At 53.6% G+C, this 70,651-nt stretch overlaps 1 protein-coding gene across 1 annotated transcript; it reads left to right on the top strand.

Annotated features, from left to right (window-relative positions):
* The first annotated feature begins 15,506 nt into the window (after window positions 1-15,506).
* On the top strand, window positions 15,507-61,389 carry RLF (RLF zinc finger). The gene is made up of 10 exons (XM_038758658.1): window positions 15,507-15,667; window positions 35,544-35,701; window positions 36,623-36,704; window positions 41,349-41,481; window positions 45,491-45,693; window positions 52,679-52,815; window positions 55,782-55,923; window positions 56,125-56,955; window positions 57,065-57,837; window positions 57,869-61,389. Exons 1-10 carry the CDS (start codon window positions 15,587-15,589, stop codon window positions 60,885-60,887), a joined length of 5,559 nt encoding a protein of 1,852 aa, XP_038614586.1. The 5' UTR covers window positions 15,507-15,586; the 3' UTR covers window positions 60,888-61,389.
* Window positions 61,390-70,651: the final 9,262 nt, after the last annotated feature.

Raw genomic sequence — 70,651 nt, 5'->3', positions numbered from 1 at the left:
ACACCGTAAGCGCTCAATAAATACGATTGAATGAATGAATGAGTACCTCAGAAGGCAGCTGTGTAGGGAGACAGCTTAAATGGATCCCAGACTCTTCTGCCCTTCTTCCCAGGACCCGCTCGAGGGTCCAGGCATCCAATGCCCAACTATTCCCTCAATTGATCAATCAATCTGACAATCAATCGGTGGCATGCATTGAGTGCCCACTGTGTGCAGAGCACTGGACCTAGAGCTTGGAAGGGTACGGGCTTGGGAGCCAGAGGTCATGGGTTCTAATCCCGGCTCTGCCACTTGTCAGCTATGTGGCTTTGGGCAAATCACTTAATTTTCTCTGTGCCTCAGTTACCTCATCTGTAAAATGGGGATTAAGACTACGAGCCCCACGTGGGACAACCTCAATCACCTTGTATCCCCCCCATCGCTTAGAACAGTGCTTCACACATAGTAAATGCTTAGCAAATGCCATTATTATTATTATTACCACAGAGCTGGTAAATGAGATCCCTGCCTTCAACAAGTGTGCAATCTAACAAGGGAGACAGGCACAAATTAATAATAAAAATTGTATTTGCGTGCTTATTATGTGCCAGTCACTGGAGTTAGATATGACACAATGCATCCAGATACAGTCCCTGTCCCATACGAGACTCATAGTGTCTGAGGGGAGGGAGATCCGGTATTGAATCTGGATTAAGGCCCTACTGAGAGCTCACCTCCTCCAGGAGGCCTTCCCAGACTGAGCCCCTTCCTTCCTCTCCCCCTCATCCCCCTCTCCATCCCCCTCATCTTACCTCCTTCCCTTCCCCATAGCACCTGTATATATGTATATGTGTTTGTACATATTTATTACTCTATTTATTTTACTTGTACATATCTATTCTATTTATTTTATTTTGTTAGTATGTTTGGTTTTGTTCTCTGTCTCCCCCTTTTAGACAGTGAGCCCACTGTTGGGTAGGGACTGTCTCTATATGTTGCCAACTTGTACTTCCCAAGCCCTTAGTACAGTGCTCTGCACACAGTAAGTGCTCAATAAATACGATTGATTGATTGATTGATTGAATCCCCATTTTACAGCTGAGGAAACTGAGGCACAGAGACAGTCACACAACATGAAAGTCATAGAAATTGGGTCTTCTGACTGCCAGTCCCGTGCTCTTTCCATTAGGCCACGCTTCTCTGACATAAAGTGAAATAAACTCCACTGAAGGGAGGCAGGAGGAAGGAGGAAAAGGGGCTAGGTATATGAGATGGGATTTCAGAAGGGCTTTGATGAGGGGAAGAGCGGTGGTCTGCCAGATGTGAATGAGGAGGGATTTTCAGACAGCGGAGAAGGTGGTGGTGGGAGAGACGAGAAAGAGAAAGGCTCCTCGGGATCGGATGAGTCCAGCAGACATCTTGGCACTGCCTCGTGCCCACGAGGCAGTCCAACATTTCTGGAGGGAGTGGAGAACCAGCTTGGCCAAGAGCTTAGTACAGTGCTCTGCACACAGTAAGCGCTCAATAAATACGATTGATGAAGATGGCCAGCTCCGGGCTCCAATCCCTCCATCCCCACCAGCTCCAGGCTTCAATCCCGCCAGCTCTGGGCTCTATCCCCACCATCTCCAGGCTCCACCCCAGACACTCCGGCTGCCTTGGCTGGGGGAATCTTGTGTGTATGGGCCAGGGGTAGGAGGAGATTATCAAGCACTTGTGGCTTAGAGGAAAAGAGCCTGGGCTTGGGAGTCAGAGGTCGTGGGTTCTAATCCCGGCTCTGCCACTTATCAACGTGTGACTTCGGGTAAATCACTTAACTTCTCTGTGCCTCAGTTACCTCATCTGTAAAATGGGGATTAAGACTATGAGCCCCACGTGGAACAACCTGATTACCATATATCTACCCTAGCGATTACAACAGTACTTGGCACGTAATAAATACCATTGTTATTGTCATTATCATCTCACCTTGACTCCTGCATCAACCTCCTTGCTGACCTTCCTTCCTCCTGTCTGTCCCCACTCCAGTCCTTACTTCACTCTCCCACCCAAATCATTTTTCCTCTAGTGTGGAACTCCCTCCCCGCCATATAAGAAAGACCGCTACTCTCCCCATCTTCAAAACCTTTTTAAGATCACATCTCCAAGAGCTTTCCCCGGCTGAGCCATCATTTCCTCTACTCCCTGTCCGTTCTGCATCACCTATGCACTTGGATCTGTATCCCTGAAGCACTTTCATTCATTCATTCGTTCAATCGTATTTATTGAGCACTTACTGGGTGCAGAGCACTGTACTAAACGCTTGGGAGGTACAAGCTGGCAACTTGATGTTCCTCTCACCTTCAGCCCCACGGCCCTTTTTTTATGGTATTTGTTAAGCGCTTACTATGTGCCAGGCACTGAACTAAACACCAGGGTAGATAGGTACAAGGCAGATTGGACACAGTTCCAAATAGGGTTCACAGTCTCCACCCCCATTTTACGGATGAGGTAATTGAGACAGTGAGAAGCAGCGTGGCTCAGTGGAAAGAGCCCGGGCTTTGGAGTCAAAGGTCATGGGTTCAAATCCCGGCTCTGCCAACTGTCAGCTGTGTGACTTTGGGCAAGCCGCTGCACTTCTCTGTGCCTCGGTTAACTCATCTGCAAAACGGGGATTAAAGACTGTGAGCCCTCCGTGGGACAACCTGATCACCTTGTAACCTCCCCAGCGCTTAGAACAGTGCTTTGCACATAGTAAGCGCTTAATAAATGCCATTATTATTATTATTAAGTGACGCGCTTAGAACAGTGCTTTGCACATAGTAAGCGCTTAATAAATGCCATTATTATTATTATTAAGTGGCTTGCCCAGGGCCACGCAGCAAAGTGGCAGCACGGCGATTAGAACCAGTGTCTGCTCCAGCTGTCAATTTTGTAAGTCCGTTGTGGGCAATCAATCAATCGTATTTATTGAGCGCTTACTGTGTGCAGAGCACTGTACTAAGCGCTTGGGAAGTGCAAGTTGGCAACATATAGAGACTGTCCCTACCCAACAGTGGGCTCACAGTCTAAAAGGGGGAGACAGAGAACAAAACCAAACATACTAACAAAATAAAATAAATCATCATCATCATCATCATCAATCGTATTTATTGAGCACTTACTATGTGCAGAGCACTGTACTAAGCGCTTGGGAAGCACAAGTTGGCAACATATACAGTCCCTACCCAACAGTGGGCTCACAGTCTAAAAGGGGGAGACAGAGAACAAAACCAAACATACTAGCAAAATAAAATAAATCATCATCATCATCATCATCAATCGTATTTATTGAGCGCTTACTATGTGCAGAGCACTGTACTAAGCACTTGGGAAGTACAAATTGGCAACCTATAGAGACAGTCCCTACCCAACAGTGGTCTCACAGTCTAAAAGGGGGAGACAGAGAACAAAACCAAACCTACTAACAAAATAAAATAAATAGAATAGATATGTACAAGTAAAATTAATAAATAGAGTAATAAATCTGTACACACATATATCCGTATATACAGGTGCTGTGGGGAAGGGAAGGAGGTAAGATGGGGGGGGAGGGAGAGGGGGACGAGGGCAAGGAATGTGTCTGTTCTACTGCTGTTATTGTACTCCCCCAAGCGCTTAGTACAGTGCTGTGCACATAGTAAGCGCTCAATAAATACGATTGATGATGATGCTGTGCACACAGTAAGCGCCCCCAGGTCTGACTCCCGGGGGTTGACGGGCTCCTGGACGGGAGGAGCCGGCCTCCAGGGGGCGCCCTGCGCCTCCTTCTCCCGATCCCGAGGAAATTCCCGGGCCATTCCCGGGGCGCGCCTGCCCCCTAGCGGCTGCCCGCCGCCCGAATCCCAGCGGGAAACAGCGCCTAGTCTCAGACCGCCATGCTCATAAGAAATAATAATAATAATAATAATAATAATAATAATAATAATAATAATAATAATAATAATAACAACAATAACAGTAATAATGGTACTTGTTAAATACAAGGACTGTTCTAAGCGCTGGGGAAGACCCACGCTAATCAGGTTGGGAGCAGCCCCTGTCCCACATGGGACTCACACCCTTGTCAGAGGTCATGGGTTCGAATCCCACTGTGTGACTTTGGGCAAGTCACTTAACTTCTCTGGGCCTCAGTTACATATATATGTTTGTACATATTTATTACTCTATTTATTTATTTATTTTGCTTGTACATATCTAGTCTATTTATTTTATTTAGTTAGTATGTTTGGTTTTGTTCTCTGTCTCCCCCTTTTAGACTGTGAGCCCAATGTTGGGTAGGGACTGTCTCTATATGTTGCCAATTTGTACTTCCCAAGCGCTTAGTACAGTGCTCTGCACATAGTAAGCGCTCAATAAATACGATTGATGATGATGATGATGATACCTCATCTGGAAAATGGGGACTAAGACTGTGAGCCCCCCCGTGGGACAACCTCGCCCCCCTCCTTCCTCTCCCCCTCCTTAATCAATCAATCAATCAATCAATCGTATTTATTGAGCGCTTATTGTGTGCAGAGCACTGTGCCAAGCGCTTGGTAAGTACAAGTTGGCAACATACAGAGACAGTCCCTACCCAACAGTGGGCTCACTGTCTAGAGCTCTAAGCCATCATTTCCTCTACTCCTCCCCCTCCCCATCCCCCCTGCCTTACCTCCTTCCCCTCCCCACAACACCTGTATATATGTTTGTACGTATGTATTACTCTATTTATTTATTTATTCTATTTGGACACATTTATTCAATTTATTTTATTTTGTTAATAGGTTTTGTTTTGTTGTCTGTCTCCCCCTTCTAGACTGTGAGCCCACTGTTGGGTAGGGACCGTCTCTATACGTTGCCAACTTGGACTTCCCAAGCGCTTAGTACTGTGCTCTGCACACAGTAAGTGCTCAATAAATACGATTGAATGAATGAATGAATCTGATAAACTTGTATCTACCCCAGAGCTTAGAACAGTGCTTTGCACGTAGTAAGCGCTTAACAAATACCATCGTTATTATCCCCATTTTACAGATGAGGTAACCGAGGCATAGAGAAGTGAAGTGATTTGCCCAAGGTCACAGCAGACATGTGGCAGAGATGGAATTAGAACTCAGGTCCTTCTGGCTCCCAAACCCGGGCTCTATCCACTAAACTCTATCCACTATCGAGAAGCAGCACGGCTTAGTGGAAAGAGCACAGGCTTGGAAGTCAGGGAACATGGGTTCTAATCCTGCCTCCACCACTTGTCTGCTGTGTGACCTTGGGCAAACCACTTAATTTCTCTGTGCCTCAGTTACCTAATCTGTAATGTGGGGATTAAGACCGTGAGCCCCACGTGGGACAACCTGATTACCTCGTATCTATCCCTACACTTAGAACAGTGCTTGGCACATAGTAAGTGCTTAACAAATACCATTATCACTATTATTACCATTATTATAGAGAAGCAGCATGGCTCAGTGGAAAGGGCACGGGCACTGGAGTCAGAGGTCATGGGTTCAAATCCCGGCTCCGCCAAGTGTCAGCGGTGTGACTTTGGGCAAGTCACTTAACTTCTCTGAGTTACCTCATCTGTAAAATGGGAATTAAGACTGTGAGCCCCCCGTGGAACAACCTGATCACCTTGTAACCTCTCCAGCGCTTAGAACAGTGCTTTGCACATAGTAAGCGCTTAATAAATGCCATTATTATTATTATTATTATTAAGCCATGCTTTTCTAAGATGGGTCTCTGGTCTTCCTGTATTCCTCCGCCTCCACCAAATGGTCCTCTGCCCGCTCCATAATCTCCGCCCAGCTTTCTACACCCTGGGAAAGAACCCACACTTCTACAACAAGAAGTTAAAAACGTCGGGATGGCCCTAGGGAAGGAGGAGGAGAGCTGGCTCCTTCCGGGTGGGAAATGGTGAGGGACCATATTCTGTGCTGCATAACTCTACTAACAATAACCACGTCCTCCCCCACACACCCCCAAAAGGAAAGAAAAACCACAACAATTGACACTATTACGAAGGAGACACGGCCAAGATCCTGCTAAAAACTCATGAAGTTTTTCAAAACAGGGGAGACTCCTTCGGAAAGACGGCGGATCGACCGGTTGCAGGGTCGCTTGGAGTTACTGGTCCCCTTCCACCGCCGTCCATCCCCCGGCAACCCAGACTAATAATAATAATGTAGCCAATTTGTACTTCCCAAGCGCTTAGTACAGTGCTCTGCACATAGTAAGCACTCAATAAATACGATTGATGATGATGATGATGGCATACTGGATACAGCACAAGCCTGGGAGTCCGAAGGTCATGGGTTCTAATCCTGGCTCCACCACTTGTCTGCTATGTGACCTTGGGCAAGTCACTTCGCTTATTTGTGCTTCAGTGACCTCACCTGTAAAATGGGGGTCTGTAAGCCGGAGAGGGACTGTGCCCAAACCGATTTGCTCGTATCCACCCCAGCGCTTAGTACAGTGCCTGGCGCATAGTAAGCACTTAACAAATACCATAATAATAATAATTATTATTATTAATAAGATAGGTCTCTTAAAAGGTCCACGGGCGGGGAAACACAGGGTGGGGAGCCCCTGGGGGCGTGGTTTATGAAGGAGGGCCTTCACAAGATCAATCAATCGTATTTATTGAGCGCTTACTGTGTGCAGAGCACTGTACTAAGCGCTTGATGGGACTAAGATGGGACCAATGGCCCACTGGCGGCTGTGCCAGGGGCAGGGAGAGGTTGGCATCAGTCGCTGGAGTCTCCCCAAGCCTGGAACGGGGGTGCGGCCATGTGGAGCACAGTACTAAGCGCTTGGGAGACTTAGCAGACATGTTCCCTGACTACAACAAGCTTACAGCCTAGAGGAGGAGACAGACATAAATACAAATAAGTAACTTATAAGGTACAATTTAAAGAGATGTACAGAAGTTGTGGGGTTGAGGGTGGGGCGAATAACAAATGGCCAAAGGTCACAGATCCAAGTACATAGAAGACGTAGGAGAGGGAGCCGAGGAAAAGGGCTTAATCGGAGGGAGCCTCTTGGAGATGTGACCTTTATAATGTTTTGAGGGTGGGGAGAGTGGTGGTCCGGCATATATGGAAGGGGAGGGAGTTCCAGATTAGGATAGTGCGTGGTTCTTGGGAATACTTCTCTCCCCATTAGAGTGTAAGCTCTTTGTAGGCCCAGAACCTGTACACGGCTGCCCCATCAACACCAAACTCCTCATCTTCCTGCTCAAATCCTCTCCGCTTTCTACTTTTCCCATTTCTGATGATATCGCCGTCGTATTCCTGGCCTCTCGAGCTTACAAGCTTGATGTTTCCTTGGACTCCCCTCTCTTTCAATTCCCTCTATTCAGCCTATCACCAATTCCTCTAGGTTTTTTCCTACATGACATCTCCAGAATCCCTCCCGCTTTCCACCTTAACCTCCAAGTAGCTGGTCCAAGCACTTGTCACGTCCCAACGCAACTACCGCATCAGCCTCCTCTTAGTCTTCCCTTGTCTCCAGTCTCTCCCCTCTCTGGTCCACATTTCACTCTGTCGCCACGTCATTTTTCTAGAATGTCATTCTGTTCACTTCTCCCCTCTCCTCAAAATCCTCCACTGGTGCCCCATTCCTCTCCACATCAAGCAGAAGCTCCTGACCATAAGCAGTACAGCTCTCCATCAGCCTTCTCCCCGCTACCTAGCCTCCCTCCCCTCCCACTCCACCCCAGTTTACAGTCTTTGTTTTTCTCAAGTCAAATTACACACTGTGCCTTTTTTTGCCAAGCCTGCCTTCTCTCTGGGACTCCCTCCACCTTCACGTCTGGCAGACCACCGCTCTCCCCATCTTCAGAGCCTTCACGTTCATTCAGTCGTATTTATTGAGCACTTACCGTGTGCAGAGCACTTTACTAAGCACTTGGGAGAGTACAAGTACTATTTATTTATTTATTTTACTTGTACATATCTATTCTATTTATTTTATTTTGTTAGTATGTTTGGTTTTGTTCTCTGTCTCCCCCTTTTAGACTGTGAGCCCACTGTTGGGTAGGGACTGTCTCTATATGTTGCCAATTTGTACTTCCCAAGTGCTTAGTACAGTGCTCTGCACATAGTAAGCGCTCAATAAATACGATTGATGATGATGATGATGATACAACAATAAACAGACGCAGTCCCTGCCCACCACGAGCTTACAGTCTACAGAGGGGAGACAGGCATTAATATAAATAAATAAATGACAGATATGTACATAAGTGCTGTGGGACTGAGAGGGGGGAAGAACAAAGGGAGCAAGTCAGGGTGACGCAGAAGGGAGTGGGAGAAAAGGGAGGGCTTAGTCAGGGAAGACCTCTTGGAGGAGATGTGCCTTCAGTAAGGCTTTGAAGGCGGGGAGAGTAATTGTCGGGCGGATTTGAGGAGGGAGGGTATTTGGTGGTGAAATGGGGAGATCGAGACACAGTGAGGAGGTTAGCACTAGAGGAGTGAAGTGTGAGGCTGAGTTTTAGGAGAGTAGAGAGGTGAGTTAGAAGGGGGCAAGATGATGGAGTGCTTTAAAGCCAATGGTGAGGAGCTTTTGTTTGATGCAGAGGTGGATGGACAACCACTGGAGTTTTTTGAGGAGTGGGGTGTCACGTTCCGAACGTTTTTTGTAGAAAAATGATCCGGACAGCAGAGCGAAGTATGGACTGGATCATTCAATCAATCAGTCGTATTTATTGAACACTTACTGTGTGCAGAGCACTGTACTAAGCGCTTGGGAAGTACAAGTCGGCAGCACATAGAGACAGTCCCTACCCAACAGCGGGCTCACAGTCTAGAAGAGTGGGGAGAGACAGGATGCTGGGACGTCAGCAAGGAGGCTGACGCAGTAATCCAGGGGGGTGGATAGGATGAGTGATTGTTTTAACGTGGTAGCCGTTTGGATGGAGAAGAAAGCAGATTTTAGTGATGTGGTGAAGGTAGGACCGACAGGATTTACTGATGGATTGAATATGTCAGCTGAGGACCCGGGTCCTAATACCTGCCCCACCGCTTTCCTGCCGTGTAACCTCAGGCAAGGAACTTATCTTCTCTGTGTCTCAGTTCCCTCATCTGCAAAATGGGGATTCAATATCTGCGCTCCCTCCTCCCTAAAATGTGAGCCCCCTGTGGGACCTGATTATCTCAAATCTCCCCCAGCTCTTAGTCCAGTGCTCTGCACACAGTAAGCGCTCAATCAATGCGATTGAATGAATGAACGAATGAATGAATGTTGGGTAGGGACCATCTGTATGTTGCCAAGTTGTGCCTCCCAAGCGCTTAGTCCAGTGCTCTGCACACAATAAGCGCTCAATTTCTAGACTGTGAGCCCACTGTTGGGTAGGGACCGTCTCTATATGTTGCCAACTTGGACTTCCCAAGCGCTTAGTATAGTGCTCTGCACACAGTAAGTGCTCAATAAATGTGGTTGAATGGATGAATGAATGAATGAATGAATGAATGAGTCCAGTGCTCTGCACACAGTAAGCGCTCAATTTCTAGACTGTGAGCCCACTGTTCGGTAGGGACCATCTCTAGATGTTGCCAACTTGGACTTCCCAAGCGCTTAGTATAGTGCTCTGCACACAGTAAGCGCTCAATAAATGTGGTTGAATGAATGAATGAATGAATGAGTCCAGTGCACTGCACACAGTAAGCGCTCAATTTCTAGACTGTGAGCCCACTGTTGGGTAGGGGCCGTCTCTCTATGTTGCCAACTTGGACTTCCCAAGCGCTTAGTCCAGTGCTCTGCACACAATAAGCGCTCAATAAATACGATTGAATGAATGAAAGAATACGATTGAATGATTGAAATATATGTATATATGTTTGTACGTATTTATTACTCTATTTATTTTATTTGGTTTATATGTTTTGTTTTGTTGTCTGTCTCCCCCTTCTAGACTGTGAGCCCGCTGTTGGGTAGGGACCATCTCTTTATGTTGCCGACTTGGACTTCCCAAGCGCTTAGTCCAGTGCTCTGCACACAGTAAGCGCTCAATAAATACGATTGATTGAATCGAGCAGCGTGGCTCAGTGGAAAGAGCCCGGGCTTTGGAGTCAGAGGTCAGGGGTTCAAATCCCGGCCCCGCCAACTGTCAGCTGTGTGACTTTGGGCAAGTCACTTCACTTCTCCGGGCCTCAGTTCCCTCAACAGTAAAATGGGGATGAAGACTGTGAGCCCCCCGTGGGACAACCTGATCACCTTGTATCCTCCACAGCGTTTAGAACAGTGCTTTGCACATAGCAAGCGCTTAATAAATGCCATTATTATTATTATTCTCTGTGCCTCAGTGACCTCATCTGTCAAATGGGGATGAAGACTGTGAGCCCCCCGTGGGACAACCTGATAATAATAATAATAATAATGATGGCATTTACTAAGCGCTTACTATGTGCAAAGCACTCTTCTTGTATCCTCCCCAACGCTTAGAATAGCGCCGTGCACATAGTAGGCGCTTAATAAATGCCATTATTATTATTATTATTCTCTGTGCCTCAGTGACCTCATCTGTCAAATGGGGATGAAGACTGTGAGTCCCCCGTGGGACAACCTGATAATAATAATAATAATAATGATGGCATTTATTAAGCGCTTACTCTGTGCACAGCACTGTTCTTGTATCCTCCCCAACGCTTAGAACAGCGCTGTGCACAGAGTAAGCGCTTAATAAATGCCATTATTATTATTATTATTATTATTATTATTATTATTATTATCTCTGTGCCTCAGTGACCTCACCTGTCAAATGGGGATGAAGACTGTGACCTCCCCCGTGGGACAACCTGATCACCTTGTATCCTCCCCCAGCGCTTAGAACAGTGCTTTGCACAGAGTAAGCGCTTCATAAATGCCATTATTATTATTGTTATTATTATTATTATTATTATTCTCTGTGACTCAGTGACCTCATCTGTCAAATGGGGATGAAAACTGTGAGCCCCCCGTGGGACAACCTGATAACCTTGTATCCTCCCCAGCGCTTAGAACAGTGCCTTGCACATAGTAAGCGCTTCATAAATGCCATTATTATTATTATTATTATTATTATTATTATTATTATTATTATTCTCTATGACTCAGTGACCTCATCTGTAAAATGGGGATGAAGACTGTGACCTCCCCCGTGGGACAACCTGATCACCTTGTATCCTCCCCCAGCGCTTAGAACAGTGCTTTGCACAGAGTAAGCGCTTCATAAATGCCATTATTATTATTATTCTCTGTGCCTCAGTTCCCTCATCTGGAAAATAGGGATGAAAATTGTGAGCCCCCCGTGGGACAACCTGATAATAATAATAATAATAATGATGGCATTTATTAAGCGCTTACTATGTGCAAAGCACTGTTCTTGTATCCTCCCCAACTCTTAGAACAGTGCTGTGCACATAGTAAGCGCTTAATAAATGCCATTATTATTATTATTATTATTATTCTTATCTCTGTGCCTCAGTGACCTCATCTGTCAAATGGGGATGAAGACTGTGAGCCCCCCGTGGGCCAACCTGATCACCTTGTATCCTCCCCCAGCGCTTAGAACAGTGCTTTGCACAGAGGAAGTGCTTAATAAATGCCATTATTATTATTATTACTATTATTATTATTATTCTCTGTGACTCAGTGACCTCATCTGTAAAATGGGGATGAAGACTGTGAGCCCCCCATGGGACAACCTGATCACCTTGTATCCTCCCCCAGCGCTTAGAACAGTGCCTTGCACAGAGTAAGCGCTTCATAAATGCCATTATTATTATTATTATTATTATTATTATTCTCTGTGCCTCAGTGACCTCATCTGTCAAATGGGGATGAAGACTGTGAGCCCCCCATGGGACAACCAGATCACCTTGTAACCTCCCCCAGCGCTTAGAACAGTACTTTGCACAGCGTAAGTGCTTCATAAATGCCATTATTATTATTATTATTATTATTATTATTATTATTATTATTATTATTATTCTCTGTGACTCAGTGACCTCATCTGTCAAATGGGGATGAAGACTGTGAGCCCCCCGTGGGACAACCTGATCACCTTGTATCCTCCCCCAGCGCTTAGAACAGTGCTTTGCACAGAGTAAGCGCTTAATAAATGCCATTATTATTATTATTATTATTATCATTATTATTATTCTCTGTGACTCAGTGACCTCATCTGTAAAATGGGGATGAAGACTGTGAGCCCCCCGTGGGACAACCTGATCACCTTGTATCCTCCCCCAGCGCTTAGAGCAGTGCTTTGCACAGATGAAGCGCTTAATAAATGCCATTCTTCTTCTTCTTCTTATTCTCTGTGACTCAGTGACCTCATCTGTAAAATGGGGATGAAGACTGTGAGCCCCCCGTGGGACAACCTGATCACCTTGTATCCTCCCCCAGCGCTTAGAACAGTTCTTTGCACATAGTAAACGCTTAATAAATGCCATTATTATTATTATTATTATTATCTGTGACTCAGTGACCTCATCTGTAAAATGGGGATGCAGACTGTGAGCCCCCCGTGGGACAACCTGATCACCTTGTAACCTCCCCCAGCGCTTAGAACAGTGCTTTGCCCAGAGTAAGCGCTTAATAAATGCCATTATTATTATTATTATTATTGTTATTCTCTGTGCCTCAGTGACCTCATCTGTCAAATGGGGATGAAGACTGTGAGCCCCCCGTGGGCCAACCTGATCACCTTGTATCCTCCCCCAGCGCTTAGAACAGTGCTTTGCACAGAGGAAGCGCTTAATAAATGCCATCATTATTATTATTATTATCAGGTTGTCTCACGGGGGGCTCACAGTCTTCACCCCCATTTGACAGATGAGGTCACTGAGGCACAGAGAATAATAATAGTAATAATAATGGCATTTATTAAGTGCTTACTATGTGCACAGCACCGTTCTAAGTGCTGGGGAGGATACAAGAACAGTGCTGTGCACATAGTAAGCGCTTAATAAATGCCGTTATTATTATTATTATTATTATTATTATTATTATCATTCTCTGTGCCTCAGTGACCTCATCTGTCAAATGGGGATGAAGACTGTGAGTCCCCCGTGGGACAACCTGATTACCTTGTATCCTCCCCCAGCTCTTTGAACAGTGCTTTGCACATAGTAAGCGCTTAATAAATGCCATTATTATTATTATTCTCTGTGCCTCAGTTCCCTCATCTGTAAAATGGGGATGAAGACTGTTGTCCCCGTGGGACAACCTGATAATAATAATAATAATGATGGCATTTATTAAGCGCTTACTATGTGCAAAGCACTGTTCTTGTATCCTCCCCAACGCTTAGAACAGCGCTGTGCACATAGTAAGTGCTTAATAAATGCTATTATTATTATTATTATTATTATTATTATTATTATTCTCTGTGCCTCAGTGACCTCATCCGTCAAATGGGGACGAAGACTGTGAGCCCCCCGTGGGACAACCTGATCACCTTGTATCCTCCCCCAGCGCTTAGAGCAGTGCTTTGCACAGAGGAAGCGCTTAATAAATGCCATTCTTCTTCTTATTCTCTGTGCCTCAGTGACCTCATCCGTCGAATGGGGATGAAGACTGTGAGCCCCCCGTGGGACAACCTGATCACCTTGTATCCTCCCCCAGCGCTTAGAACAGTGCTTGGCACAGAGTAAGCGCTTCATAAATGCCATTATTATTATTATTATTATCATTATTATTATTATTATTCTCTGTGACTCAGTGACCTCATCTGTCAAATGGGGACGAAGACTGTGAGCCCCCTGTGGGCCAACCTGATCACCTTGTATCCTCCCCCAGCGCTTAGAACAGTGCTTGGCACAGAGGAAGCGCTTAATAAATGCCACTATTATTATTATTATGATTATTATCATTATTATTATTCTCTGTGACTCAGTGACCTCATCCGTCAAATGGGGATGAAGACTGTGAGCCCCCCGTGGGCCAACCAGATCACCTTGTATCCTCCCCCAGCTCTTAGAACAGTGCTTTGCACATAGTAAGCGCTTAATAAATGTTATTATTATTATTATTCTCTGTGACTCAGTGACCTCATCTGTCAAATGGGGATGAAGACTGTGAGCCCCCCGTGGGACAACCTGATCACCTTGTATCCTCCCCCAGGGCTTAGAACAGTGCTTTGCCACATTGTGAGCGCTTAATAAATGCTATTATTATTATTATTATTCTCTGTGACTCAGTGACCTCATCTGTCAAATGGGGATGAAGACTGTGAGCCCCCCCGTGGGACAACCTGATCACCTTGTATACCCCCCCAGCGCTTAGAACAGTGCCTTGCACATAGTAAGCGCTTCATAAATGCCATTATCATTATTATTATTATTATTTTCTATGACTCAGTGACCTCATCTGTCAAATGGGGATGAAGACTGTGAGCCCCCCGTGGGACAACCAGATCACCTTGTATCCTCCCCCAGCGCTTAGAACAGTGCTTTGCACAGAGTAAACGCTTAATAAATGCCACTATTATTATTATTACTACCATCATGATTATTCTCTGTGACTCAGTGACCTCATCTGTCAAATGGGGATGAAGACTGTGAGCCCCCCGTGGGACAACCAGATCACCTTGTATCCTCCCCCAGCGCTTAGAACAGTGCTTGGCACGGAGTAAGCGCTTAATAAATGCCACTATTATTATTATTACTACCATTATTATTATTCTCTGTGACTCAGTGACCCCATCTGTCAAATGGGGATGAAGACTGTGAGCCCCCCGTGGGGCAACCTGATCACCTTGTATCCTCCCCCAGCGCTTAGAACAGTGCCTTGCACAGAGGAAGTGCTTAATAAATGCCATTATTATCATTATTATTATTATTATTCTCTATGACTCAGTGACCTCATCTGTCAAATGGGGATGAAGACTGTGAGCCCCCCGTGGGACAACCTCATCACCTTGTATCCTCCCCCAGCGCTTAGAACAGTGCTTGGCACATAGTAAGCGCTTAATAAATGTTATTATTATTATTATTATTCTCTGTGACTCAGTGACCTCATCTGTCAAATGGGGATGAAGACTGTGAGCCCCCCGTAGGCCAACCTGATCACCTTGTCTCCTCCCCCAGCGCTTAGAACAGGGCTTGGCCCAGAGGAAGCGCTTAATAAATGCCACTATTACTATTATTACTACCATTATGATTATTCTCCGTGACTCAGTGACCTCATCTGTAAAACGGGGATGAAGTAAGCGCTTAATAAATGCCTTTATTATTATTATTCTTATTATTGAATGAATGAACGAATGACTAAAACGCCTCAGGCCCGGCCGGGCGGGCCCTGAGGCGGGAGAGTCCGCGCAGGCGCGCTGCCCTCGGGCGGGGGGAGGGGGGGGGGGCGGTGTGCGCGTGACGTCATCGCCCGCGCGCCGCCGGGTCGACGCGTGCGCGCGTGGGCGGGGCCGGAGGGGGGCGGGTCACGTGGCTCGGTTGCCTACGCGCCGCTGGGCCCGGGGAAGATGGCGGACGGGAAGGGAGATGCCGCCGCCTCAGACGCCTCAGCCGCCTCGTCGTCGTCGTCCGCCGGGGCCCGGGCCCGCAGCCCCGGCCCCCCGGGACCCCCGGGACCTCCGGGCCCTCCGGGCCCCCCGGGGCCCCCGGGGCTCTGGGCGCGGATGTGGCAGCTGGAGGCGGAGCTGCGGGAGCAGGAGGTGTCGGAGAGCTCCTCACGAGGCTACTGCCGGACCTTCTGTCAGGTACCTCCCCCGGGGCTCAGGCCACCCCCCACTCCCACAGCTCCTCAGTCAATCAATCAATCGATCGATCGTATTGATTGAGCGCCCACTGTGTGCGGAGCACTGGACTGAGCGCTTGGGATGTCCAAGTTGGCAACATCTAGAGACGGTCCCTACCCCACAGTGGGCTTACAGTCGTCGGCGGCCCTGCCGGCCTCCCTCAGCATCCCGTCCATCGTTCATATTGATTGAGCGCTTACTGGGTGCACAGCACTGCGCTAATCAATCAATCGTATTTAGTGAGCGCTTACTGTGTGCGGAGCACTGGACTAAGCGCTTGGGAAGTACAAGTTGGCAACATATAGAGACAACATTCATTCATTCATATTGAGCGCCTACTGTGTGCAGAGCACTGGACTAAGCGCTTGGGAAGTACAAGTGGGCAACATATAGAGACAAACAACAATCATTCATTCAATCGTATTTATTGAGCGCTTACTGTGTGCAGAGCACCGGATTAAGCGCTTGGGAAGTACAAGTTGGCAACGTATAGAGACAAACAACATTCATTCATATTTATTGAGCGCTCACTGTGTGCAGAGCACTGGACTAAGCGCTTGGGAAGTACAAGTGGGCAACATATAGAGACAAACAACATTCATTCATTCATATTTATTGAGCGCTTGCTGTGTGCAGAGCACTGCACTAAGCGCTTGGGAAGTCCAAGTTGGCAACATCTAGAGACGGTCCCTACCCCACAGTGGGCTTACAGTCGTCGTCGGCCCTGCCGGCCTCCCTCAGCATCCCATCCATCGTTCATATTGATTGAGCGCTTAGTGGGTGCACAGCACTGCGCTAATCAATCAATCAATTGTATTTATTGAGCGCTTACTGTGTGCGGAGCACCGTACTAAGCGCTTGGGATGTACAAGTTGGCAACATATAGAGGCAGTCCCTACCCCACAGTGGGCTCACAGTCGTCGTCGGCCCTGCCGGCCTCCCTTAGCATCCTATCCATCATTCATATTGATTGAGCGCTTACTGGGTGCACAGCACTGCGCTAATCAATCAATCAATCGTATTTAGTGAGCGCTTACTGTGTGCGGAGCACTGGACTAAGCGCTTGGGAAGTACAAGTGGGCAACATATAGAGACAAACAACAGTCATTCAATCGTATTTATCGAGCGCTTACTGTGTGCAGAGCACTGGACTAAGCGCTTGGGAAGTACAAGTGGGCAACATATAGACAAACAACAATCATTCATTCAATCGTATTTATTGAGCGCTTACTGTGTGCAGAGCACTGGACTAAGCGCTTGGGAAGTACAAGTGGGCAACATATAGAGACAAACAAGAGTCATTCATTCAATCGTATTTATTGAGCGCTTACTGTGTGCAGAGCACTGGACTAAGCGCTTGGGAAGTACAAGTGGGCAACATATAGAGACAAACAACATTCATTCATATTTATTGAGCGCTTACTGTGTGCAGAGCACTGGACTAAGCGCTTGGGAAGTACAAGTGGGCAACATATAGAGACAAACAACATTCATTCATTCAATCGTATTTATTGAGCACTTACTGTGTGCAGAGCACTGGACTAAGCGCTTGGGAAGTCCAAGTTGGCAACATGTAGAGACGGTCCCTACCCAACAGTGGGCTCGTAGTCTAGAAGGGGGAGACAGACAACAAAACAAAACATATTAACAAAATAAAATTCATTCATTCAATCGTATTTATTGAGCACTTACTGTGTGCGGAGCACTGGACTAAGTGCTTGGGACGTACAAGTTGGCAACATATAGAGGCAGTCCCTACCCCACAGTGGGCTTACAGTCATCGGCGGCCCTGCCGGCTTCCCTCAGCATCCCATCCATCATTCATATTGATTGAGCGCTTACTGGGTGCACAGCACTGCACTAATCAATCAATCAATCGTATTTAGTGAGCGCTTACTGTGTGCGGAGCACTGGACTAAGCGCTTGGGATGTACAAGTTGGCAACATCTAGAGGCGGTCCCTACCCCACAGTGGGCTTATAGTTGTCGGCGGCCCTGCCGGCCTCCCTCAGCATCCCATCCATCGTTCGTATTGATTGAGCGCTTACTGGGTGCACAGCACTGCACTAATCAGTCAATCAATCAATCAGTCGTATTTAGTGAGCGCTAACTGTGTGCAGAGCACTGCACTAAGCGCTTGGGAAGTACAAGTTGGCAACATATAGAGACTTCATTCATTCATATTGAGCGCCTACTGTGTGCAGAGCACTGGACTAAGCGCTTGGGAAGTACAAGTGGGCAACATAGAGACCAACATTCATTCATTCGATCGTATTTATCGAGCGCTTACTGTGTGCAGAGCACTGGACTAAGCGCTTGGGAAGTACAAGTTGGCAACATATAGAGACAAGCAACATTCATTCATTCAGTCGTATTTATTGAGCGCTTACTGTGTGCAGAGCACCGGACTAAGCGCTTGGGAAGTACAAGTTGGCAACGTATAGAGACAAACAACATTCATTCATTCATATTTATTGAGCGCTTGCTGTGTGCAGAGCACTGCACTAAGCGCTTGGGAAGTCCAAGTTGGCAACATCTAGAGACGGTCCCTACCCCACAGTGGGCTCACAGTCGTCGGCGGCCCTGCCGGCCTCCCTCAGCACCCCGTCCATCATTCATATTGATTGAGCGCTTACTGGGTACACAGCACTGCACTAATCAATCAATCAATCGTATTTAGTGAGCACTTACTGTGTGCAGAGCACTGGACTAAGCGCTTGGGATGTACAAGTTGGCAACATCTAGAGACAGTCCCTACCCCACAGTGGGCTTCTAGTCGTCGTCGGCCCTGCCGGCCTCCCTCAGCATCCCATCCATCGTTCATATTGATTGAGCGCTTACTGGGTGCACAGCACTGCGCTAATCAATCAATCGTATTTATTGAGCGCTTACTGTGTGTGGAGCACTGGACTAAGCGCTTGGGATGTACAAGCTGGCAACATCTAGAGACGGTCCCTACCCCACAGTGGGCTTACAGTCGTCGTCGGCCCTGCCGGCCTCCCTCAGCGTCCCATCCATCGTTCGTATTGATTGAGTGCTTACTGTGTGCACAGCACTGCACTAATCAATCAATCATATTGAGCGATTACTTTGTGCGGAGCACTGGACTAAGCGCTTGGGAAGTACAAGTGGGCAACATATAGAGACAAACAACAGTCATTCAATCGTATTTATCGAGCGCTTACTGTGTGCAGAGCACTGGACTAAGCGCTTGGGAAGTACAAGTCGGCAACATATAGAGACAAACAACAATCATTCAGTCGTATTTATCGAGCGCTTACTGTGTGCAGAGCACTGGACTAAGCGCTTGGGAAGTACAAGTGGGCAACATATAGAGACAAACAACAGTCATTCAATGGTATTTATTAAGCGCTTACTGTGTGCGGAGCACTGGACTAAGCACTTGGGAAGTCCAAGTTGGCAACATGTAGAGACGGTCCCTACCCAACAGTGGGCTCACAGTCTAGAAGGGGGAGACAGAGAACAAAACAAAACATATTAACAAAATAAAATTCATTCATTCAATCGTATTTATTGAGCACTGACTGTGTGCAGAGCACTGGACTAAGCGCTTGGGAAGTACAAGTTGGCAATATATAGAGACAGTCCCTACCCCACAGTGGGCTTCTAGTTGTCGGCGGCCCTGCCGGCCTCCCTCAACATCCCATCCATCGTTCATATTGATTGAGCGCTTACTGTGTGCACAGCACTGCACTAATCAATCAATCATATTGAGCGATTACTGTGTGCGGAGCACTGGACTAAGCGCTTGGGAAGTACAAGTGGGCAACATAGAGAGACAAACAACAGTCATTCAATCGTATTTATCGAGCGCTTACTGTGTGCAGAGCACTGGACTAAGCGCTTGGGAAGTACAAGTTGGCAACATATAGAGACATACAACATTCATTCATTCATTCAATCGTATTTATCAAGCGCTTACTGTGTGCAGAGCATTGGACTAAGCGCTTGGGAAGTGCAAGTTTGCAAAATATAGAGACAAGCAACATTCATCCATTCAGTCGTATTTATTGAGCGCTTACTGTGTGCAGAGCACTGGACTAAGCACTTGGGAATTACAAGTTGGCAAAATATGGAGACAAACAACATTCATTCATTCATATTTATTGAGCGCTTACTGTGTGCAGAGCACTGGACTAAGCACTTGGGAATTACAAGTTGGCAAAATATGGAGACAAACAACATTCATTCATTCATATTTATTGAGCGCTTACTGTGAGCAGAGCACTGGACTAATCGCTTGGGAAGTACAAGTGGGCAACATATAGAGACAAACAACATTCATTCATATTTATTGAGCGCTTGCTGTGTGCAGAGCACTGGACTAAGCGCTTGGGAAGTCCAAGTTGGCAACCTAGAGAGACGGTCCCTACCCCACAGTGGGCTCACAGTCGTCGGCGGCCCTGCTGGCCTCCCTCAGCACCCCATCCATCATTCATATTGATTGAGCGCTTACTGGGTGCACAGCACTGCACTAATCAATCAATTGTATTTATTGAGCGCTTACTGTGTGCAGAGCACTGGACTAAGCGCTTGGGAAGTACAAGTTGGCAACATATAGAGACAAACGACATTCATTCAGTCATATTTATTGAGCGCTTACTGTGTGCAGAGCACTGGACTAAGCGCTTGGGAAGTCCAAGTGGGCAACATGTAGAGACGGTCCCTACCCAACAGTGGGCTCATAGTCTAGAAGGGGGAGACAGACAACAAAACAAAACATATTAACAAAATAAAATTCATTCATTCAATCATATTTATTGAGCGCTTACTGTGTGCAGAGCACTGTACTAAGTGCTTGGGAAGTCCAAGTTGGCAACATATAGAGACAGTCCCTACCCAACAGTGGGCTCACAGTCTAGAAGGGGGAGACAGAGAACAAAACCAAACATATTAACATAATAAAATAAATAGAATAGATATGTACAAGTAGGATAAATAAATAAATAGAGTAATAAATATGTACAAACATATATACATATATACAGGTGCTGTGGGGAATCAATCAATCAATCGTATTTATTGAGCGCTTACTGTGTGCAGAGCACTGTACTAAGCGCTTGGGAAGTACAAGTTGGCAACATATAGAGACAGTCCCTACCCAACAGTGGGCTCACAGTCTAAAAGGGGGAGACAGAGAACAAAACCAAACATACTAACAAAATAAAATAAATAGAATAGATAGGTACAAGTAAAATACATAAATAAATAGAGTAATAAATATGTACATACATATATACAGGTGTTGTGGGGAAGGGAAGGAGGTAAGATGGGGGGATGGAGAGGGGGATGAGGGGGAGAGGAAGGAAGGGGCTCAGTCTGGGAAGGAGGTAAGATGGGGGGATGGAGAGGGGGATGAGGGGGAGAGGAAGGAAGGGGCTCAGTCTGGGAAGGCCTCCTGGAGGAGGTGAGCTCTCAGTAGGGCCTTGAAGGGAGGAAGAGAGCGAGCTTGGCAGATGGGCAGAGGGAGGGCATTCCAGGCCCGGGGGAGGACGTGGGCCGGGGGGTCGATGGTGGGACAGGCGAGGACGAGGTACGGTGAGGAGGTTAGCGGCGGCAGAGGAGCGGAGGGTGCGGGCTGGGCTGGAGAAGGAGAGAAGGGAGGTGAGGTAGGAGGGGGCGAGGGGATGGATGGACAGCCTGGAAGCCCAGGGCGAGGAGTTTCTGCCTGATGCGCAGATTGATTGGCAGCCACTGGAGATTTTTGAGGAGGGGAGTAACATGCCCAGAGCGTTTCTGGACAAAGACAATCCAGGCAGCAGCATGAAGTATGAATATATGTTTGTACATATTTATTACTCTATTTATTTTACTTGTACATATCCTATTTATTTTATTTTGTTAGTATGTTTGGTTTTGTTCTCTGTCTCCCCCTTCTAGACTGTGAGCCCGCTGTTGGGTAGGGACTGTCTCTATATATTGCCAACTTGTACTTCCCAAGCGCTTAGTACAGTGCTCTGCACACAGTAAGCGCTCAATAAATACAATTGATTGATTGATTGAAGTGCACGTTGGCAACATATAGAGACGGCCCCTACCCAACAATGGGCTCATAGCCTTTCCCTTCAAAGCCGTACAGCGCTTAGGACGGTGCTTTGCACATAGTGGAACAATCAATCAATCAATCGTATTTATTGAGCGCTTACTGTGTGCAGAGTACTGTACTAAGCGCTTGGGAAGTACAAGTTGGCAACATATAGAGATGGTCCCTACCCAACAGTGGGCTCACAGTCTAGAAGGGGGAGACAGAGAACAAAAACAAGCATATTAACAAAATAAAATAGAGTAGATATGTACAAGTAAAATAAATAAATAGAGTGTGCTTTGCACATAGTAGAACAGTGCTTTGCACATAGTAAGCGCTTAATAAATGGCATTATTATTATTACACGAGGGTGTGTGTCTGCCAGTCCGTGTGTGTCTGTTGTCTGTCTCCCCCCTTCTAGACTGTGAGCCCGTTGTTGGGTAGGGACCGTCTCTATATGTTGCCGACTTGTACTTCCCAAGCGCTTGGTACAGTGCCCTGCACACAGTAAGCGCTCAATAAATACGATTGAATTAACAGTAAGCGCTTAACAAATACCATTATATGTATATACCGAGAGCTCACCTCCTCCAGGAGGCCTTCCCAGACTGAGCCCCCTCCTCCCCCTTCCCATCTCCTTCCTCTCCTCCTCGTCCCCCTCTCCATCCCCCCATCTTACCTCCTTCCCTTCCCCACAGCACCTGTATATATGTATATATGGTTGTACATATTTATTACTCTATTTATTTATTTATTTATTTATTTATTTATTTTGCTTGTACATTTCTATCCTATTTATTTTATTTTGTTGGTATGTTTGGTTTTGTTCTCTGTCTCCCCCTTTTAGACTGTGAGCCCACTGTTGGGTAGGGACTGTCTCTATGTGTTGCCAATTTGTACTTCCCAAGCGCTTAGTACAGTGCTCTGCACATAGTAAGCGCTCAATAAATACGATTGATTGATTGATTGATTGATTGATCCCCCCGCCTTACCTCCTTCCCCTCCCCACAGCACCTGTGTATATGTACATACGTTTGTACGTATTTATTACTCTATTTATTTTACTTGTACATATCTATTCTATTTATTTTATTTTGTTAATATGTTTTGTTTTGTTCTCTGTCTCCCCCTTCTAGACTGTGAGCCCACTGTTGGGTAGGGACCGTCTCTAGATGTTGCCAACTTGGACTTCCCAAGCGCTTAGTACGGTGCCCTGCGCACAGTAAGCGCTTAATAAATACGATTGAATGAGTGAATGAATGAATGTTGTTTGTCTCCCTCTTCTAGACTGTGAGCCCACTGTTGGGTAGGGACCGTCTCTATATGTTACCAGCTTGTACTTCCCAAGTGCCTAGTACAGTGCTCTGCACACAGTAAGCGCTCAATAAATACGATCGAATGAATGAGGGTCCCCGCGGCCAGGACCACCCGTCCCCAGGCGCCCTCGGCCCTTTTGTCTGTCGCCCTCCCGCCCCTGTCCGCGGCGCGACCTGCTCTCCCCGTCCTCTCTCGCTACTGAGAAGCAGCATGGCTCAATGGAGTCAGAGGTCGTGGGTTCTAATCCCGGCGCCGCCACTTGTCAGCTGGGTGACTTTGGGCAAGTCAGCCTCAGTGAGCTCATCTGGGAAATGGGAATTAAGACTGTGAGCCCCCCCCGGGGGACAACCTGACCACCTTGTATCCTCTCCAGCGCCTAGAAGCAGCGTGGCTCAGTGGCACAAGCCCGGGCTTTAGAGTCAGAGGTCGTGGGTTCAAATCCCATCTCCGGCACTTGTCAGCTGTGTGACTTTGGGCAAGACACTTAAGTTCTCTGGGCCTCAGTTCCCTCATCTGTAAAATGGGTATTAAGACTGTGAGCCCCCCAGGGGACAACCTGATCACCTTGTAACCTCCCCAGTGCTTAGACCAGTGCCTTGTATATAGTAAGTGCTTAATAAATGTTATTATTGTTATTATTAGAACAGTGCTTGGCACATAGTAAGCACTTAATAAATGCCATCATCATCGTCATCCCTCCCAATGGCACCCGGGAGCCTTGACCGGACCGGCCCCACCCAGAGCGGGCCGGGGCAGCCCGCGACGGGTGAGGGCAGGGCCGGGCAGGGAAACACCAGCCCCATGGGACGGGGGCTGGAATTCTTCCGACCCTTGGTTCCCTTTGGACCCTCGGGAAGGTCGGACCCCTGGGGGCTTTGACCGTTGTTTCTGTTTCTCATAATTGAGAAGCAGATTAGAGCCCGGCCTTGGGTGTCAGAAGTTGTGGGTTCTCATCATCATCATCAATCGTATTTATTGAGCACTTACTATGTGCAGAGCACTGTACTAAGCACTTGGGAAGTACAAATTGGCAACATATAGAGACAGTCCCTATCCAGCAGTGGGCTCACAGTCTAAAAGTCTCATCCCAGGTCCGCCACTTGTCAGCGGAGTGACTTTGGGCAAGTCAACTTCTCTGGGCCTCAGTTACCTCATCTGGAAAATGGGTTTTAGGGCCCCGAGCCCCACGTGGGACAACCTGATTACTTTGGATCCACCCCAGCGCTTAAAACAGTGTTTGGAAGATAGTAAGCGCTTAACAAATGCCATTATTATTATTATTATTATTATTATTATTATTATTAATGACCCTTTTTTCCCCCCTCGGGTTTTCTCAGCCGTAGGGATGGGGTGGGGCACGCCCTCGGGAAGCTTCCGTTCCATCCCCGGTCTGCATCGATGCCCAGGCCTGCTCTCTGATTCTCACCACAATGCTTTGCATCCTGCAAATCTTATAGCACTGTTGTGGGTGCTCAACTCCTTAAGCCTAAGAATTTCCCGGAACGGATACTGATGCTGCAGGACTAGGAAGCCCAAAGTGATCTCTGCCCTGTCCCCAAAGGCTCCGTTTGATCAGCTGAGGGTTGTGGCTGACAGGGGTCAGGGAGAAGGCAGCCTGACCGCCAGGCACCATTGCTCCCCATCGCGTCCTGAGAGGGGAGAGGAAACAAAACGGGGGAGGGGACCTAGGCCCCTGGAGGTGGGAGGCGGCGGAGATGAGGAAAGAGACGGAAACCAGAAGGGAGCATCCTGGCTTCCCAGAGGAGAGGGAAGGGTCCACAGTGTCGAGGTCCGGCACGGAGGCCGCAGAACTTTCGTAACGCATTTCTGGCCCGTGATGATGTGGTGGCGGATCAGCGGGCGACGAGGCCTCGGTGGGCTGCAGCTCTGCCGAGCCGAGCGTTCGACAACCCAGCCGCGAGCTTGTCCCTACGAGAAGCTTCTTCCCCCGCCGTCTTGTCTTGGTCATGGGACACCACCATCCTTCCTGCGGCGAGGGGCTGGGGAAGGGCCGCTCCCAGCCGTCCGTCCGTGTGTGCGATCGGTCTCTCAAGCGGGAAGCCCGGATGGGTTTCCCCGGGGCCCGGGCGGAGCACAGGCTCTTTGACCCGGCTGTGGCCGTTCGTCTCTCCGGGGCTCTTGCGTTTTGTCCCCTGTGCTCCCTTGCCTCTTTCAGCTTGGCTTAGTTTTCCGGGGGCTCCATCTTGTTGACTGTCCCACGCTGCTTTTCCCATGCCGTGGAGCTCATTATAGGGGCCGTGTTTGGTTTCAGAGCATCTTTACTCTTAAGGAAATAACCCAGTCGTCCACGGTGGATTAGCGAACACAGCCCATCCCAAGTGGCTGAACCGTGTGGAGCGTCGAGTGGGAGGAAGACTTAATGAGGTTCATCCAGTGGTTAAGCCAAAAGGGAATGAGTTATTCCACCCTTGTCCAAAGTTTGAGGTGTGGGCAGCAGCACCTGGTCTTATAAGACCACCTTGTCCTCAACCAGCACCGCCCACTACTCCACTCTGAGCCAAAGATAGCTTGATGTTAGTGACCACTCAGTCTTTTATCTGACTTCTTAATGAGCTTGTATTTTTTTACGGTATTTAAGCGCTTGCTGTGTATCAAGCACTATACCAAGTGTTGGCATAGATGCAAGGTTATCAAGTTGGACACAGTTCCTGTCCCACGGAGGGCTCATTGTCTTACTCTCCATTTTACAGATGAAGTAACTGAGGCACAGAGATGACTTGCCCGAGGTTACACAACAGATAAGCGGCAGAGCTGGGGTTAGAACCCAGGTCCTCTGATTCTCAGGCTCGTGCAGTTTCCACTAGGCCATGCTGCTTCTCTTTTCTTTGCATCACAAAGTTGGTTTGTTCCAGGGACGTATCTCGAAACTTGGGTTCCCTTTTTCTGTTGTCGTTTGGGGTCATGTCCCCTTTTCCCCCGTTCCCCCAATCTTCTCTGCATTCTTGGGCACTGAAGATGGTTCACTTGGATTTGAAACACAGCCACGCCTTTACCTCTCCAGACTGGACTTCGCACCTTATCAAAAATCCCACATTAATAATAATAATAACAATAATAACAGTAATGGCTTTTGTTAAGCACTTACTATGTGCCGAGCACTTTTCTAAGCAAATTCCTCCTACCTCCAAGACCCCTCCTCTTGGGTGTCTCGATGGAGCCTCAAACTCTGCACATTCAAAACGTCTCCCACCTCCTCCCCTTCTTCCTGCCCCTTCCCCCTCCACCCCTCAGTCGTCCTTCTTTCCTTTCTCTTCCTACTTCTCCTCCTTGCTTATTTCCTCTTGCTGATTTCCCCCTCTCTGTGTCACACCACAATCCTTCCTGTCCAGAAGTCTGCTGCCCTTCAGCCCAGGTTCTAAACTTGCTAAATCTTACCGGTTGTTCTGCCACATTTCCCCGTCTGCCCCTTCCTCTTCACCCAAACAGTTGCCATCCTGTCCCAAGCTCTAATTACTGGCCTTCCTTCCTTGTGCCTCTCCTCTCTTCAGACTGTACTATCCATCATTGGTATTTATTGAGCCTTTACTGTGTGCAAAGCACTCGGGAGCGTCCGATATAATCGAGTTGGTAGACGCATTCCCTGCCCACAAGGAGCTTGCAGTCCAGAGGGAGAGACAGGCGTTAGTATAAATAGATCAATTAAGGGTATGCAGAAGTGCTGGGGGGCTGGGGGAGGGGGAATAAAGGTTGCAAATCCAAGTCTAAGAGCAACCAAGAAGGGAGTGGGATAAGTGGAAAGGAGGGCTCAGTCAGGGAAGGCCTCTTGGAGGAGACGTGCCTTCAGTAAGGCTCTGAAGGTGGGGAGAGGGATCGTCTGTCGGATATGAAGCGGGAGGGCGGTCCAGGCCAGAGGCAGGTCATGGATGAAGGTTCGGCATTGAGATAGATGAGATCGAGGTGCAGGGAGAAGGTTGGCGTGAGAGGAACGAAATGTGCGGGCTGGGTTGTAGGAAATCAGGGAGGTAAGGTAGGAGGGGTGAAGGTAATTGAGTGGTTTAAAGCCAATGGTAAGGATTTTCTGTGGGATGTGGTGGTTGATGGACAGCCACTGGAAGTTCTTGAGGAGTGGGGAGGTGTGGACTGAATGGTTTTGTAGAAAAATGTTGAAAGGTCACTCAGCACATGTCTCTTCCCTCCTCAGACCTCTAGTGGCTTCCCATCTCCCTTCACATCAAGCAGAAAATCCTGAGCATCAGCTTCCAGGCTGTGGCCACCAGGTCTCCCGATCTTAACGTCTCTGCTCTCATTGCCCACTCCTCATCATGCGGGCTGTTGCTTGCTGTGCCACTGTTAAGTGTTTTGGCCCTTGGCACTGTTTTCGCTTTTACCTCCTTGCCCCAAGATTTACCGAGCTTTCGCTCCCAAAGAGCCGCTTCTTTCTGGATCACCATAAGCTCCCCTGGTCTCTTGGAGGCTGTTGTTTTCTCCTGTACCTCGTCCTTGGCTTTCCTACCCCCCACCCGGCTCATGCCTGGAGTTCTCTCTCTCCCCCACAAATCCACCAGGTCACAGTTTCTGTCTGCTTCAAAGCTGTCCAAAAATGAATCTGCTCCAGGGAACCTTCCCCGAGGCATTCACCGCTCCCCAAAAGCCACCTTTAGCGCCTCTGGGTTTTATTCCCATCCTCAGCCCTTCCGAACACGGGGACGTTTACTCTTCGATCGACTGTTCAGCTATTTCGTCTTGACCCATTCAGCCTATTATGTCCGGGCTCTTCTTCCTGCTCCCACTATGACTTCGTGTATCATGTTTTCCTGTCCGTCTTCCTGTCACGTTGTAAACTCTTTGAGAGTTGGAAATTTGTCTTGCTATCTTTATTGAGTACCTCTCATGTGCAGCGCACTGCACTAAGTGCTGAAGAGAGCACAATAGTGTTGGTAGGCATGATTCCTGCCCTCAAGGAGTTTACAATCTTAGGGGAGCAGGGGAACCAGACACTAAAACGTTAGCTGAGAGATCATACTAGAGTAGGAAGGTACTCATCTGGTGTACTTCCACATGTTTAGTGCAGGGCTCTGCACTCAGTAGGCGCTCAGTGAATTCTAGCGATTGATTTGGAGTGTGATGATAACAGTGATAATTGTGGTGCTGAGCGCTTACTACATGCCAAGCCAGTGCATGAGGGCTGCACTGAGGGCTGGGGGGGTCCAGTGCAGTCAGCCACGATTGGGACGAGGCTGTTTTTCCTCACCTAATCAGAGTTGGAGATAGGGAGCGGATTTACATGTTCTCTTTCATCTATCATTGGTATTTGTTTTTTGGGTGCTTACTCTGTGCAGAACCCTCCGCTGTCAGCCCTTGGGAGAGTAGTACACCAGGAGTAGGTAGGTACTGGTCCCTGCCCTCTTCTGGTCTGGTGGACTCTGAGGTAAATCCCTTAGCCGAGCCATCAGAAACACTTGCGTTTGGCTTTCTTTCATTCAATCGTATTTATTGAGCACTTACTCTGTACAAAGCACTGTGCCTAGCATTGGGAGTGTGCTTTTCCCATTCTACCCCTGGGTCAGTCAGCCCTGGTTTCTGTGGGTTCTATCCCTGGCTGGGCCGCCGGCAGATAGGATTGGCCTCGGTCTGCTTGTAAGGGTATTTAGTTTCTCTGTGGGGGTGCCGGCTGGAGGGTTTGCAATTTGCTGCTTTTATCAGCTGTGATGGCTACATCCAGAAATTTAAATCCAAGAATGATTCTGAAGTATGAAAGTCACAGATGGTTCAAAATAGGATTTCTAACTCATATCGATCTTGTCTCTGATCAATTTTGGTTCCGTGGTCCGAGCTGAGGTCTTTGATGAGTGGGGTAAGGTAGACTGGAGGATCTCTCTGCTCAGGTCAGCTCCCGGGACTATAAGATGGGGTAGTTGGGGCCGGCTCTAGATTTCATCCCTGCCCGTTTCAAGGCTTGCTGAAATCGGGCAGGCTGGCAGGGTGGGCTGGAAGCACAGGGCATCCTACAGCCCAGTGCTTCTCCACTAGACCCGATGGTGGTTTGGCTACCGTCCCATAGTTAGTAGAGGGGAAAAATGTTAACATTGGTGTAGCCTTGCTTTACAGTCAAGGTCGTTAGCTGTGTAAAACATCACTTAATATCTTCTGTGGGAACTTGGAGAAATAACTTGAGTCCAAAGAAGATTTCATGCTTCAGTTTGTGTTCCGTGTTTGGCTTCCTCCACCATCCTGCTGGCTTCTTCGGCAAGGTTGAGACCGAGCAGTCTTGTTGCTTATCCTGCGGCCTCCTGGGGGGGCTTCTGGGGTCGTCCCCCCAAAGCCAGAGGGGCTGATGTGCACACCTCCTACAATGGGCAGGGGAGAGGGGCCCACCGTGACTTGGCACCCATCTGGGAGGAGGGACTGCTGGCTCCCGTGGTGCCGGACCTGGCCCTGGACGAGCTGGCCCACCACCCTTCCTCGTGGGCCTCTCCTTCCAAGCTCTCTAAGCTCTTTCCCTCTCCCCCGTCTCGAGGAATATGGCTAGTGCAGGGGTTGGAGGTGGAATCTGGAGAGAATTCGGTTGAGACGAACAACTCCTCTACACCCCCGCCCCCCCGCCCTCCCTTGACCACAGGTGTGATCGGAGCTTCTGACCCACCGCCTGATTTCTTCTGCCTTGGTGGTGCATTCAGTGGGGAGAATTTCCCGAAGACCCAGGAGAGTACAGTAGAGGTGAAAGACTTGACCCTTGCCCTCAAGGAATTGCCAGGGTAACGGGGGAGGCTGACACTGAAGTAAGGGATGGGTGGGAGGAAGCGGGGTAGAACGGAAAGGTGGACATGTAGATGGGTAAGGCGGCGGCCGGTTCTGTTGGCGGCCGGGGGTCGGAAGGCGGTTGGCCCGGGCAGCTCGCCCCCCAGTCGTTTTGCTTGCTGTCCCGTGGCGGGGCCTTCTCCTTGTCCCAGAGACTGGGGGATTTGAGGCAGTGATTCGCTTGGAGTGCGGGGTTGCTGCTGGGGGCGGTGCGGACAGGCGTCCGTGGCATTCAGCCGAGCCGCTGGTGGGAAGAAAGGGTTGGGGGTGACGAGGGGGAACAGAGCAGGGCCTGGGTTGAAGCTTGGAGGCCTGGGCCCCTTGGACTTTCTCCTTGGCCCGCTTCCACTGACCTCTGCCCATTCCCTGACCGCTGTGGGCTTCCAGGGCTCCGGTCTCTTTTCTTTTAAAGAGCAGCGTGGCTTAGTGGAAAGAGCACGGACTTCGGGGGGGTCAGAGGTCAAGGGTTCTAATCCTGGCTCCACCACTTATAATAATAATAATAATAATAATAATAATAATGGCATTTATTAAGCGCTTACTACGTGCAAAGCACTGTTCTAAGTGCTGGGGAGGTTACAAGGTGATCAGGTTGTCCCACGGGGGCTCACAGTCTTCATCCCCATTTTCCAGATAAGGGAACTGAGGCCCAGAGAAGTTAAGTGACTTGCCCAAGGTCACACAGCTGACAATTGGCACAGCCGGGGGGGGGGGGAGAGAGAGAGAGAGAGAGAGAGAGTGAGTGTGTGTGTGTGTGTGTGTGTGTGTGTGTGTGTGCCGGGTGTGTGTGACAAGTCACACACTTGTCAGCTGTGTGACTCTGGGCAAGTCACTTAACTTCTCTGTGCCTCAGTTCCCTGATCTGTAAAATGGGGATTAAGACTGTGAGCCCCATGTGGGATAACCTGATTAACTTGTATCTACCCCAGTGCTTAGAACAGTGCTTGGCACATAGTAAGTGCTTAACAAATGTTGTTGTTGTTATTATTATTATTATTATTATTATTATTATTATTATTTTCCCTTGGGCCTCCCCAGTGGTTCCCTCAGACCTTTTCAGAGAGCGCTGTTGGGCAATGCTGGAGGATTCTCTGGCCCCTTGGGGCCACTTGGAGAGAGCCACGACTCCCAGTGAGCAGCAGATAAGAAATGTTTCCTGAGCTCCTCTCAGTGGGAGTCCCTTTCGTTCCCTCAGTGTTTCTAATGTGAGTGGGGGAGGGTGTTCGGTCAGCACCTTCCTGTGATGTGCCCTGGGATCGTTCTCCTGTGATTTGCTCAAACCTTGGGCCGTCAGTTCGGGACCAGTCCTGCCCGTCATCATCATCATCATCAATTGTATTTATTGAGCGCTTACTATGTGCAGAGCACTGTACTAAGTGCTTGGGAAGTACAAATTGGCAACATATAGAGACAGTCCCTACCCAACAGTGGGCTCACAGTCTAAAAGGGGGAGACAGAGAACAAAACCAAACATACCAACAAAATAAAATAAATAGAATAGATATGTACAAATAAAATAAATAAGTAAATAATAGAGTAATAAATATGTACAAACATATATACATATATACAGGTGCTGTGGGGAAGGGAAGGAGGTAAGATGGGGGGATGGAGAGGAGGACGAGGGGGAGAGGAAGGAAGGGGCTCAGTCTGGGAAGGCCTACTGGAGGAGGTGAGCTCTCAGCAGGGTCTTGAAGGGAGGAAGAGAGCTAGCTTGGCGGATGGGCAGAGGGATTGGGGGCATTCCAGGCCCGGGGGATGACGTGGGCCGGGGGTCGATGGTGGGACAGGTGAGAGCGAGGTACGGTGAGGAGATTAGTGGCGGAGGAGCGGAGGGTGCGGGCTGGGCTGGAGAAGGAGAGAAGGGAGGTGAGGTAGGAGGGGGCGAGGTGATGGACAGCCTGGAAGCCCAGGGTGAGGAGTTTCTGCCTGATGCGCAGATTGATTGGTAGCCACTGGAGATTTTTGAGGAGGGGAGTAATATGCCCAGAGTGTTTCTGGACAGAGATAATCCGGGCAGCAGCATGAAGTATGGATTGAAGTGGAGAGAGACACGAGGATGGGAGATCAGAGAGAAGGCTGATGCAGTAGTCCAGACGGGATAGGATGAGAGCTTGAATGAGCAGGGTAGCGGTTGGGATGGAGAGGAAGGGGTGGATCTTGGCAATGTTGCGGAGCTGAGACCGGCAGGTTTTGGTGACGGCTTGGATGTGAGGGGTGAATGAGAGAGCGGAGTCGAGTATGACACCAAGGTTGCGGGCTTGTGAGACGGGAAGGATGGTAGTGCCGTCAAGAGATGGGAAAGTCAGGGAGAGGGCAAGGTTTGGGAGGGAAGACAAGGAGTTCAGTCTTCGACATGTTGAGCTTTAGGTGGCAGGCAGACATCCAAATGGAGATGTCCTGAAGGCAGGAGGAGATGCGAGCCTGGAGAGAGGGGGAGAGAGCAGGGGCAGAGATGGAGATCTGGGTGTCATCAGCGTAGAGATGATAATTGAAGCCGTGGGAGCGAATGAGGTCACCAAGGGAGTGCGTGTAGATCGAGAACAGAAGGGGACCAAGCACCGAACCTTGGGGAACCCCCACAGTAAGAGGATGGGAGGGGGAGGAGGAGCCTGCAAAAGAGACTGAGAAAGAACAACCGGAGAGGTAAGAGGAGAACCAGGAGAGGACGGAGTCTGTGAAGCCAAGGTCAGATAGCGTGTTGAGGAGAAGGGGGTGGTCCACAGTGTCAAAGGCAGCTGAGAGGTCGAGGAGGATTAGGACAGAGTATGAGCCGTTGGATTTGGCAAGCAGGAGGTCATTGGTGACCTTTGAGAGGGCAGTTTCCGTGGAATGTAGGGGACGGAAGCCAGACTGGAGGGGGTCGAGGAGAGAGTTGTTGTTGAGGAATTCTAGGCAGCGCGTGTAGACAACTCGTTCAAGGAGTTTGGAAAGGAATGGTAGGAGGGATATGGGGCTTAGAACCAGCTTAGAATCAGCGCTTAGAACAGTGCTCTGCACATAGTAAGCACTTAACAAATGCCATCATCATCATCATATGGGGCGATAACTAGAAGGTGAGTTGGGGTCAAGAGAGGGTTTTTTTTAGGATGGGAGAGACATGGGCATGTTTGAAGGCAGAGGGGAAGGAACCAGTGGAGAGTGAGCGGTTGAAGATGGAAGTTAAGGAGGGGAGAAGGGATGGAGCGAGAGAGTTCATGAGATGAGAGGGAGTGGGGTCAGAAGCACAGGTGGCCGGAGTAGCACTTGAGAGGAGGGAGGAGAGCTCCTCTGAGGATACTGCTGGGAAGGATGGGAGAGTAGCAGAGAGTGTTGAGAGCCGGGGGGTTGGAGAAGAGGGGGGAAGAAACTTTGGGGAGGTCGGACCTGATGGATTTAATTTTGTTAATGAAGTAGGAGGCCAGATCGTTGGGGGTGAGGGAAGGAGGAGGGGGAGGAACCGGGGCCTGAGAAGGGAGTTGAATGTATGGAAGAGCTGGCGGGGGTGATGGGCATGGGTGTCAATAAGGGAGGAGAAATAGTTTTGTCTGGCAGAAGAGAGGGCTGAGTTAAGGCAGGAAAGGATAAACTTGAAGTGAACGAGGTTGGCATGGTGTTTAGACTTTCGCCAGCAGCGTTCGGCAGCTCAAGCATAAGAGCCCAGATGCCATGTTGTAGACAGAGCTGTGATCTCCTCACGTGCTGATTCAGGGACAGTCCCAGGGTCCCTCTGGCCCTTCCTCACTGTCCAAGGCTCCGGGTTCCCGGCTGCCGGGGTCGAGGCTGACAGAGCCCCTTTTCTCCTGCTGCCATCTGAGCCGCTTCCCTTGCCTCCTGGGGGGCCATGGTCATTGTGATTCTCCTGGGAGCTTCTGGGCAGGGTTGGGTACAGTGCCCTGCACACAATAAGCACTCAATAAATACGATTGAATGAATGAGTCCCTGCCAGCCGATCGGTGTCTTGTCCGAGATGCCGGAGATGGGTCCTGAGGGATGAACCCCCGGGCCTGCTGCTGCTTATGCCCCAAACTTTCCACCAGAAATGAGAAGGGGCCATTGGTGGGCATAATTTGATCAAGAGTCAGAGCTGGGCTGGGCTGGTGGAGGCCACGCCGGGCACCCCAGCTCCGCTTCAGGGAGGCCCAACATCAAAAGAGTTTGTGGATCTTGCGGGGAGTCCAGAGCTGACGGGGGCTTGATATCCAGGACCCTTGCACCACCTACAGATTGGCTTCACCCTTAGACAGCAAACGTGCGATCATCCCCTCCCCACAACACTTGTGTATATTTGTACATGTGTATTGCTCTATTTTATTAATGATGTGTATATGGCTATAATTCTATTTATTTTGACGGTATTGATACCTGTCTACTAGTTTTGCTTTGTTGTCTGTCTCCCCCTTCTAGACTGTGAGCCGTTGTTGGGTAGGGACCGTCTCTGTATGTTGCCGATTTGTACTTCCCAAGCGCGTAGTACAGTGCTCTGCACACAGTAAGCACTCAATAAATGAATGAATGAATGAGTCTCCACCATTCGAGGAGCTGAAGAAGATTGTGTTATGGATTAGTTTCAGCCAAGCAGCACCTGGAAGAACTCATCTTTCCATCCAGATCCTTTCCTCCCCCTGCCTTTCACATCACTGTAGACAGCACCACTATCCTTCCCACCTCACAAGCCAGTAACCTTGGCATTACCTTTAATTCATCTCTCTCATTCAACCCACGTATCCAGTCTGGTACCCAGTTCTGTTAGTTGCACCTTCACTGCAGCGCTAAACACTGCCCTTTCCTTTCCATCCAAACTTCTACTCCATTGGTCCAAGCACGTGTCTTACCCCATCTTGACTACTACATCAGCCTCCTCCCTGCCTCTCTCCACTCCAGGCCATACTTCGCTCTGCTGCCCAGATCATTTCTCTAAAAAAGTGTTCAGTCCACATCTCCCCATGCTTCAAGAACCTCCAGTGGTTGCCCTTCCACTTCTACATCAAACAAAAACTCCTTACCATTGGCTTGAAAGCACTGTCAGCTTGCCCATTGTTTTAGTGCCAACCTAATCACTGTACCTTGATCTTGTCTATCACTTACCGTCATTCATTCATTCAGTCGTATTTATTGAGTGCTTACTGTGTGCAGAGCACTGTACTAAGCGCTGGGGAAGTACAAGTTGGCAACAAGTTGGTTCTAGTCCTTCTTCTGGCCTTCTTCTGGAACTCCTTCCCCCCCACCGTATATATGATGGACCTCCACTCTTCCCCAGCTTCAAAGCCTTATTAAAATCACATCTCCTCCAAGAGGCCTTTCCTGATTAAGCCCCCTTTTCCCTATTCCCCCTTCCGTCTGCATTGCCTGTGCACTAGGATCTGTACCCTTTAAGCATTTGATATTGATCCCACCCTCGGACCCAGAGCAGACTTTGTTCATATTAGCGCCTGTCTCCCCCTCTTCACTGTCAGCTCCTTGTGGTCTGGGAACATGTCTACCAACTCTGTAGTATCGTACTCTCCCAAGTGCTTGGTACAGTTTTGCACACAGTAAGTGCTCAGTAAATCCCACTGTTGGATTGATTGTCCCCTGTGAAGTGCTTGCCCTTACAGGACCCGACTGGCTCATAGGGTTCCCGGCGATGGTAATCCTGGCAAAAAAGGACAGGTGGTCAAAGTGGAGGTGGTGCCCTTAGGGGCCTGGGGGAGAGTCGTTTTGTAACTGTTTTGCTGGTTTGGCCTCTCCCTCCCAGACGCTGTTGCAGTACGCGGGCAACAGGGCTACATCGGAGCACGCCGGGCCGCCGCTGCTGGAAGTTTACCGACTGGCCATCCAGAGCTTCGCCAGCGCCCGGCCGTTTCTGACCACCGAGTGCGAAGATGTCCTCCTGGTGCTCGGCAGGCTGGTTCTGTAAGTTGGCCGGAGCTGGCCCCGCTGACTTGGGGGGTGAAGAAGAGTTCCGGAGGGCACCCCGAGCCCCTTCCTGGGGCTTGGGGTGTCGTCCCCCTTCCTGGGTCGTCCCTGTGGCCCTTCCAGCTGGCTCTCTACTGGCTGCCGGCCCGAGGAACGGGTTCACCTTCTGGCCAGGCTCCTTTATCCAGGGATGAACAATGGACGAACCTTGGCCGGGACGGGCGCTCTCCGCTCCGGGGCCCTGGGGCCGAGTTTGGGTTTTGGATGGTTCGACCAGCACAGCACAGGGAATTTCATCCTCTGCACCCTGAGACGGTGTCTGGGAGCCGGGAAATGTGTGAGCCAGAACTGATCTGGGCTGGGGAATGGGAAAGGAGGTGGGCAAGGGCTAGCCTGGGTCTTGAAAGAAATTGGGCCGAGTTGAACAGAAATCAGTCCGTGGGCTAAAACGCTCAAATAACAGTGGAAGCGATCCCTAGCTGCTGATGTGTCTGCAATGGGGGGATCCGCTGACAGAGGTCAACGTAGGAGAGCAGGTGGGCATCCCTGCTGCCTGGCCCAGTCGAATCCTGGGGCCGGGCTGAGTGGCACATTGCTGGGCATCAACGGTGCACACACCCCACCACCTGTCCCCATCTCCGTCCCTCCCATTCCCTCCTCGGATGTGGTTGGCAGTGGCTTCCCAGTCTTCCCTCAGTAGCTTGGCCCGCCGCCGACCGGCGGGAGAAGCCACGTGGGTGTTCGTGGTAGCGCGGAGTCAAGCGGAGGAAGCCATTCTCTGTTGGGTGTCCAGGAACCTGGGAGAAAGCTTGGTGGCACGGGGAGAGGTGTTCCCTGGTGAGGGTGAACTGGGGCAAGCCCTGGGCTCACCGATTGCCCACTGGGCTTACCTGCCTGCCTGCTGCTCCTGTGTTGCAGAAGTTGCTTTGAGCTGCTGCTCTCGGTGCCGGAGAGTGACCTGCCCGGTGAAGTGTGGGTGTCCTTTCACCAGACCATACAGGTGAGTGCATGTGAGCGTGAGCGGGGTCCTCCGGTCGCTGCGATCCTTTTCCCCACCCTTGGTGCCCACCCGAGGCCAGGCATCCCAAGCCACTGGGCAGTGGATCCTACTGGTCCCAGGTTAGGCAAGCTGGCAAACCAGACCCCCAGGCGGGCTTAAGCAGGGTGGAGGTAAAACCCCCTCTGAAGTTGGCATCAACTTCAGTTTGCAGAGCTCAACCTGGAATTCGAAGGCTTAAATTTCAGAAGGGGCGGGAAAATGTGTGAAGGTAGGAGAGGAGCCCATGTCCTCAAGAGTCGGATTTCAGGGAAAGGTTTTGGGGCTCCTGACTGGTCAGCTTCTCTCCTTCCGTGGCCAAATCCGTATCCAGTCCTGTTTCCCCCAGAGGGGTTCCCGGGTCCCCCTACCGTCTTGCTCCCTTGCCCCACCCTCCCACTCGTCGCCCTTAAATATCACCTTTGAAGCGGGGGAAGTCCTCTCAGACTTAGTCTTTCCATTCCTCAAAGTGAGTCAGTCCCAGGTTCAGTTGAGGGCAGGAGGGTGGCAGAGGCAGGAGGGGGGCATTGGTCCCCTCTCCCACCTACCTGGAGACGGCAGGGGGTCAGGCTGCCTGCTTCTCTCTGCATTTTGCTGCTTTGTAGCTCCTCCTCCCTCTCTTCTCCTCTCTCTCTCTCTCTCTCTGTCTCTCTCCCCTCCCTGCCCTGATCTGCAGAGGGGGAAGGAGGAAGGGAAATGTGATGCTTTCCATGAAAGGAGACACATACTGGGACTCCAGGGCCAGGTTTGGGGGAAGAAGGACGGGGAGGCCCCGGAGGCAGGGATGACAAAGCCAGTCCCCCCCAAGGCCGGCTTCAGGGGCACTCCCCACTTGCCCACCTAATGCCTTGCCTGTGGGTCTGCCACAGATCAGACTCTTACCCCTGGGGAAAAGATCACCTTAAAGTAAAAATGAGATTGTAGTATTCTTTAGGTGCTTACTATGTGCCAAGCACTCTACTAAGCATTGGGGTATATACAAGATAATCAGGTCCCACGTGGGGCTCACAGTCGATGCTTTCAAACGTTTATGGACCTCCGCTGCCTGGAGGTTCCTTGGGGCTTCTCTGGTTTGTGTCAGTGGGTGTCCTGGCCTTCTGTGGAGAGTGTGGGTCCCTTGTCTCAGATTAAGGGGTCGAGTGGGAACAAAGTCAGCCTGATGTCGTCCCAAACATGTGCTGAGGTCCACCTGAAGGAAGGGCTGGTAGTATGCCCGTGTCCAGCTTCATCCCCAAACCGCCCCTGACCCTTCTCAGAGCCACCCAGCCCAATGTCCCCAATCCATTCCCGCGGGCTCTGAGCCAGACCCCTACACCTATGGACCCTGCCCGAGGCGACCCCGCCCCCCTCCAAGTGACCCGCGGAGCCTCCCGTGCTCTGCCGGCTCTTCTCTGCATGGGTTCGCAAAGGAGGGCGGGTGTGCGGTTGTCTTTCCAAGGTGAGGGGATCCTTGCAACCAGAGAGATGGCCCTGGCTGGGGAAGATGGAGGGAGTGGGAGCTGAAGGGCCAGGCAGAGACTCCCTCTCCTCTCGCCTCTGGCTCTCCCTGCCTCGCCCCACTGCTGTCGGCCTGTCTGTCTCCTCTCTCGGGTCTGTCTGCTGCCACTCCCCCGAGCCCACGCAGCCAGAGCACCTAAACCGGGCTGAGGGGCAGCAGTATAGCCAAGACTCAGAGCTAGCGTTTTTTTCCCCCGGCCCACCTGGGTTCCCTCCCGCTCCCCTGTCAGCCGGCCAGCCGTATTTCCCGAGAAGCGAGCCCGTTGGTTATAGAAGAGGGCCAACGGTAGTCATGGTATTTTCTGCATATCTCCTGAGGGCAATGCCGTGTAGTAAGCCAGGAGGGGGGAGGTACAGTGGAAGTTTGGGGCACATTCCCTACTTCGTTTCCTATGCGGGGAGGTCGACTTACTCAGAGCTTCCGGCTTTCTCGTCTGTTTCCACGATACTAGTTGGGAGAGCAAATGGGGTCTGGCAGGATCCAAGTTCTGGTGGTGGAGACAGCCAGCAGTATTTATAAGCAGTGGATGAACTGCCCAGTTGAATATCCATATTGCCCCCAGGGCTGATGGTGGGCAGGAGGCAGCTGTCAGAGGGGTGGGCAAAGAGGGTGGGAGACCAAGCGACAGAGAAGCTGTCAGACTGGGGGCCAAGGGAGTGGTCGGAACAGGCCGCGGTTTACTTCAGAAGCCCTCCCCGGGGAACGGGATCAGAGAGAGAACGTCAACCGAGGAAAGGGAAGGGTGCTCCTGGAAGGGAGAGTTGGCCCGAGGTTCGAGGGGGCTGAGGTTCGAGGGTTAGGCCTCCATGCACGGGGATGGAGGCGGCTGGGTAAGCGGAAGCCGGTCCATGGAGAACCTGAAGTGGAAAGACGGGGGCGGCTCTTGAGGAGTTGGAAGGGGAGTTGGGAAACAGGTCAGAAGGGTCCCTGGAGAGAACTGGGTGGATCTCGACCGGCTTATCCGACTGATTGTACGGTCCCTTCCGGTTTACCGTTAGAGGATGACTTCCGGGTAGTAAAGAGCAGGTAAAACCCAGGAAAGAGCATGGCTCCTCTCACCGAATGATAATAATTGAAGCATTTGTTAAGCACTTACTATATGCCAAACACCGTCGTATGTGCTGAGGTAGATACAGCATAATCAGGTCCCATAGGGGGCTCACAGGATCACTGATTCCCAGCCCATGCTCTTTCCTCTAGGCCATGCTACTTCCCCAATCCAGGATAGGATGTGAAGGATTAATCCTTGGAAGATCAATCAATTAATCGTATTTTTTGAGCGCTTACTGTGTGCAGAGCACTGTACTAAGTGCTTGGGAGAGTACAATATAACAGACACATTGCCTCCCCACAAGGAGCTGACAGTCTAGATGGGGAGACAGGCATTAATATAAATTAGTAAATTATGAATATATGCCTAGGTGCTTTTGGGCTTGGAGTCAGACATGTGAAATAAGGGTGCAAGTCAGGACGATGAAGAAGGGAATGGGAGAGAAGGAAAAGAGGGCTCAGAGAGGGCCTTCATAGGGGTCGCGAAACTAAGGTGGAGTGCTGTGTTGCCTTGTAAGTGCACACCAAGAATCTTCAGTCCCCCTCTTTCACTACTGGCACCTATTTCTGTGGCTAGTTGACCCTGTAACTGTAGTGTGTTTTTAATTTCCTGCCATGTATTATTATATTTGTATTTCTGTGGTTTGGGGCCAGTTGGGGCAATCTAGGAAACACAAAAAAGCTCCCTACTTCGTTTCCTGTGTGGGGAGGTCGACTTATTCAGAGCTTCCGGCTCTCTCGTCTGTTTCCACGAGACTAGTTGGGAGAGCAGATGGGGTCTGGCAGGATCCAAGCCCCCACTCTAGTGGATGGGTGTCCCGGAGAGTGTCGGCACCCAGTTAATACTATGAATCATAGTGCCCGGCATTGGATAGTGACCTGAAGTGACCTGGCCCGTGTCCCACATCAGGCAAGCGGGAGAGCTGGGGCTAGAACCCCAGTCTTCCGACTATCAGGCCGTGGCTCTTTTTCACTAGTCCCTGCTGTCTGCCTGTTCTTCCTGGTATTTTGTTGCCACAGTCAAAGGCAATATCTGGCTGGACCCATTGCCTGAACCACGATGAACACTCTCCCTGGTGCCTGCCTGCCCCTGCTTTTTCCCTTATGTTTGGGATCTGGTCCACTACTTGTCCTTTTTTGCTTCCCAGGCCTATCTGTCAATTCCGAGCCTTCCCCAGCTTGTCTTGGACAAATTCCCCCATGTCCCATCCCAGCCAGCCTGCCTTCCTTCTAATCTCCTGTCTGACCCCCCGCCCCTGGAGAGCCCCCCTCGTGTCCTGCCGTCTCCCACCCTTTGGAACAGTCACCATCCCCACTCCTCCCAATGCCTTTTGGGGACCAAGCGTGGGGAGGCGTCAAATTCCCCTCAAGCCCCGATGCCTGAGTGAACCACCACCGGCCGGATGCTCCACCCACTCCCCTCCCCCCCCACCCACGGTACGTATTGATCCGGTTCCTTGTCTCGTACAGCTCATCGCCGCCGCAGCCACCACCACCGGCGCTGGCCTGGGTGCCTGCTGCGGGCAGGGTGCCGCGGTCCCGGGCGCCTGCTGTGGGCAGGGCGCTGTAGTAGGCACGTAGGAACATGCCATAGAAGTAGAAGGCCCACTCCCTGCCCTCAGAGCGTTTACAGTCTAATGGGGAAGACAAGTGAACACAGTGGCCAAATGTACAGTAGGTAAGAGTAAGTGCGTAGGGGCAAGTGATAAATAAACCTGGGGGCGATCCAAGAAACGACTAACTCATTCGTTGCCCCCGGTATCGGTCTAGTGGCTGTCTGCATCCTTTGCTTTCCGTGTGGGCTCTATGTGACTACTGTCCCCGCCTCGGATGGGAAACCCCCAGGAGGCAGGCCGGTTACGTGCTTCCCGGCGGCGTGCTCTGCCCCGAGGACCAGGTCTTTGTAGACTGCTGGACAGGAAATGTGCTCAAAAGAAAATTTGCAGAAGTGAAACCGTGTCTGGGAAACAAGGGAGTGCTGCATGGCTTTTCAGAATAACTTGACCGAAAAAAGCGCGAGCCTACCCCAGTCACTCTCCGGGTGTATTTTTGGCTTGCAGGACTCCCATGACGCCTTGCTGGAATTTGGGAATAACAACCTCCAGGTATTGGTGGACATCACCAAAGAAGGCGTGTGGAAGAACCCGACCCTTCTGAAAGTCCTCTCTCAGCAGCCGGTAGACCCGGAGGACGGTAAGAGAGAGAAAACGCCGTGTGCTCGTCCTGGGGGCCTAGCTGCCCTCCGCCCCTCCGAGCTGAGCGGAAGGGTGATGGACCCCAGCTTTCAGAAGTCTGGCGGCAAGTGCTTTCCGCAAGCCTCGAGGCCTCCAGCGGGTCAGGGCTGCCAGCCCCGAGCCTGGTCCTTTCCCTGTATTCCCACTCCCTTCTTCCCCCCGACCAGTGAGAGGGCAGCTCCACCCGTAGTAACAAGTCAATCAGCCCGTACTGTGTGCATATAAGCGTTTTGGGGAGTACAGTGCGGCGGAGTTGGTAGACACTTAGCCTGGCCCAAATGGGCTTAAGGTCTAGAGGTCATCATCCTCATGATCGTGGTCTTTGGTGAACATTTACTATGGTCCAAGCACTGCAGTAATAAGGTGGTGCACGGTCCCTGTCCCACATGGGGCTCACGGTCTCAGTTCGTGAACCCGCTGTCGGGTAGGGACCGTCTTTATATGCTGCCGACTTGTACTTCCCAAGTGCTCTGCACACAGTAAGCGCTCAATTTTATGTTATTTTATTTTGTTAATACATTTTGTTTTGTTGCCTGTCTCCCCCTTCTAGACTGTGAACCCACTGTTGGGTAGGGACCATCTCTAGATGTTGGCAACTTGTACTTCCCAAGGGCTTAGTACAGTGCTCTGCACACAGTAAGCGCTCAATAAATACGATTGAAAGAAAAAGAAAAAGACCGACCACTCCACCCTCTGGCCACCTTGTCCTCAGGGCACCCGGCATGCGCGGAGGACAAAGGACCAACTCCCAGAGGCCCAGGGAGCGAAGGGGTTGGAGGTGAAGCTGTCCCTGGTCAGCCTTCCTGACTTCTCCAAGATGAACTGGCTCTGGGGCATATCTCTCATTCATTCATTCATCCATCCATCCATCCATCCATCCATCCATCCATTCATTCATTCATATTTATTGAGTGCTTACTGTGTGCAGAGCACTGTACTAAGCGCTTGGGAAGTACAAGTTGGCAACATATAGAGACGCTCCCTACCCAACAACAGGCTCACAGTCTAGAAGGGGGAGACAGACAACAAAACATATTAACAAAATAAAATAAATAGAATAGTAAATATGCACAAGTAAAATAGAGTAATAAACCAGTGCAAACATATATACAAGTGCTGTGGGGAGGGGAAGGAGGTAGGGCTGGGGGGATGGGGAGGGGGAGAGGAAGGAGGGGGCTCAGTCTGGGAAGGCCTCCTGGAGGAGGTGAGCTCTCAGTAGGGCTTTGAAGGGAGGAAGAGTGCTAGCTTGGTGGATATGCGGAGAGAGGGCATTCCAGGCCAGGGGGATGATGTGGGCCGGGGGTCGATGGCGGGACAGGCGAGAACGAGGCACAGTGAGGAGGCTAGTGACAGAGGAGCGGAGGGTGCGGGCTGGGCTGGAGAAGGAAAGAAGGGAGGTGAGGTAGGGGGGCGAGGTGATGGACAGCCTTGAAGCTCTCCCGCCTTGTCGCCCCGTGCCTGCTCCAGCCCCGACCCCAGCTGCCCCCTCTAGCTTCAAGACCCCTCCCGGTAGAGCAGGAGGCTGCTGCTCTTGGGACTCTTGTCTCTTTTGCCTGCTAGTCCTCTGTCTCCCAACCTGTGAACTGAGGGGGTCCCTCAAGGTTCAGTACTGTGTCCCCTCCTGTGGCTCGCTCTCACTCCCTTGGTGGGGAGGCGACTCATCAGTCATTCATTTATTGAGTGACTACTGTGTGCAGAGCACTGTACTAGCTGTGTGGGAGAGTACAACACACAATATAATAGACACTTTCCCTGCCCACAATGAGCTTACAGTCTAGAGAGGGAGACAGACATTAATATAAATAAATTACCGATATGTACATAAGTGTTTTGGGGCTGAGGGTGGGGCGGGGGATGAATAAAGGGAGCATATCAGGGTGGTGCAGAAGGGAGTGGGAGAAGAGGAAAGGCGGGTTTAGTCAGGGAAGGCGTCTTGGAGAATCTGTGCCTTCAATAAAGCCTTGAAGGCCAGGGGAGTAATTGTAGTCTGTGAAAAGGGAGGGTTGCAGGCCAGAGGCAGGACATGGGTGAGCGGTCGGTGGCCAGATAGATGAGATCGAGGTACAGTGAGTAGGTTGGCGTTAGAGGAGCGAAGTGTGTGGGCTGGGTTGTAGTGAGGTGAGGTAGGAGGGGGCAAGGTGATTGCTTGAAGGCTGATGGTAAGGAGCTCATCCGCTCCCATGGCTTCAACTGCCAGTTCTACGGAGATGGCGCCCAAATCGACCTCGCTAGCTGGGTTCTCCGCCCGTCTCTGCCAGCTTGCATCTCCTCCTGCCAGTGATGTCCCGCCGAAACCTCAGGCTTAATATGTCCCGAACCGAATTCGAAGTTCCTTCCAAATCTTTCTCTACTCGACTTAACCAACCCTGTTGACAGTACCACCGCCGACTCCCTGTCTCTCAAGCCCATAACCTTGGTATTACCTTCGACTCCCTGCTTCCACTTCAACCCCCTTATTCAGTCTGTCCCTAAATCCAGCATGGCGATAATTCACCCCTCTCCACTTGAATGGCTGCTGCACGGGTCCAGACTCTTGTCATAGCTTGTCTACTGCACCGGCCTTCTCGCAGACCTCTCCGCCTCCTGTCTTTCCTGGGAGTTGAAGCCTTGGGAGCGAATGAGTTTTCCAAGAGAGAATAGAAAGGGACTTGGGCCGAGCCTTGGGGAACCCCTCCATTTAGAGGGTGGGAGGCAAAGGAGAAGCTAATGAGACTGAGCAGTCTTCAGAAAGAGAGATGGGAGAACCAGGAGAGGACAGTGTTGGGGAAGCCAAGTTCTTCTCCAGGAGAAGAGGGTGGTCCGCAGAGTCAAAGGCAGCTGAGAATTAGGAGAGAATAGAGGCTGTTGGATTTGGGGAAAAGGAGGTCAGTGGTAACCTTAGAGAAGCCCATTTCCGTGGAGTGAAGGGGCAGAAGCCAGATTGGAGGAGTTCGAGGAGAGGAAGTGGAGGCAGCGGGGGAAGAGGAATGGTAGGTGGGAGATGGGGCGAGAACTGGAGGGAGCCAGGGGGTCAAGGGAGGATTATTGGGGATAGCTTTGAGCCTGTTTGAAAGCTGGGGAGGAACCATAGGAAAGTGCAACCACCTTTCATACCATTTTCCTCAAACACTAACGTGTGGCCCGCTCCCTTTTTCCTCCTTCCTCCTGACTGTAATGTATTTTAGGGTCTGTCTTTCCCCACTAGTAAGCTCCCTGAATGTAGGGATCAGCCTTCCTCCGTGTGCTCCCTTCCACTCTGTATACTCCAGACCACCCCTCTCCCCCACCTTAAAAGTCTTATTAAGGTCACTCCTCCAAGAGGCCTTCCTCGATTAAGTCCTCTTTTCCCCTGCTCCCTCTCCCCTCTGCATTGTCTCTGCACTTGGATCTGTGACCTCTGAGCGTTTGGTATCACCCCACCCTCAGCCCCACGGCCCTCATGTACGTGTCTATATATTATGTATTATAGATTATAGTAACGTCTCGTCTCCTAGACTGTAAGCTCATTTTGGACTGGGAACGTGTGTACCAATTCTGTTGTACTCTCCCAAGCACTTAGTATAGAGTTCTGCACATACACAGTAAGCCCTAAATAAATCCCATTGGTTGTTCGATCGTCTCTACCCGCTGTGTTGCACTTTCCTCAGCACTCCCAGTCCAGTGCCCTGCACGCAGCAGGCGCTCCGTTGACTCGTTGGTTGACTGAGAGTTGGTGGTTGCCAGTGGGCAAGCTTGGGAGCTGTGCAGCCTCGGCCCCGTTTCGGCGCCAAGTCCCGAGAGGATGGCGAGCCGCGTGGCTGGTGTCGATCTAGCCCGCTGGTGATGCCAAAGGGGCGGGCCGGAGCTCGGTCCCACTGCCCCCGGCTCCTGCTTGAGGCTTCGGAGGGCAACGGGGCGGACGTGTTCTCCGGTGCTGGACCAGAGCGGAGGGTTGGGAATGTATAAAGGAGCTGGGAACTTCTCTCTCTTGTGCTCTCCTCTTCCCGCAGCCAGTAGGTGGATGGCTCTGGAGGGCCCGTTCTTCCTGCAGATGCGAATCAAACACTTGCTCAAGTCCAACTGCATCCCCCAGGCAACCGCCCTGTCCAGGCTCTGCGCCGAGTCCCAGGACTTCGCTGGCACGGCCTCTTTCCGCCTGGCCTACATCACCTGTCTGTGCTCCCTGCTCCCCAGCGAAGAGGCCATCAAGGAGGTCGGTGTGGCGCGGGCTGCGGGCGGCGTGGGCCGGGCGGAAGAGATGGGGCGCGGGCCGGGGGGGACCCCGCTGGGTATTGCAGCAGAGTTTGGGTTTTTCGATCCGAGTGAAAAGATAACCGCGAGACATTCTTCAGGCTATTTCCAAAGAGGTTGGAAACCCACAATAGACCAGGGTCCCCTCTGAGAAGCCCCATGCTGCCTGGGCAGGGAGTTTGAGAGGAGCGGTAGAGGAACTGCCATGGGGCACGATGCGGTGGGCGTTTGGACCCCAGCGCAAGGCGAGCACGGTAGGATGAGCCGGGCAGGGCGACTCTGGGCCTCTGTTTTCCCAGCCGCTCAGCTTAATGTTCGATTCCTGGGTTTGGGATGTGTTTCCCGGAAAAGGGACCATCGGCTTAAACCCCGGCTGGGATTCCCGGGGGCAGAAACGGGCCCCCTGTCCCAAGTCCCCGCGTCTGGATGTCGGGGGGAGGGCCACCGTGGGCAGGCGGTTGGGGTGGGTCCACGCCTCACAGCTCACCGCCCACTGCGGGCTCAACCCTCCCCATCCCGACCTCTTCCTCAGGAGTGCCTTAGAGCTTCCAGGTCTGAGGGGCACCCCTGCTCTCCTGCTGTTGCGACACACGCTTCTGCGATTCCATCGCCACCCCCTCCCCCTCACCCCACCCCACGCTTACCCTGGGCCCTCAGGCCCGGACCCCGCACCAACTGCCCCTTGGCGTGGATGGCTTGGTCCCGGAGGTTCTGTTCCACCGGGCCGGGAGAGCTGTGGGCCACCGATGCAGGCCCGGGGCAGAGTTGGGATAGCCGGCCAGCCCGCGTGCTCCTCGGAGAGGGCTGATCGGTCTGGCCGGAGGGTGGAGGCGGGAGCGGGTGGGGCCACCCTGCCAAGCCCCAGCGGACCCACGCCGGCCACCCGTTGCCTGACTGACCGGTGAGGCGTGGTCGGGGCTTGGGCCCAGAGCTGACCGTACACCCTCTTAGCTGAGGCGTTAGCTCAGCAGACAGGGGTCTTGTCTCATTTGGTGACCCTGGTCAGGGGCTCCCTCCTGGGAGGTGGGGACGGCGGGGGGGGGACACATTGCCGTCCAACACTGACCTTTACCTGCCACCGTGGCATAAGGCCTGGGTTGGCACTAAGATGACGGAGTGGGCCGCTGCTGATCCGGCCATGCCGCCGGGCCCAGGATCTGTTCGTGCGAGCTGCCGCCGTGGCCCTGCCTCCCGGATGAGCTGCCTTCCCACCGTGCCGGTCTGGGAGAGGGGCCTAATGGAGCCAGTGATCTGTGATGGCCAAGACGGGTGCCATCGTGGGCGAGGCAGGCAGCCAGTCTGGACACGGGCATCAGGGTTGGGGACGCTAGTGGCGGAGACGAGTTGGGACGTGGATCTGGGGGGACAGTTGACCGGGGTCAGGCAGTTCACTGCCTCTCCTGGGCCCAACGGGCAACATCCCCATTCCTTCGGCACCCGGACCGCCCGAGGGCAGCAGCTGAGCCCCGTGACTCCAGAACTGGGGAAAGACTCGGCCCTCACGCTCAGGGAAGTCGGTCTCCTGGGGTCATCGGCCAGTACGAGAGCTGGCCCGGGAGGTGGGTTACCCAGAAAAACCTCCAGGCAGGAGATAAGCTTTTGCAGGGGGTGGATTTGGCGTGTCCCCTTCTTTCCCCCTGCCCAGGAAAGCTGGTGAGGGTGGAGAGCAGAGAACAGGCAGTTGAGCTAGCAGGAGGAAGAGGTGACCTGGGAGAGGGACCAGCTAGGAGCAGGAGGGGACTTAATAATAATAATGATGGCATTTATTAAGCACTTACTATGTGCAGAGCACTGTTCTAAGCGCTGGGGAGTTTACAAGGTGATCAGGTTGTCACACGTGGGGCTCACAGGCTTAATCCCCATTTGACAGATGAGGTAACTGAGGCCCAGAGAAGTTAAGTGACTTGTCCAAGTCACACAGCTAAGTGGCAGAGCCGGGATTTGAACCCGTGACCTCTGACTCCAAAGCCCGTACTCTTTCCACTGAGCCACGCTGCTTCTCTAACTCGGGGAGAGCTTGGGTTTTCTTCACAAAGCGATATCGGGGGCGGGGGATGCCGGGGTCTATACGTTGTTTCAGAATAGTAGTTTGCATTGCCCCCAGTGAGGCGGGACAGGCAGGGGGAGACCCGCCCGTGAGCCGTCAGAGCTGTCGCCGGAGAGCAGGTGTCTATGAGATAGTGTCGGAGGGGAATTGTCCGGGCTTGGAGATGGAGTGGGTGTGGGGGGATGGATGGGAGATGGGAACACCCGGAGAGAGGGGGTCCAGGCAACAGCACCAGTCCAGGTGGGAAGACGAGGGGGTCCGGTCATTATCTGAACTAGATTTGAGTTGGCACTGGGGCCTGCGAGCCGGGCCATCCTCATGGAGGCAGGAGAAGGTGAAACGGGTGATCTTGTGGGAGGGGTAGTGCTGCAGGTTTAGGCTGGGCTGGCTCCAAACAGGAGATGGTTTGGGCATCACTGAGGGGCGGTGAGAAAAGTCCCGAGCCAAAGACATGGCCCTGAGCCCCGAGGGTACCTCCAGGAGATGGGAAGAGACAGGATGAAGGGGAGCAGAGGGGAGAAGTGTGTCCGAGGCTGGGCAAATGTCTGTAGCTGAGTGCCGGAAGGGTTTAGAGGGCCCGCTTGGGTGACGGGGGACCGGTGGAGTGGGTCATCTCGGGAGGAGCCAGGTGGCAGAGTCCAGAGAAAGGGAGACAAGAAGAGAGAGGTGGAAGTCAGGAGATAGAGGCCGGGGGGCTTCCCCACAGTCTTCTGGTGCTGTGTGCTCATGGACCGGAGCAGGGTGAAAGAGCGAGGGGGTCCTGTGGGAGGCCAGGGAACCAGAATTTTTTTTTCCCAGTAGTGGGATGCCTGAGTGGGCGTGAAGGCAACGGGGACGAGCCAATCAGTCGATGGTAGTTATTGAGCCCTTACTGTGCGCAGAACACTGTACTAAGCATTTGGAAAGGTACGGTCCAAGGTATTGGAAACAGATCCCCAGCCCTCAAGGAGCTTACAGTCTAGAACCGGGGTGAGGTGGAAGGAGAGGAGGCGCGGGGCTGTCCTGAGCGTGTAGCTGGGTGAAGGTGGAGGGACCCATCATCTGGGGCAGGAGAGAAGTGGGGTTGGGGCTGGATGGACACCCTTTTGACGCTCACATAATAATAATTATGACATTTGTTAAGTGCTTGCTATGTGCCAAGCACTGTTTTAAGCACTGGGGTAGATACAAGGTAATCAGGTTGTCCCACGTGGGGCTCACAGTCTCAGTCCCCATTTTGCAGATGAGGTAACTGAGGCCCAGTGAAGTGACTTGCCCAAGGTCACACAGCTGACAAGTGGCGGAGCTAGGATTAGAACCCACAACTTCTGACTCCTAAGCCCGTGCTCTTTCCACTGTCATGTTATGACAGTGGGTTGAGAAAGTTGTCGGGGGTCAGGGCTGCTGGGAGCAGGCCACTTTGGGGTCCGTGGGGGAGAAATGGAGTAAGGAGGAGCCAGAGTCTCCCCGAGGCAGAGTGCCCTGGCGGCCCGCTGGCCGGGTGGCTCTCCGGGCCTGCTGATCAGGAACAACCCATCCAGGGCCTGGGAAATGGCCACAATCCTGGCACCATGTGTGGATTTGGGCCCGTCAATGAGGTGTCGGCCCCCTCCCCACCCCCACGCTTAGGGGACTGAGAGGCCGAGAACCAGGGGGCCGAAACGGCCCCGGGGAGAGGCGCCTGGCTGTCTCTGGCCATCCGGCCATCCAGCTGCAACGGGGGCCCGGGGGAATGGCAGGTGGGGCTTCTGAAGGACCACACAGTGAGCCAGCGGGAAGCACCATCTCCCCTGGGGTCGCTGCTGCTCTGTGGGGCACCCAAGTGGCCTGGCTCAGTTTCTTCAGAAATGAGGGATCTGTGGCAATCATCAGCCTCCCTCTTGCCCCGCCTCTGATTGGCGCCCGGAGGTGCCCTGGGTCTCGGTTTCCTCCTCAGACTCAGCCGGGCTCTGATCCGGGCTCCCGCTGGGGTTGACTCGGGAGCTCTCGGATTACCTTGTTTACCCTTTCCCTGGCCCCATCTTTCCCACGGGCTTTGCTCTCTGAGCCTTGTGCCAGAGCTGGTGCCCAGGCCGGGTGTGGCTGCCCATCTGGGCCCTCTGTGCTCTTGCTGCAGGTTGGGCTGCCCCTCCTTTGGCTGTTAGTGGCCACCCTGATAGGGCCCTGCAAAAGTTTCCCCTCCCAAACGCCTTCTTGTGTTCCCGGCCCTCCCTCTTTCCCTCCTCCTAGCTGAGTTCTGGGCAGCTCCGCAGCCATCGCCCCTGGCCGTGGCCCCAACCAGCCGAGGGGATGACCCTACTCTTCTACCCCTCCGGTCCTCAGTCCGTGCCCTCTGTCCACCTAAAGTTGTGAGCAGTTCTCTGGCCCGCCCATCCTCCCGCTGCCAACCCAGCCCCCTTGAGCCTCGCTCCAGGCTCACGGTTGCCCGAGCGATCATCTCTCCCTCTGTGAGCAGTTGCTGGGTGACAGGTCGGCCCCCTCCGCGCCCTGCCCCCCTCGTCCCCCTTTCCGAACTGGCTTTCAGGCAGTCCAGCTGACTCGGCCGACGTGCGTTAATTATGCCTGGCTGAGCCTCCTCTGAGAGGAGGCTTCCTGTTCTTCCTGACCCAGGCTGGGATGCCGCCTGCTGCTGTTAGGCATCCCTTTCTCCTTCCCTGGCCGGTGGTCATCCCCCGCTGTGTGGCTCTGGCTCCTTCCCTGAATGGATCCTCACCGTTTTCTCTTCTTGGAGTCGCTTCCAACTCCTGGCATGCCCGCTGCCTGACGGTATCGGCCATTCCCCTCCCCGATCTGCCAGTTTTGTGGCCCGAAGCCAGGAGCCACTCCTTCCCTGGAGGAGCCCGAATGGTTCAGGGGACTCAGAGCCCTTGGTCCCCCATCTCCCCGCCCCCCTGGATGCTCTGCTCCACCGCACTCAGGCTCTTCGACTTGCCGAGCGGTAGGAAATTCCCTCCCTGTTCTGCGGCCGAGCCGGGGGTGGGCGAGAGGGCTCAGCAGCAGCACAGGCCCCTGCCGCTGCGTTCTCCAGTTGACCCACCGTTCGGTGGATGGTATTTCTTGAGTCTCTAGCGAGCGTCCACAAAGGATCACTGCCGGTCAGACGGGACACGGGGACATTGGGAGGAATTATGGACAAGCAGTCCTCCTGGAACCAAACCATTTATTAGGTGCTCGTTATCAGGAATGGGGCAGCCCCGCAATCCCTGACTTGTTCCCTCTTCATCCTTGACTCCAGTCACTTAGTATGGAGCATCTGACATCCCGGATTCTCTACTCTCCTTCTCTGATTCTCTCCTCAGTGATCCGTGAAGGACCACCTAATACCCCTGACTCTCCTCTCTCCATCCCCGAATCTCCTTGCAGTAACTCCTCATGGACCATCTAATGGCCCTGGCTCTCCCCACAGGGACCAGCATGGATCATCCGCCCCCGACCCCCCACCCCCACGTTTGCATCCAGGGACCCATTTTGGACCGCTTGGTCCGCAGAGCTGTAATTTTGAGAGCGTGGTTGTATGGACCAGAAACAGGGAAATGTTAAGCAGGCAGGACTATTGGTCTGCTTAGCCATTGGTAGAGCAGCATACTAAGCTTTCCAAGAAGTTGCTGGGGAGAAAGCAGGGTTCCCTGACAGATAGACGAGGGCTAAGTGTGGTTAGAAGGAGCTAACAGCTGCGGTGGGAGTGGCGTTTACTGAAAGCCTGTTTGGTGCAGTGCACTGTCCTGAGTGCTTGGGAAAGCACAACAGAAGCCCAAGACCTGTGCCCTGCCCATAAGGAGCCTCCACTCTAATAGGGGAGACCCAGACAGACAGAAACACCAAACGTGGACCACGTGGGAGTTGTAGGGACAGCAGAGAGCTCAGGGTGCTTCGGGGATAGGACGCAGTCGGAGAACTTAGAGATAATTACCCCACGTTGCTCCTGTCCTGAGCCACGGGGCTGGAAGAAACGGCTCCCGTGCCCCTGCCGCCATCCTCGGGTGGTTCAGTTGGCGACACCGGCCCCGTCGACCGCCCGCCTGCTAGATGGGACGCAGCTGCTGACCCACTCAGGCCAGCAGCCTCCCCCGGGAGGCGGGCGAGCACGGTGGCTCTTATTGAGCCACCGTGACAGAAGTTTGTCCTGCTGGCCAAAGTCCAGGGGCGGTGGCCCCCCATCCCGGCCGCTCCCCTCCCCATCCTCCCCTGGCCCTCAGGGCCGCCTGCGAGGGAAGCGAGGGAAGTGTGTGCTTCTGGACGGGGAGGGGACTCTGCAGGTGCCCGGTTTTCTCCAGCCGCTTCGTGCCTCAGGAGGCCTCCCCAGCTCCCCCGGGCCCAGCTGCAGCGGCTTGCTTCGGGGACTCTCTGAGAAAAGTGAACTCTCCATTTAGCCTGAATTATGTCTTGGGTTTTTTCACGTCAAACTCTGCTTCTATATCCAAGCTGCTTCCGGGCTCCCTGCCACCGATGGCTGGATTCCCAGCTGGGAACATGGGGTCCGAATGTGATTGGGGTGGGGAGCGGGGGTTAGGGGGGCGGGAGGGGGAGGGATGTGGTGCGGCCAGCGTTTGCAGGCTCCCACCCTGACGGACTTCCCGTGGGAGCGGTCCCGGCCGCTCGAACCGTGAGCTTTATAAATCCCTGATGATCGCTCGCGCTCCGGGGCCCCAGAGAGGCCTCCCGGCCCCGCGGGTCAACCGGCTTACCCGAGACGGTGCGAGCAGGGAGGGGATCCGGGCCAAAAGGGACCAGGCGCCGGAGGAATCTGGATCAAATGAGTTCCCGCTCTGGCCTCCCCTCCTCTCCCGCCCCGACCCCGGACGTCCTCTCTGCACCGGTCCCTACTAGGGGTCAGTCCTGCCACCGCACCGCCACTTCCCCACAAAGACGCTTCAGGGAAGTCTCTGCTCCCTCAGTGACTCCGACGTGTCGTTTTTGATAGATTGCAAAGTTGGACTGCAAGGAAGTACTAGACATCACATGTAATCTGGAGTCTGAGGGTCAGGATAACACAGCATTTATTCTTTGTACGACTTACCTTACGCAGCAGCTGCAAACTGCAAGTGTGTATTGCTCTTGGTAAGTATCCGGTTTTTTTTTTTTTTTCCCACTCTCTTTGACAGCGCTTCGAACTGCTTCTTCAACTGACTGCTCTGAAATGTCATTTTGTTTCAGTGATGAGCCCGGGGCTCACTGTCTTGCTCCAGACCCCTGTTGGCTTGGAACGAAGCCAGACCCCTGGAGTCCTGAGGGCTGGCCCTGGGACGCCGCCTTCTGCAGCAGAAAAGGGGGTGGGGGGCTGGGGAGCGGTGGGAGAGAGAAAGCACACCTCAAAGTGGGTGGGAAACATTTAGTAGACGTAAAAGACCACCCCCTTCTGTCCCCCCGCCCCGCCCTGGGAGCACCTACTCTGCTTCAGTATATGCTCGGGTAGCTCTTCTGAAGCACTAGCCTCCTCTCGCTCTCCCCCTCCCTTCCCTTGTCTCCTCTCCTTGCCTCGGAGGCACTTGGAGAGAGAATTTGAGGTCCACGGGGGGTGTTCGTGTGTGTGTGCGCGTGCATGCAGGGGGCTTTAAACACGGAGGTGACCTCCTCTTGTGAGCCAGAATTAGCCACAGACCCCGCTGGGGTTTTGGAGCAACGCAGTAGAGTGCTGACCTAGCGGTGCCTTGGGGATGGTGAGGAGCAGCGTGGATTGATTCAGGTCCCTGGTTGTAGTGACGTGGGAAGCGGCAGGCGGGGCTGCACGTGTCAAAACGGAATGAATCAAGGACGGTGTGGCAGCCGAGCTCCAGGAGCCCCTGGCTTCAGTGGGCTTCCCCGACTCCTCGCAGACTTTCTGCCGCAGGAGGGGGTCCTGGGATCCCCACGTTGCTGTGGGGGGTTTGGAAGAGCCTGGATGGCCCTTGCCGTGCCCCCCCGGGGGCCTGCGCAGAGCCAGAGCCACACCGAGGGCCGGGCGGGGTGAGGGCGGGGAGGTCAGGTGGCCGGTGAGTGAGCAGGGTGACGGGCTGAGGGCACCTTTCCAGAGTGGCTCGGCCCTGATCCCGGACCGCCCTCCCATCCCATCCCTACGCCCAGCGGAACTGGCCGGGCCTCCTCCACAGGGCCTGGCGGCCGTGTGTTCCCACCCTCCACGGTCCGGCTTCCCAAGGATCTCAGCGGTGCGACCTGCGGGGGCTGGAACTGACCAGCCGCTTTGGAGCTTTACGCTTGTTCTCAATCAGTCAATCCTCATTATTGTCACCTGCAGTATGTTTTCAACACTTCCCATGTGCCAAGCACTGTGCTAATCGTGGAGGCAGATAGAATATTGTCAGAACAAACCCAGTCTCTGTCCCGTGTGGGGCTCAGTCTAAGGGAGAACAGATGAGGACACTGGGACCCAGAGAAGAGAAATGACCCACCCAGGGTCAAACAGCAGGCAAGTGGCGGAGTGGGAGTACAGCCCAGATCTTGGGGCTCCCAGTGGTGAGGTTTCCCCTGGACCGCGCTGCTTCGTTGGCTCTTGGGTTCTTTTGAAGTGCACTCAGAGGTGACATCCCTGCTGCCGAAAGAGGGAAAGGCCACTGGCCGGTCTGGAGGCGTCGGCCAAGGCCACTGGCCTCCTGGCTCCCCTGCGGAGGAGGGATGGGATGTTGGGGCTGTTTCTGTGTGTTTGTGTGTACAGGCTCCTGGCATCGGTGGGAAATGTCTTTGAAAACAACCTTGAATGTTTTTCTTTGATCCCTTCTGAAACGCCAGAATGTCTTTGAACCCTACGGTTCTGGCACAGGGGTGACTAGGGACCCCCTGGGCTCTGACCCCAGCAGGGAAGTATCTCGCTACCCCAGGCTGGGGCTGCTGGCCCACGGGGTAACTGCTGGGGGGCACCCGATCCTTCCAAAAGGGCTTGGGCCACGGGCTACTCCTCCCTTGGGTGCCAGGGTCTGAAGCCGCTGGTCGTGGGGAAGGGTTTAGGGGCAGATTATGGACGGGGACCCTCTCCTCCCTCCCGGAGCGGCTCTTGGCCAGGCCGTGTCGCCCTTCCCCGCGTCTGGGCCCCGGTCCTTGGTGCCAGTGGCGGCGGCAAGTGTGGCCATTGGTTTTGGGAAGTCGGATAGGTTGGGTTTTTTTTTCCCCCCACTGGCCTCCTCTCTCCTGTTCTTGCCCCACCTGGTTGGATGAGCTGCCGGAGGGGCTCGGGGCTCAGGAAACCGGCCAGCCCCATAGATGGGATTATTGCTCTTCCTCTCCGACCCCGAGTGGAAGGGCCGGGCGGGACTCACCGGGCGCATCAGGAGCAAAGGAAGCCACGGGTAGCGGAGCAGTCCCCCCGCCGGGCCTGGGGCCGCCTCCCCGGGCGGAACGGAGAGCGGGGGTCAGCCGGGGCCGCGGCGGCAACGGCCCCAGAAGCCGAGGCCAGTAACGGGGGCTGCTCCGCACCCGCGGCTTCCTGCTCCAGAGGTCTGACGGTGGGCGGCGGCTGGAGCAGGTGAGCCGCTTTGGCGAAGGAGCGGCGGGCTCGGCTGGCCGACCGTCCGCCCGGGGCCGGCGTGTCCCCGCTGAAACTGGGTGGGCGCGAGGGCTTGTGTGTGCGTGTGTGCGTGCGGCCCCCACGTCCCCACTCTGTCCCCGCTTCTGCTCTGCCTAACCCTTCCCTGCCCTCTTCTCCCGCATTGCAGCTCAAACCGCTGGCTTCGCCCTCATTTAAGCCCTGGTCCCGGACTCCAGGGGAGAGCTCTGACCCCAAAGCCAAGGCTTCCCGGGGCCCCGGGTGGGAGAGAGGCTGCCGGCGGTTGGGGGAATCCCTGTGTAGGGAAAGATTGGGCTTTCCAGCGGCCCGCTTTCTGTGACAGGAGTGAGGGCTACTTGGTAGGTTGGCCAGCTAGATTTTTTCGTCCTGTTCTGTCCTATTCATCCAAGCGCTCAGTACAGCGCCCCGCCCGCGGTAGGTGCTCGGTCCGTACCCTCGATACCGTCGGTGGCCGCCCCCCCCGGTTAGTGATCTTTCGGTGGCCGTGGTTTTACCCCGGGGGCAACAGTCTTTGATTTCTCTTCCGCAGGGAGCTGACTCTGTTTTGGAGTAAGCTGCAGAGAAGGATCGATCCTTCTTTAGACACGTTCTTGGAACGGTGTCGTCAGTTTGGGGTCATCGCCAAGACCCAGCAGCACCTCTTCTGCCTAATCAGGGTCGCCCAGGCTGAGGTAGGTCGCTGGGCCGGGCCGGGCGCGAGCGGGGAACCCGCGGCGAGCCCTCGGTTTGGCCCTCCGGGTGGGATGGCGGCCGTCGGGAGGCGCCGGGCCGGGGACGATCTTGGGGGGGCCCCCCCCCCCGCCTTCCCAGCCCCTTGGGACCGGGTGGGTTTACCAAAGTGAGGGACCGTCTCTCCGTCTCCGTCCCGGCAGGCAGAAGGAGCCGGGCTGGGCGTGTCGGTGCTGCTGTGCGTGCGGGCCCTCCAGATCCGGACCGGCGAGGACGACGAGATGAAGGCGTCGGTGTGCAAGACCATCAGCTGCCTCCTGCCCGACGACCTGGAGGTGCGGCGGGCCTGCCAGCTGACCGAGTTCCTCCTGGAGCCCAGCCCGGAGGGCTTCGGCCTGCTGGAGGAGCTGTACCTGCAGCCCGACCAGAAGTTCGACGAGGAGAACGCCCCCGTGCCCAACTCCCTGCGCTGCGAGCTGCTGCTGGCCCTCAAGGCCCACTGGCCCTTCGACCCGGAGTTCTGGGACTGGAAGACCCTGAAGCGCCACTGCCACCAGCTGCTGGGCCAGGCGGCCTCGGACTCGGACGGCGACCTGAGCGGCTACGAGCTGTCCCTGCACGAGACGGACGTCCTGGAGTCGTTCCTGAGCGACTACGACGAGGCCAAGGAGGACAAGGCCTGCCGGCGGCCGGACGCGGCGGAGCCGCTCAAGGAGAAGCCGCGGGACAAGAAGCCCATCGGCTCGTCGGAGCGCTACCAGCGCTGGCTGCAGTACAAGTTCTTCTGCGCGCTGTGCAAGCGGGAGTGCATCGAGGCCCGCATCCTGCACCACTCCAAGATGCACATGGAGGACGGCGTCTACACCTGCCCCGTCTGCCTGCGCAAGTTCAAGAAGAAGGAGTTCTTCGTGCCCCACGTCATGGAGCACGTCAAGATGCCCCCGAGCCGGCGGGACCGGCCGAGGAAGAAGCAGCAGCAGCAGCAGCAGCAGCAGCAGCAGCAGCAGCAGCAGCAGCAGCAGCAGCAGCTGCTGGTGAAGAGGGAGCAGCCCGCCAAGGCCCCGGCGCCGCCCGACCCGGACCCCCCCCCCGCCCCCGCCGAGCGCCGCCGGGGGGGCCGGGGGGGAGCCGGCCCCGCCGGAGGCGGAAGGGGCCGCCGGGGACCCCCACGACTACGTCACCTTCCGCAACCTGGAGGCCTGCCGGCTGCAGGACCGCGACCTGTACCCGTGCCCGGGCACGGACTGCTCGCGGGTCTTCAAGCAGTTCAAGTACCTGAGCGTGCACCTGAAGGCCGAGCACCAGAACGACGACGCCAACGCCCGGCACTACCTGGACATGAAGAACCGCCGGGAGAAGTGCGCCTTCTGCCGCCGCCACTTCATGACGGCCTTCCACCTGCGGCAGCACGAGCAGGTGCACCGCGGGCCGCAGCCCTACCTCTGCGTCTCCATCGGCTGCTCGGCCCGCTTCTCCTCCGTCAACGAGCTGCTGCACCACAAGCAGAAGCACGACGACCTGCGCTACCGCTGCGAGCTGCGGGGCTGCGGCGTCGTCTCCAGCGACCTGGGCCAGCTGTACCACCACGAGGCCCAGCACTTCCGGGACGCCTCCTACACCTGCACCGTCGCCGGCTGCAAGAAGTTCTACTACTCCAGGGCCGAGTTCCGGGACCACCTCTCGGCCCACGCCGCCCCCGCCCCGCCGGCCGGGCTCTCCAACGGCGGGCCGGCGTCCCCGCCCCCCGCCGCCGCGGGGGGCCCGGGGGGCCGGTCGCCGCCGGGCTGCCCGGGGAAGCCGCCCCCCGCCGAGGACCCGCCGTCGGGCGAGGGGGCGGCCGGCGCCCCGCCGGAGCCGGGGGAGGCCGCCGCCTCCGCCGCCGCCGCCGCCGCCGCCGCCGCCGCGGCCTGCGACCCGCCCCAGGACCCCCGGCGACAGCGGCTCCAGCGGCCGGCTGAGCCCCAGCTCGTCCACCTCCGGGAACGAAGGGGACCCGGAGCCCTCCCCGGCGGAGGGGGGCGCGGCCGTCTGCTTCGACGGGAAGAGGTTCACCTGCGGCCTGGCGGGCTGCGGCTCGGTGTACAAGAACGCCCGCGGGATGCAGCGGCACCTGCGCAAGGCCCACCCTTACCACTTCAAGCCCAAGAAGCGGCCGGGCGGGCGGCCGGGGGAGCCCCCCCGGGTCCCCGACCCCCGCCGGGCCGCCGGGCCGCCCGACGCCCGGGACGCCCTCTCCGACAGCGGCGGCGAGTCCCCGGACGAGAGCCCGGAGCGGGTCGCCCCCGCGGCCCGGCGGCTCGGCCCGGGGGGCTGCCGCCCGGGGCCCGAGGACACCATGCTGGAGCTCATGCTGGGCCTGAAGCACCTCAGCCTGCAGAACGCCAACTCGCGCCTCCCGGAGCCCCCGGCCGAAGCGGGGGCGCCGCCGGCCTCCCCCGAGGCCGACGCCGAGCCGGGGCAGCCCGACGACGGCCCGGGCGGGGAGGCCGTGTCCAGCCAGTACCTGGCCCAGTTGGCGGCCAAGCCCTTCTTCTGCGAGCTGCAGGGCTGCAAGTTCGAGTTCGTGACCCGGGAGGCCCTGCTGATGCATTACGTCCGGAAGCACAACTATTCCCGGGAGCAGGTCCTCCAGCTGAGCATGTTCCAGCACCGCTACTCCCCCTTCCAGTGCCACATCTGCCAAAGATCCTTCACCCGGAAGACCCACCTGCGCATCCACTACAAGAACAAGCACCAGATCAGCAGCGACCGGGCCCCCCTCAAGCTGTTCGGCAAGAAGACGGTCGGCCAGGCCGGCCCGGTCCCCGGCGGGAGGTTGAAAGGCCGGGCCCCGGGGCCGGCGGCCTTCTGCCCCAACGGCGCCGACCGGGGCGGCTCGGAGACGGACCCGGAGTCCTCCGGCGAGGAGCCCGGGGGCGCCCCGCGGGAGGGCCGGGGCAGCCGCCGGACGGTGGCCCGGGGCAACCTGTGCTACGTCCTCAGCAAGATCCAGAAGCCGTTCCGCTGCATCCACAAGAGCTGCACCTCGGCCTTCACCAGCCTCAAGGGCCTGATCCGCCACTACCGCACCGTGCACCGCTACAGCCGCGAGCAGGTGTGCCTGGAGAAGGACAAGGCCCGGCGCAAGAGGGAGCTGGTCAAGTTCAAGAAGGTCTTCGTCTGCAAGTTCAAGGAGTGCAGCAAGCGCTTCCTGGGCGCCAAGGCCCTCGCCAAGCACTGCAGCGACTGCCACCACCTGGACCAGCTGGAGGAGGCCGAGGCCGAGGACGTCCCGCGCCACCCCTGCGGCCGGCCCCAGTGCCCGGCCGCCTGCCACTCGCCCGGCAAGCTGCGGCAGCCGCAGCAGCAGCAGCGGACGGAGCCGCGCGGGACCGGCGGGTCCGACTGGGAGATCCACTGCGACCTGGACGGCTGCGGCCGCGTCTTCTCCCACCGCAGCGGCTACTCGCAGCACGTCTTCTTCCGCCACAGGGACTTCTACGACGGCCTCTTCCGCAGCCCCAAGGCGGAGCCGGGGGCCCTCCCCGGGACCGAGGCGGGCTTCCCGGGCGAGGACCCCGAGGGCGGGCAGAGGCCGCCGCCGCCGCCGCCGGGGGCCAGGAGCCGCAAGTGCGGCTCGGTCAGAGAGAAGCAGCCCATGGCCTTCAAGACCAGGGAGGAGGCCCTGGGCATGTGCCTGGAGCAGGCGGAGCACACGCAGTACCCCTGCATGGTGCGGGGCTGCCTGTCCGTGGTCAAGCTGGAGAGCAGCATCGTCCGGCACTACAAGCGCACCCACCAGATGAGCTGCGCCTTCCTGGAGCAGGAGCTGCAGAAGCTGGTGCTCTGCGTGGAGTACGGCACGAGGCTCCCGCCCCCGCCCCCCCCGGACCCCAGCCCGCGGGCCGGGGACCGGGACGGTGAGGGTGAGGAGGTGGGCGGCAAGGAGGAGGAGGAGGAGGAGGAAGAGGAGGACGAGGAGGACGAGGAGGACGACGAAGAGGAGCACGACGAAGACGGGGAGGAACCGGGAGGGGAGGTGGCGACGGCGACGGCGGCAGGCGAAAGCAGAGACTGTGCAGCGGGAAGGACCGGGGTGCCCGGCGTCGCGGCGGGAGGCCGGGCGCCTTCCCTCGCCGCCCCGGAGGTGGGGGGCCGGGGGCGGGCTGCAGGCACCCCGCTGCTGGGGGCCGAGACTTTCCTATACCGGGGCATGGCGGGGGCCGCCCAGGCGGCGGGGGCGGGGGCCCCCGAGCCCAGCCTTTGGAAGGCGGAGCAGTCGGTCCTCGGGGCCGCCCAGAGCCGGGCGGGCTTCGCCGACCTCCCGCCGCCCCCGCCCGGCAGGAGGGACCCCGGGGATTGGCGGCCGAGCGCCGGACCGGACCCCGCGGCCAGAGTCCTAGACCGCGTCCCCAGAGAGCCGCCGGTCCGCAAGGCCCCGCCGCCCCGCCCCATCGACCTGAGGACCTATAAGCCGATGGGCTTCGAATCTTCCTTCCTCAAGTTCATTCAGGAGAGTGAGGAGAAGGAGGACGATTGGGACGAGTGGGAACCCCCGGAGCCCGGGTCCCCGTCTGGCAGCGGAGGGGCGGAGGAGAGCCCCGGCGAGGCGGAGGAGAGCCCCGGCGGAGCGGAGGGGAGCCCCGGCGGGGCGGCGGGGAGCCCCGGCGGGGCGGTGGGGAGCCCCGGCGGGGCGGCGGGGAGCCCCGGTGTAGCCGGGGAAGCCCCCCGCGATGCCAGCTTACCTCAGGCGCCGGCCGAGCCTGCCCCCGGCGACAGGCCGACCGCCGACTCGCCGGGCGGCCCTTCCCTGCAGGACCTGCAGGCCATCCTGGACAAGGCCCTGACGGACTGCGGCGAGCTGGCCTTGAAGCAGCTGCACTACTTGCGGCCAGTGGTGGTCCTGGAGAGGCCCAAGTTCTCCGCCCCTCTCTTAGACCTGTTCCCTCCCAAGAAGGCCGACGAGCTGTGCGTTGGGAGCTCCTGAGGCCCCCCCCCACCCCCGCCCCCCGCCCGGGGCAGGGAACGAGGCCGGATCCGGGTCCGCTCCGGGGGGCCCGAGCCGCCGCCGCCGCCCACCCCCACCCGGGGCCCGGATCGGGCCCGGGAAGCTTAGGCTGTTGGGTCGCCGGGACGGATGTGATCTCGGCCGGTGGTACCGGCCCTGGGCGTCAGCCCCCCCTCCGTCGGTTGGTTTTTGCGTTTGGGTTTCTTTCGTTGGTTTGTTTTTCTCCTTCCTTTTTAAAAGAAAATTGGAACTGTGGTCTGTTTGGTGCTAATGAATACATCGACATACTGGGGCTTCCTTTTCCGATTCCGTGTGCATGATTGTATATGAAACCGACCCCGCGTGGCGGTCCCAGGGGGAGGGTGGAGGAAGGAGGGGTGGACAGTTCTTACTTGACTTGAATGTGCGCTGCAGAGCGCTTCATGTAATATATTGTACACTACAGCATCTTCTATTTTTTGAGTTATGAGTTTCAATAAATTACAATTTTTCACCCACTTCTCGTTTACTCCGCAAGACTTTTCCAGCCTCGGGCCAGGCGGGTCGGGGGCCGCAGGATGGGTCGCGTCTCTCAGCGTGCCGCAGCGTTCGAGGCCGGAAACCACGGTAAGGAGGCCTGGGTTTGGCGGAGGGTCTCCCCATCTCGGGGAGTGTGGCGCGGGGACAGGGACGAGTGGGACCCCCGCCAGTGCCCGTCCCACCCGCAGGCTCGCCCGTTGTCGGCTCAGCGGGGCCGGGAGGTCCCTCGACGCCCGGAAAGGCTCGGAGGATGCAGGCTTTGGGCACCCGGGAGTTTCCTGCTCCTTCCTGATCATCCTTGGGTGGCATTTCTCCAGCGGGCGGGGGGTCGGAGAGACGAGACGAGCAGACCCCCCTCCTCGATTGTCACCTGGGGTTGTACGACCCAGGGGAGGTAGACTCCTTCGGTGGGACCGGGACGGATTTAGCTCCTGATGAATGCAACGCTCTCGCCCCATCAGCCCCCCATGTAGGGCACTGGGGAAGCAGTGTGGCTCAGTGGAAAGAGCTTGAGAGTCGGAGGATGTAGGTTCTAATCCCGGGTCCATCACATGTCTGCTGTGTGACCTTGGATGAGTCACTTAACTTCTCTGTGCCTGTTATCGCACCTGTAAAATGGCGATTAAGACTCTGAGCCCCATATGGGACAGGGACCGTGTCCAACTGATTAGCCTGTATCTACTCCAGTGCTTAGCACGTAGCAAGTGCTTAATCAATCGTATTTATTGAGCGCTTAGTGTGTGCAGAGCACTGTACTAAGCGCTTGGGAGGTACAAGTGGGCAACATCTAGAGACAGTCCCTACCCAACAAGAAATACCGCTGTTATTATTATTATGTTATTTATTGAGGATCCCGTTCTGAGGGCTGATACGAGGCGACCGGCTCAGACATAGTCTCCGTGGCCGTGGGGTACACCGTCCAACAGGGGGACTTGGAGAGGGAGACTGATCCCCACTATACAGATGAGAAAACTGAGGTCCAGAGAGGTTAGTGGACTTGTTCTAGGTCACCTCAATATGTCAAAAACAGAACTCCTCATCTTCCCGCCCAAATATCCTGTCCTTCCCATCACTGTAACATATTGTACATATTTACTATTCTATCTTGTTAATGATGTGTATTTAGCTTTAATTCCATTTGTTCTGACGACTTGACACCTGTCCTCATGTTCTGTTTTGTTGTCTGTCTCCCCCTTCTAGACTGTGAGCCCGTTGTTGGGTAGGGACCGTCTCTATATGTTGGCGACTTGTACTTCCCAAGCGCTCAGTACAGCGCTCTGCACACAGTAAGCGCTCAATAAATACGATTGAATGACTGAATGAATGAATGTAACCTATACCACCCATCCTCCGCGTCTCACAAGCCTGTAACCTTGGCAGTATCAATCATTGGTATTTATTGAGTACTTAAAAATGCACAAAGCACTATACTAAGGGCTTGGGAGAGTACAGTAAAACAGAATTAGCAGTCACATTCCCTGCCCCTAATGAGTTTACAGTCCGGAGGAGGAGACGGACGAATAAATAATTTAGACTATAATTTAAAGAATGGTAAATAAGCGCTTTTAGACTGTAAAGAATTGTAAATAAGCGCTGTGGAGTTGAGGGCAGGTAGCCAAAGGTCACAGATCCAAGTGCGTGGATGACACGGAAGGGAGAGCGAGCCAGGGAAAAAAGGGCTTAATTGGGGAAGGCCTCTTGGAGGAGATGGGGCCTTAATAATGGGTTGAAGGTGGGGAGGGTGGCCGGCTGTCATATCATCATCATCAATCGTATTTATTGAGCGCTTACTATGTGCAGAGCACTGTACTAAGCGCTTGGGAAGTACAAATTGGCAACATATAGAGGCAGTCCCTACCCGACAGTGGGCTCACAGTCATACGTGGAGGAGGAGCGAGTTCCAGAGTAGGGGGAGGATGTGGGAAAGGGGGTCGGTGGTGAGATAGATGAGAACAGGGCCCCAGGGGAGAGGAATGTGTGGGCTGGGTTGGAATAGGTCAGTGAGTTGAGCCAGGATGGAGCGAACCGATTGAGTGCTTTAAAGCCGAGGGAAAGAGGTTTCTGTTTGATGCGGAGGTGGGTGGGTAACCACTGGAGGGTTTTTGAGAGGGGTGACGGGAACTGAACTTTTTTAGAAAAATGATCCGTGCAGCAGAGTGAAGCATGGACAGGAGTCGGGGGGAGATGGGAGGCCAGGAGGCAAGCGAGGAGGCAGGTGCTGTAGTCAAGATGGGATAGGATAAGCGCTTGGATCGGTGTGGTAGCAGTTTGAATGGAAATGGAAGGGCAGATTTTTAGTAATATTGCGAAAGTAGAACCGCCAGCATTTGGTGATGAGAGCTGGAGATGTAGATTTGGGAGTCATCTGCATGGAGATGGTAGTCGAAGCCACGGGCGAGAACGAGTTCTCCAAGGGAGTGGGTGTGGATGGACAACAGTGACCTAAAACTGAGCCCTGAGAGACCCTCAGGGTCAGAGGATGAGAGGCAGAGCCGGCAAAAGAAACTGAGGAAAATCGGCGATAGAACCACAAGAGCAGTTTCGGTGAAGCTAAGGGTGGGTAGAGTTTCAAGAAGGAAGTGAGCTATAGTATCCAAGGCAACTGAGAAGGTTAAGATAAAAGTAGAGGCCAGCAGATTTGGCGAGAAGGTCGTTGATGCAGAGGGCTGTTTCTCGGGAGCAAAGGGGGCAGAAGCCGGATTAGAGGGGGTCAAGCAGAGGAAATGGAGACAGTGGACGTTTGGGGGGAGGGAAGTGGGCTGGTAAACGGAGGGAGCCAAGATGTCAAGGGAGGGTTTTGGTTTTTTTAGGATGGGAACAGTTAACTACTTCTGAAAGCAATGGGGAAGAAGTTGAAAAGTGAACAGTCAAAGGTGGCAGTCAGGAAGGGAAGGAGGGAGGGGGTGAGGGTTTTAAAAACGTATGAAGAGTTGGAGTCAGAAGCACAGGTGGAGAGGGTAGATTTAGAGAGAAGGCAAGAGATCTCATCTTGAGCTTCTGCAGGGGATAATATAAGGTGAAGAGGGTGAAGGAGCTGCGGGGGAATGGGGAGGAGAAGAGATTCAGGGAGAACATGCTTGATGTTTTCAGTTTTGATGATGTAGAGTCCAGGTCATTGAGGGAAAGAGATGGTGGGAATGGGGGCACCGGAGGTTTGAGGAGAGAGTTATATATCTGGAACAGCGGGCGGAGGCAGTGGGAATGGGAGTAAATTAGGAAGGACTAGACCTGTAGACTGTAAACACATTATGGGCAGGGAACCTGTCCACTAATTCTGTTGTACCCTTCCAAGTGCTTAGTACGGTGTTCTGCACCCAGTAAGCACCAAATAAATACCATTCGTTGATTGACTGATCGAAGGAGAAGTATCACGCAGCGAAGAGGGTGGAATTGAAGCCGATAATGAATTTAAGGTGGAGAAGGTCAGAGAGATGTCTGGATTTCCTCCAACAGCGCTCTGCGGCTCGGGCACGGGAGCGGAGGAAGTGTGCCGTGGGGGTGATCCGGAGTTGCAGGTTAGTGGTACGAGACTGGCGAAGGGACGGGGAGCAAGGGAGTTGAGTTCAGTGGGGAGGGTGGTGTTGAGTGCGTCATTTTACGCGTCTAAGACGGGAGTTTGGGTACGGAAACCAAATGGGGTAGGTTGACTAGAATATTGGAGGGGGTCAAAAGAACGGAGATCTCTCGGGGGGAAAGGGATAGGTTTGCTGGGGGTGGGCGTGTGGGAAAGAGCAAGTGAGGAGGTTGTGGTCTGGTAGAGGAATTTCCGAATTGGTGAGGGTAGAGATTGTCCAGTGACTAGAAATTATAAAATCAAATGTGTGTCCAAATTTTTGAGTGTGTGAGGTGCAGGAGGTCATGGAAGTAGAGTGAGAGGAGATGCCTCCACGTGAATATTGATGTCTCCAGGGATCAATGTAGCAATGAAGAAGGAATGCGAGAAGGGGATCAAAATGGTTAAGAAAGTGGGGGGGGGGGGGCCTGGAGGGCCCTAGATGACTGTGACCAGTAATTGGCGGGGGGAGTAGAGGTGGACTTCAAAGGAAGGGAAAGTGAGGGGTGGGGGCGGTGGGATGGGACACCGAAGTGGCATTGGGGAGCGAGAAGGAAGTCGACTCTTATCAAATCAGTCAATCAATCGTATTTATTGAGCGCTTACTGTGTGCAGAGCACTGTACTAAGCGCTTGGGAAGTCCAAGTGGGCAACATATAGAGACAGTCCCTACCCAACAGTGGGCTCACGGCCTAAAAGGGGGAGACAGAGAACAAAACCAAACGTACTAACAAAATAAAAGAAATAGAATAGATATGTACAAGTAAAATAAATAAATAGAATAATACGTATCAAAGTATTTTCCAGAGAGCTGACCAATCATTCATTCAACCGGTGGTATTTATTGAGTGCTTACTATCTGCAGAAGAAGGGGGAGACAGAGAACAAAGCCAAACATACTAACAAAATAAAATGAATAGATATGTACAAGTAAAATAAATAAATAAATAGAATAATACTCATCAAAGTATCTTCCAGAGAGCTGACCAGTCATTCATTCATTCAACCGATGGTATTTATTGAGCGCTTACTATCTGCAGAGCATTGTACTAAGCACTTGGGAGTGTCCAATAGACAAAAGAGTTAGAAGGCATATTCCCTGCCCACACAAGCTTACGATACTCTTCTAGACTGTGAGCCCACTGTTGGGTAGGGACTGTCTCTATATGTTGCCAACTTGTACTTCCCAAGCGCTTAGTACAGTACTGTGCACACAGTAAGCGCTCAATAAATACGACTGATGATGATGATGTAGAGGGAGTAATGCAGGTATGCCTTGATCCTGAGGGAAGGCCAATTTCCAAACAGTACAAGGATGCTTTCATATTTAATGAGCTTACAGTCTAGGGACTCCCGCTCCCTTGCCCAGTGAGTTTAGGGGAGAGATGCGGCCCTCTCTAGAGAGAGCGGCAGGGGAGGTTGTCAGCTGAGGAGAGCCAGCTTTCATGACGACGAGGAGCGGTGACTGGACCGGGAACAGGTCCAGGATAAGGGGAAGCTGCTACCAATCAATCTGCGCATCAGGCAGAAACTCCTCACCCTGGGCTTCCAGGCTGTCCATCCATCCCCTCGCCCCCTCCTACCTCACCTCCCTTCTCTCCTTCTCCAGCCCAGCCCGCACCCTCCGCTCCTCCGCCGCTGATCTCCTCACCGTACCTCGTTGTCGCCTGTCCCGCCATCGACCCCCGGCCCACGTCCTCCCCCGGGCCTGGAATGCCCCCAATCCCTCTGCCCATCCGCCAAGCTCGCTCTCTTCCTCCCTTCAAAGCCCTACTGAGAGCTCACCTCCTCCGGGAGGCCTTCCCAGACTGAGCCCCTTCCTTCCTCTCCCCCTCGTCCCCCTCTCCATCCCCCCCATCTTACCTCCTTCCCTTCCCCACAGCACCTGTATATATGTATATATGTTTGTACATATTTACTACTCTATTTTACTTGTGCATATCTATTCTATTTTATTTTGTTAGTATGTTTGGTTCTGTTCTCTGTCTCCCCCTTTTAGACTGTGAGCCCACTGCTGGGTAGGGACCATCTCTATATGTTGCCAACTTGTACTTCCCAAGCGCTTAGTATAGTGCTCTGCACACAGTAAGCGCTCAATAAATGCGATTGATGATGATGAGTGATAGCAAGTCGCTAGTTGTAATGGGTGATTGTTGACACACCGGTGAATCACTGCCCTGCTTTGGCCGGGCGCCGGGATCTGGGTGCTCGGAGGCCTTGCGTTTTGTGGGACGGGGAGGGTTGAATGAGAAGCAGCGTGGCTCAGTGGAAAGAGCCCGGGCTTTGGAGTCAGAGGTCATGGGTTCAAATCCCAGCTCCGCCAATTGTCAGCTGGGTGACTTTGGGCAGGTCACTTCACTTCTCTGTGCCTCACTTACCTCATCTGGAAAATGGGGATTAAGATTGTGAGCCCTCCCCGTGGGAGAACAGTGCTTTGCTCATAGTAAGTGCTTAATAAATGCCATTTTGTTGGAGGTCATGGGTTCTAATCCTGGCTGCCACATGCCTGCTGTGGGACCTTGGGCAAGTCACTTAACTTCTCTGAGCCTCAGTGACCTCATCTGTAAAATGGGGATGAAGACTGTGAGCCCCACGTGAGACAACCTGATCACCTTGTATCCCCCCAGCGCTTAGAACAGTGCTTTGCACATAGTAAGCACTTAACAAATGCCATCATTATTATTGTTAATATGTTTGAATGTTATTAATATGTTTTCCTCCCCCTCGTCCCCCTCTCCATCCCCCTCATCTTACCTCCTTCCCTTCCCCACAGCACCTGTATATATGTATATATGTTTGTACGTATTTATTACTCTATTTATTTTACTTGTACATATCTATTCTATTTATTTTATTTTGTTAGTATGTTTGGCTTTGTTCTCTGTCTCCCCCTTTTAGACTGTGAGCCCACTGTTGGGTAGAGACTGTCTCTATATGTTGCCAACTTGGACTTCCCAAGCGCTTAGTCCAGTGCTCTGCACACAGTTAGCGCTCAATAAATACGATTGATTTGCTTTGTTCTCTGTCTCCCCCTTCTAGACTGTGAGCCCACTGTTGGGTAGGGGCCGTCTCTATACGTTGCCAACTTGGACTTCCCAAGCGCTCAGTCCAGTGCTCTGCACACAGTAAGCGCTCAATAAATACGATTGAATGAATGAATGAAAGGCAGGATTGGCTATTCCTGCCTCGTGCAGTTCCAAATCCCAGGTGCCCGGATCGGGGGGGAGCGGGGAATGAGGAAAGAGAAGTGCATTTCTAGTTCTCCGGGGTCCCTTGGGTGGGAAGACAGGGAACACCCAGGGGGCCAGGGACTCTCTCCTTTGGGCAACTATTCATTCATTCATTCATTCATTCATTCATTCAATCAATCAATCAATCAAACAATCAATCGTATTTTTTGAGCGCTTACTGTGTGCAGAGCCCTGTACTAAGCGCTTGGGAAGTACAAGTTGGCAACATATAGAGACGGTCCCAATCAGTCGTATTTATTGAGCGCTTACTGGGTGCAGAGCACTGTACTGAGCGCTTGGGAGAGTACAATACAACAAGAAACAGTCACATTCCCTGTCCCAAACGAGCTTACAGTCCAGAGGTGGGGAGACAGGCATCAATACAAATAAATGACGGGTATGTAAAGAAGTGCTGTGGGGCTGGGAAGGGGGAGCCAGTCGGGGCGACGCAAAACCCTCTGTCACAGTCCTAGACCCCCGTGCAGGGGGGATGGGGGTCAGCGACCCTTCCCCTTTGTGCATGGAATGTAATCAATCAATCAATCGTATTTATTGAGCACTTACTGTGTGCAGAGCACTGTACCAAGCGCTTGGGAAGTACAGGTTGGCAACACATAGAGACAGTCCCTACCCAACAGCGGGCTCACAGTCTAGAAGATGGGGCTCGCAGTCTTAATCCCCATTTTACAGATGTGGCCATCGAGGCACAGAGAAGTTAAGTGAGTTGTCTAAGGTCACACAGCAGACAGGTGGCGGAGTTGGAATTAGAACCCAGGTCCTTCTGAGTCCCGGGCCCCATACTCTATCCACTAGGCCACAGTGCTTCTCTTGAGAAGCAGCGAGGCTCGGCGGGAAGAGCTCGGGCTTTGGAGTCAGAGGCCATGGGTTCTAATTCCGGCTCCACCAATTTACAACTGGGTGACTTTGGGCAAGGCACTTCACTTCTCTGGGCCTCAGTGACCTCATCTGCAAAATGGGGATGAAGACAGTGAGCCCCCCGTGGGACAACCTGATCACCTTGTTACTGCCCCAGCGCTTAGAACAGTGCTTCGCACATAGTAAGCGCTTAATAAATGCCATTGTTATTTTACAGATGAAGGAACTGAGGTACAGGGGAGTGATTTGCCCAAAGTCATGCAGCTGACAATTGGCGGACTTGGGATTTGAACCCATGACCTCTGACTCCAAAGCCCGGGCTATTTCCAATCAATCAATCAATCGTATTTCTTGAGCGCTTACTGTGTGCAGAGCACTGTACTAAGTGCTTGGGAAGTCCAAGTTGGCAACATATAGAGACAGTCCCTACCCAACAGTGGGCTCACAGTCTGAAAGGGGGAGACAGAGAACAAAACCAAACAAACTAACAAAATAAAATAGAATAGATATGATGATGATGATGGCATTTGTTAAGTGCTTACTATGTGCAAAGTACTGTTCTAAGCGCTGGGGGGGATACAAGGTGATCAGGTTGTCCTGATCAGGGGTCTTCACCCCCATTTTACAGATGAGGGAACTGAGGCCCAGAGAAGTGAAGTGACTTGCCCAAGGTCACACAGCAGACACATGGTGGAGCTGGGGTTTGAACCCATGACCTCTGACTCCAAAGCCCGTGCCCTTTCTGCTGACCCATGCTGCTTCTCAGAGATATGTACAAGTAAAATAAATAGAGTAATAAATATGTACAGACATATATACATATATACAAGTGCTGTGGGGAAGGGAAGGAGGTAAGATGGGGGATGGAGAGGGGGACGAGGGGGAGAGGAAGGAAGGGGCTCAGTCTGGGAAGGCCTCCTGGAGGAGGTGAGCTCTTAGTAGGGCCTTGAAGGGAGGAAGAGAGCTAGCTTGGCGGATGGGCAGAGGGATTGCGGGCATTCCAGGCCTGGGGGAGGATGTGGGCCCGGGGTCGATGGCGGGACAGGCGAGAATGAGGCCTAACGGTGAGGAGATTAGTAGCGGAGGGTGCGGGCTGGGCTGGAGAAGGGCAGAAGGGAGGTGAGGGAGGAGGGGGCGAGGGGATGGATGGATGGACAGCCTGGAAGCCCAGGGTGAGGAGTTTCTGCCTGATGCGCAGGTTGATTGGTAGCCACTGGAGAGTTTTGAGGAGGGGAGTAACATGCCCAGAGCGTTTCTGGCCAAAGACAATCCGGGCAGCGGCGTGAAGTATGGATTGAAGTGGAGAGAGACACGAGGATGGGAGATCAGAGAGAAGGCTGATGCAGTAGTTTCCACTGAGTGGGACCCCACTGAGAGGCGTGGGGGAAGGAGATCGGTGTGACACCGCTCAGGAGCGTGGGGGAAGGAGGTCGGTGTGACACCGCTCAGGAGAGTGGGGGAAGGAGATCGGTGTGACACCGCTCAGAAGCGTGGGGGAAGGAGATCGGTGTGACACCGCTGAGAGACGTTGGGGAAGGGGATCGGTGTGACACCGCTGAGAGACG

This window comes from Tachyglossus aculeatus, chromosome 16, assembly GCF_015852505.1.
Source record: "Tachyglossus aculeatus isolate mTacAcu1 chromosome 16, mTacAcu1.pri, whole genome shotgun sequence".
In the NCBI taxonomy this organism is placed as follows: Eukaryota; Metazoa; Chordata; class Mammalia; order Monotremata; family Tachyglossidae; genus Tachyglossus; species Tachyglossus aculeatus.
Note: the sequence above shows the minus strand (reverse complement) of the source record. Positions and strands in the feature narration are given on the sequence as shown.

What these genes read in the sequence shown, in the direction of transcription:
- RLF (XM_038758658.1), top strand. Translation starts at nt 15,587, where the DNA reads ATGTGGCAGCTGGAGGCGGAGCTGCGGGAGCAGGAGGTGTCGGAGAGC. An exon ending in GCAAGTGTGTATTGCTCTTG is followed by an intron (nt 52,816 to 55,781) that starts GTAAGTATCCGG and finishes TCTCTTCCGCAG; the next exon opens with GGAGCTGACTCTGTTTTGGA. An exon ending in GCCGCCGCGGCCTGCGACCC is followed by an intron (nt 57,838 to 57,868) that starts GCCCCAGGACCC and finishes CAGCGGCTCCAG; the next exon opens with CGGCCGGCTGAGCCCCAGCT.